Raw genomic sequence first — 69774 nt, 5'->3', positions numbered from 1 at the left:
TTGTATTTGCCTTCAGGATCTCATTCGGTGCCTGTGTTTGTGCCCAACGCTGAGCCTGAAAGCAAAATCAACCTTTTCCCCAATAAAAATGGAAAATGCACACGTTTGGCTTGCTCTGCTCCCTGACCTGGGAAGGCATTTCTAAAGCTGCTGGGCTACCGCAGCTCGCTGCCCGCCGGTGGCCGACGTGGCGCAGGGACGTCGCTCTTCCAAGCCCCTTTCAGACAACTGCCCAAAGAGAGCATATTGGAGCAGCGTGATTCAGCCTTGTATTTATTTTTCTTTTTTTCTTGTTTGGGCAAAACCAACAGAGGATATTTCCACCTCCCCCCCCCCCCCCCCCAGAAGAACAGCAGTGTTTGGTTTGGGAAAGGAAGAGGTCAAGAAAAGACAGGAAAAGGCTGCCTCATTGTGTTTTAGGTTATTTGATTGCGTTTTTGCACCTGTGTCAGCCTTCCACGGATGAGAACTGGGGCTTTGCTGAGCTCCCAGGATGGAGCTGCCTGAGGAAGCCTCTTCCGCTCCCCGGCCGTGTCCTGTGTTTTACTTCTGGCTCCGTCATCACCCTGTATGCTAACCCCTAGGACGTGCCAATCCCACCCGGGGCTGCGGCGTAAGCGAGCGGGCCGGGTCGCTGTCCCGGGCACGACAGAGCTGAATTAAATTCTCAGCTGGACTTTGTGGCTCGGGGCTGTATTGACAGAGCTATATCATTTCCAGTTCTGCACTTAGCTGGGAGATGCTGTTGTCTCATGTGGTACAAAACTGCCTCTGGGACCAGTGCCTTGATATAAGCAACCGGTCTCGAATTTGCGGGAAGGCAAAGCCCCGGCTCCTGCAGCAAATGCAACCCGCGACCTGGCACACAGCTTCTGGGCCTTCCTAAACACAGCCGCAGCGCTACGGGGGGAGAAAACCCCAGGAATAGCTGTATAAAGCTTTGAACGTGGCTGTGACTTCGTTCCTGAGGTCTGTGAAGGCGTTTAGTTTTTCTTTTTTGGCCGGCAAGAGAGCAGAAGAGGCCCCTGGGAGCCGTGTCCCAGCAGCGCCCGCCCGGTCCCCTGCAGCTTGCTGCTTTCTGACGGACAGGCCGGGTGGGATGCCGCAGCAGGAACGTGCTTTTCTCCTTCCTGTGCAGCACAGGCTGGTCGGGAATTCGGGCTGGAAGGCTGTGAGGCGCTTTGGGACCCTTGCACAGACCCCCAGCCTGGTACCTCGGCTCTTGTCAGCCCAGGAGAGTAGTAAACGCCAGCATCCTAGGGGTTAATCCACTGGTGATTTTAAGGGCTCCCTTCCCCATTAGTGACATATCTCAAGCTTTTTCCCAGTAAAGCTCTCTGTGAATAAAGAGGGACCTTGCAAAATGAGAGGTTTAAGAATTCAAAAAAAAAAAAAAAAAGGAAATAAAATTTTCAAGTCCTCTTTCTGGATTGTTTAAACAGCAGTTTAACACAAATAAACTGTGTATGTATGTGTAAGTGTATTAGAATTGCCTTTGTGGTCCCTCTTCTGAGAACAGAGAGACCTAGGAAAGCGGCTGTGTTCCCAGGGCCAGGGTATGTGACGAAGAAGTAGATGCTAAGGGGTTTCCAGCCTTAGTTCTGCAATCGGGTCATGCTCTGATCTTCAGCAAGTCGCTTATCTGCTTGATGCCTCCGATTTTCCACAGGTTACAACCTACAAACTTGTTTCTAAGGATTCGGAAAAGTTCTTGGGCCAGGCAGATAGGCAGAAATCTTGAAAGTGCAGTTTGGGTTCATGGCTGCAGCAAGTAAATGATTTAAGTTATTTACTACCTTTGGCTGTGGTTATATGGCAAGTTAAGCAACCAGGTTCCCGCTGCAGGGCCTGTAAGGAGGTACTGACCCAGTAAAAGCCTGCTGCCTCTTGATTTTTTCCTGGACGTCTTATACAGAGGTTTTGGCTGATGCTAGTTATGCGTAATGTAAACCACGCGCATCTAATAGTTTGGTACGCTGCAGTTAGAGCCTTTCGTACGTGCTGTTTTTCAAGGTTGTCTGATATGTGTCTTGTGTTAGCTGCTGAGTGCTGAACAAATGTTTAACTGCCTGGGATGTTTCCTGGGCTTTAATAACTTCCCAGGCAAGTCACTGGTAAGTTAACGTTTTTCTAGTCCTTTTGGTACCCGATTGGTTTTATTATGACGTGGGAAACTTCAGTGCTGCTTAGGCAGGCTTTTTTCCCCCCTCAGTAATTTTTTTCCTACTTTTTTCCCCTACTTTTTTCCTATGCCGGCTTTAACTTTGCCTGCTCTGCCTTGTTCAAAGGGTGGAGGAGAGTAGCCCCTGTTCTCCTTCCCTGCTCCCCACGGAGGCACCTTTTGAAGAGCCTTGTGTGCAGTTTGAGTGTGTTAGATACTCTGGTCTTTAACACCAGTTATTAGGGCAGAGTTTAGTCTAAGAGCGTTAAGGGTTATATTTGAGCTGGTGGAGCTGGGAGAGGGCTTTAGAGAAACTGGAAGAGAAAAGTTATTCCAAGAAGCTGATAAATTCTCAGTAGCCCCAAGGGCAGTGAGAGAGAGAACAGAAATACGTTATCTAAAGCCCAGGCAAATAAAGTATTCTTATTATAACTCAGTTGGCACTGTGCCAGCTCTCTGTAAGCAATATTTCTCTTTGCATCTTGCTTTCCCAGTTAATTGGACATCTATTATTTCATGATTTCAGCAGGAAACAGTCTGAGTGATGACTTTGGTACTCAGCCCAGTGCTCCTGTGCACTCTCAGAGCCCTGAACTGTGGAAATGCTTCCAGTCGGTCTCTGCTCCCTCTCCAAACATGCATCCGAATCGTCAGTGCTTCTCGGGGACGTTTTCTGGGGACAACGGCTCTGCGACGCTCCTCTACGTGATGTTCGGGGCCCTCCACAGCGGGCTGGTGGAGGCAGCTCCTCCATCCCCGTCTCTGCTCTTCCCCCTGCCCCGTGTCCGGGCGGTTTTGTAGCCCCCCTAGGGTGACGCTGGCCGCTGGGGACGGAGCCCCGCACCACGTGTGGGCACACGGGAGCCAAGGCCCGTCACCCAGCACTCGCTTCTCTCTCCCAGATGGTTTCAGCCACAGTTATATCCCAAAATGTCCATGCAAACAGCTAATTTTAACCTAATATAATTTCTCTAGGGTTTTTTTTTTTCCCCCCCAAGGTCTTGATTTTGTAAACAAGTTTATTTACCCTTCTTGCCCGGCTCTGGGGTTTTCCCCACGCAGCCAGGGAGCACAGACTGAAGCCAGAGCGCGGTTACAGCTGGCCGCCTGGATGCTCCTAATGAATTGTTTGCGGACAAACTTCAGACCTGCAATTACTCACAGAAATTATTCAGCCAGGCGTTTTGAATAATGAATCCCTTTGAGAAATTTGAGTTGTTTTGCAGGCAGATTCCAGACAGAGACCGTGCTCAGAAGCTATATTTTTTAAACACATTTTCCCCTCTGCTTGCCAAGCCCTGGAGTTGGCATGGCCTCGCTCTCGGATACCTTTGCCTAGGATGAAACGGCTCCACCGGGCACATGCGTGACCCGGGACGTGTCCTGAGCCATCTGCTGCCGGGTCTCCTGCTCTGGGAAAGCCGCAGGCACGGCATGCCCTGACCTCCCCTCCTCGACGGGGGATTTGGGGTGCTGTTTGTCTGGTCGGGCTTCCCTTGGAGCGAGGCACGGCCTCACCCGTAGGCGCTCCCAGCAAAGCGGAGCGCTGTAAAACGAGCAGAAAGTGTGCGCGCTTTAAAGCGCCGCGAGGCCCCTTAGCAAAGGGGCTAAAGCTGTGCAAAGGATCCAGAGAGGCCGAGGTGAGACCCGGACATCCGGAGGGCTAGAAGAGGGGGAGAAAAGCAGCTTGTGAGGGGAAGTTTCTGCGGGTGGGTGAAGGCGAAGCGCGGTGGGCGACGTTCCCCAGCTGCGGCAGGAGGAGCTTTTGCCAGGGAGGACAGAAACGGTTGACAACGTTGTGCAAGGTGAGAGCGCTCAGCCCATGCTTCGCTTCGACGGGCCGATTACTGTGGAACAGGAAAACGGGACTTGCCAGCAGGGAACGGTGAAGGCAAGGAGCTGAGGAAAGGGCGTTTCTGGCCGTTCGGGCAGCTGCTTTTCCACCGCCCGGCCGGCCCCACCGCTGCCCCGCGCAGCGCGCGCTGAAAGCAGCCCAGGGCAGGAGCGCGGCTGATTTAGCGCCGTGCTTGCAGGCACCGCGGGACTCTCTGCGCATCCGCTTTTCCCTCAGCCCAGTCCACACAGGTAATGTGAAATTGGCAGCGAGTTTCCCCTGGGTTTGAGCGAGGTAAACGAGAGACACTGATCCTGGGGGGAAGAGGAGGGTTTCCGGCGTCCCAGGGGAGGTCCGCGCGTGTCTCCGGGGAGCTTTGCTGTTGGGTGGAGGAGCGGTGTGCGGCTCGGCTGGAGGTCGTCTCTGTGCCCAGGCAGGCTGCCTGGCGTGGCTCGCAAGGCAAGCAGAGCGGTGACGGCGAAGCGCTGTCCTCTCCCTGCCCAGGCCTTGGTGTTTCTCTTTATATCAGTGTCCTCAGCAGTATGGGGACGCTGATTAATGTGGCCAGCGCAACCTGAACGGAGCTGCTCTACCCTCATAGCATCAAGTCAAGCTGAGGGCCCAGAAATCTCCAATGAGGAGGTGGGACAGGAGCAGCGTTTCCCCAGGTTCTCCGTGATGGGTGCCGCTGCCTTTTGGCTCTCTGGACCAAGGATGGTGTTTGCAAGAAGCACACTGGAGAAGCTCAAGGTGCCCCGCACCATGGAGCATCCTGAATCTCACTGCACCTGGAGACATGGCAGTTGTGCCAAGCGTCACACACGCAGGTTGCACCAGAGGTGCTGCAAAGCCTCGCCATGGTGTGCTGAGATGTGATTCAAACGGATTCATGCACTTTGACATAAATCCAGGTGAGCAGCTAAAAGATGGAGGTACCCAGTGGGGGTTTCTGGATGAAGGTCTCCGACGTTGTGAATGAATTGGTATTTTTAGAGTACGTAGATGAATGGAGATGTTATTGCAGGCTCTGACTGCCACGATGTTTTTCTTCTTGCTTATATTGTATTGCATCTAGTGGTGGACTAGAAACCTCTTTTGCCAGCTGCTGTATGAACACAGAGGCCTCTGCTCCTGCAGAGCTTGTGTGTATGATCTGCTGAGCACTTCCTGCCAGCGATGGGCAGGGGGGCGGCTCCAGCTCCATAAAACCTGAGGTGACATTGCCAGAGCCGCAGGATCCGTGATCCTAACGCAGTGCCCTGCAGGACCCACCTCCAAGTTGCAATCCTTCAAAAAGAAAACCTGTGTGAGAGCAAATCGTTGGGCAGACATGTTTCCGCAGAACTTGCTGTGGTTTCATTCTGGTTCGTGTGTGCTGGGCATGGATTTACTGGGGGGCTGTTGGGGGTCTCAGGGAAGTGTCTACCCTGCTGGTCTCTGCCCCAGCCGGCTGCAGGGTGGCACAGAGCAGCCCAGTGTGGCTTGGGCTGTCGGTGGTCCTGCTCCTCTCCGCACATGCACACTGGCCATGGGGGTGCCAAAGACACTAATGTGTCCCCATAACTCAACATGGAGACAAGTGGGAGAAGGAGCGGGAGCAGGATAACTAGGCACCAGGGGTGCATCCCAGCTGGGGTGGTGCAAGACATGGAGACGTGCAGGGGAATAGCGGGGGCAAAAAAGAGCAGTTCTTGGGTCTGGAGTCCCTAATACAAGCAGCTTGCGATGTTGTCTGAACAGAGGCTTGCAAACGTCCACAGATCACGTGCCACACGTTTGCTTGCCCCATGCCCTTTGCAAGGAACCGACATGTCTTTGTAAATAGATTCATTATTCTCGAATCAGTCTGCACTGTTTGAATATTTGAAGCACTATGGCCATAACCTGTCAGCAGGAAGGAGACCGGCTGTGGAGGAAACAGCTTTAGACATTCATACACGAATACCTCTGCTTGGAGGTAGAAGAGGAATGCAAATTGACCTGTGCCACTGCTGGGCTGTATTCATCTAGATTTCCAAATACCGTATTTCCAGCTGTATTTGAAAACCACCACAAACCTTCAGCTCCAAAAGGGGTTAGGCGAAACAGGAAAATCCCTTTCTCATGATGTTTTGCCACCTAGTGCCCACCCGAGGAATGTCAGCCAGTTAAGGGGAAATTTGGGGTCCTTTGAAGGGAAAAAGTGTAACTATTTCAGGAGGGCAAGGTGATTTAGGAGCCTAGGTATAGACATCAGTGTATGAGACTCATGGAAAGCCAACAGTGCTTTAGATGCCTCATTTCTGGCAGCAGAAATAACACTCCGCAATTGTTCCTCTCTTGTAATTCCCGTTGTGTCTCTGCAAAGGCGGTGCTGGACAGGGCGGAGAAGTGAGGCCCCGGGAGAGCAGGAAAGGCCCACTGACCTGAGAGACCAGCGTCACAAAAGGCTGCAGGGTTGGGTGTGAAGCAGAACTGCAGAAAGGACATGGGTGCCCCTGGAGAAACGTCAAGGAAACATGCTGCGTCAGCCGCCGGTGAGCCTGGCTCTCCCTCACCCGGCAGCTTGCTGGTGCTCTCAGGAGCTGATGGGGGCTCAAGCTTGAAAGGGAAAGCCCTCTGCCTCATTTACAGCTGGCCATGTGCATGTCCCATTGCTCTTCCTTTGCTGCTCAGGAGCTGTTTGAAGAGATGCTGGTAATGGCCGAGACTGACCTGTCTTGAGTAGGCAGGTTTGTTGGGCATGTGGAAGAGCCCCTCTACTGACCCAGCTGGACCCAAAACTGGTGCAAGCTCCCCGTGTGCCTGGAAGGCAAAAATCATCATCTGTGAAACCAGACCCGTGATGGTGGCAAAGCACTTTCTGTGGATGATGACAGTTTGCAGATGAGGGAGAAATGCCCTGTTGGCCAAAAAGGGGGAGAATGCGGAAGATAGAAATGGAATGAAGAATCACAAGTAAGCAAAACCTGTGAGAACATCCTATTTGTCTACTGCTTGGTGTAGGCTGAACTCCAGATAGCTCAGAGCATCTTTGGACTTGTGATCTTTGCTGCTGCCTTTCCAGCTTCACATACAAGTTGACGGCAGAGTGCTGGGAGCTGGGGCTGGCTGGCTGCCCTAGGACCAGAGCTTCCTCCTTTTCCCTGCCACAGGGCTGTTTCAGTTGGTCTCTGCTTCACCATGGAGCAGGAGAGCACTGCACAGATCTGCGTAATTGCCTCCTTTCCTGAACTCCTCTGTCAGTTTTTCTCTGCTTGCAGCACAGCACCACGGCAAATCATTGCTCTTCTCGTGGAGCCAGATACGGCAAAGAACAGCAGCCAACCAACCTGCTCGCGCTGGCTTTTATCAGCACCTGTAAAAAAGCACAGAAGTGGTTGGCACGTGTGTCCTATCTCTCCTCTCGTGCTTGTCTCCTGTGGGCAGGATGCGAGCAGCATGCACGGCTGTTCCTGGGGCAGCGACTCTGTGACTCTCTCCACCCCGAGGTTTCACTGGGAAAGGAGGACTTAGAAAGCCATTGCCGAGGTGAATTCCTGCTGCTACATGATGCAGCCTTAACATGGCACTTTGAAAATGCCAAGGCGCAAATGTCGTGGTGCCTGAGAAATTGCTTGGTGCTTTTCCTAGTCTGATTGCCTTCAGACATGAAGTCAGTCTGCAAAAGGAGCCTCCCCTAGGCATCCCTCTGGTACAGCAGGACTTGCATCTGGAGGATGCTCTGGGGAAACAAGGCCCAGGGTGGGCGCTTTGACTTTGGGGGCACCAGACTGCCGGGCCCTGGGGCTGATTTGACAGCAAGGATGGGTGGTTGCGTGCACATCCTTCTGGCACTTTGTGCTTGCACCACCAAAAAATCTGGTGATGTGCATGTCTAATATGACCAAATGCTTTGTGCTCACAAGGATCAGATTTTCAAAGCTATTAGCTTCCTAACTATGCCAATAGATGACTAATGGCTTCTAAGTGGACCGTGCTGTAATGGACCTGAGACATACAAAAAGGCTGAGATAAGACAGGAAAAGGCTCAGAGCTTTCTACCACTCTAAAAAAGCTGCAACTCTCAAAGTGTTTTGTATGTCTCATGTCCAATAGTTGTTTCTAATGAAAAGAAAAACCTGGAAGAAGTACCTGAAATATTTCAATTAGTTTATTGATTGGGATTATAAAGTATATGTTACTAAGCCTTGTTCTGTTTTGGTCCTGCAGCAGCTGAAAAACAGCAATCTCGGCAAGTGTTTCCACAACCTTCTTATTTATATTCCACTAGTCTGCAAAATGCAGCTCTGTAGAGTTCAGCTAATCCCTATCTGTTCTCTTAAAAGCAGAAGTAGCAAAATATCACTGTAGCAGACACATAAATCATCTGGAGTAGTGTCCTTCTGATGGTCTTAAAAGTGGAAATATAAAATTGCAAAACAGACATCACTGATGCCAGGAACAAGAAAAGAATCATCACTACACATATTTAAAAAAAATATTTTGCAAATGTAAAGGTCATGCAAAGTTTTATCTTTTGCTTTAAAAGCTGAAATATCACAGTAGTCTAGTTCAGAGCAGATATAAGGCCTTTCTTCTTAAAAATGAAAGTTGATATAACTAAGTAAATCCATGTGTCTGACCTGTGAGAGACACAAACTGGTGTACTGTGGGGAAGCTGAAGTTCAAAATCACCATGAAGTCATCAGAAAATTACCTTTTCCAACTTACTTTTATCTCCAGCTGGGAAATATGGTGAAACCTCAGATTTCCTCACATCTCGTAGAATTAGGTGGTCAAAGGAGCCTATCAAAGAACAAATTAATTATAGTAATTAAATGGAATGAAGGTTCTAATATCTTGTCAAGTCATCATAAAGGCAGTTAGCAACTTATATCCAGTTTCATCACAAATCCCTGTGGAAACCCCCCTTTTTCTCCTTGAGATTTGGTGCTGTAGTCTTGGTGCAAGTGGGCATGTGATGCAAGGAGGCAATTTTGCTGAGGCATCCACTCCATTTCAAAGCTGAATTCTTAAAAAAAAAAAAACAACCCAAAACTCTCAATTTGTCAATCTGATATAGGTTACAGAAGCATGAGAATTAAATTTAATGGCCTTTCTTTATAGTGTCCAGAGACTGCTAATTTTACCGCTGGATTGTTTTCAACATTTTTAATTTGACATTACTTTTTAAATCGAGTTGCCTACGGAATACCCCATGGTGTGATTCAGTGATGAGCTAGGAAACATGAGTTGGTTCCTGCGGAGCTGGAAGATGACAAGATATGATAAATGACCATTTTAGATATTCCAGAATTCACTTTCAAGACACTGGAGTGTCTCTGTGGCACAATGATGTGCCCAACCGTCACGGAGATCGGGGTCCTGAAAATACTAATAGCTTCTCTGCACACTACAGCAACCGACCCTGGCGACGTATGACTTCCTATTCCATTTTGCATGATCTTAGGGATCTCAGCACCTACTACATCACTGAGAAGTTTATTATTTCTTCAAAAGGCTCAGAGACGTGCAATGGTGGAGATTAAATCCAGACATCAAATGCTGTAGGCATATATCCAAAAGTAGCCTTGCAAGAAACCTGGATTATAGTCAAGCAATTTAGCAGAGAACAATACGGATCCTGCGTCTTCTCGTTACAGTTATTTGTAAGATTATTGTATTGAGTGTCTCCAGCACAGTGGGTGATTCTCTGGGAGCAAGGTGTGACTATTTGGGAACTCTTTGCACATTCTGTGAAAAGTGGCAGGAAAAGATAACAATGTGTGTTCATTATAAGAAGGACCTGTTTAACTGTAGTGTCTGCTCCTGCTGAAGGAAGCTGCCTTCGAGGCGAGAGCAAGAATGAAACAGAAGGGAGGTCTGCGAGCTGCGAAGACGGCATCCTCGTGAGATTGAGGCTCAGGGAAGGGGACTTTTGCTGGAAATTGCTGCCGACCTTGGGGATGTGGAGCAGCAAGGGCATGTGAGTCCACCTCCAGGCTGGGGCAGGAGAGGCTGGGTGCTTTGGAGCATGCCAGAGGTGAGGTCTGGAGCCACCAAAGAGCACGATACCAGGCACACTGGAAGCCCAGTGCCACAGCCGAGGGAGAACTGAGCAGGGAGGCTGTTATGAAAGCTTTGTGCATACTGTATGCGTGACTTAAATTTAAGCCCTTCTTATGTCTGTGGTCTACGCTTTTTCCACTGTGTGGCTTGAAAAAGAGTTGATTCAAAACATGAAAAGCCGCTGCTTAACATTTCTGTTGGATGTTCACGTAGGTCTATTTTTCTTGGTTGTAAAAGGAGAAATGTGCACCTAGCATTTCCTAGTTAAAAGCTGACATATGGTACCTGTCTTTTCACCAGAAAGAGAATATATGTATCCTACTTTGCTATTTTCTTTGAAGACTGCAGAAAGAAAAGGCCTGTGGAAGAGGTGCTCTCAGACTTGTTTGCGCTATGGTAGGGAAGAGTCCGCGAGCTGGATCCAAGCAGCTGGTGGCTCTCTTGGATTTTGCAGGTGCTTTTGTGCATTCTGTCTGTTGACAGTCCCGTTGGCATTAAATGACTCACATTTCCGTTCTTCCATTTCTTAGTTTTTCCTGTTGACACCCAGTAGATGGTGCCACGATATTGCACATTTATTTCAATAGTTTCTTATCGGAGGCTTTTTATGTATTCTTCAAGGACTGCACATATCTTAGTGTTCTTATTATCCATCTACTTTCCTATCCTTCCCTGTCTTTGAAGAGTTTTTTTCCGGGTTTGAAATATTTCCCAAGAAGTTGTTTACACCTTTTCATTTTTCCCCTTTTTCCTCATGCCATCTAGTTAATACCATTTTTATAGTACAAATATTTTGGCCAAAAGCCCAAATTCTAATCTTGCATTTTTGAATGTGTATAGTCAATCTGGCTTTTAAAATTTTGTTGAGTAAAATTCAGTGCCCAGCTTATTATGGAGCGAGAATCTAGTATTAGAAAAATTCTACAAGGCAAGTGGTTTTGGAGAACAGACATGAATGCCCAGCTTCCTCCATCACGTCTTAAGAGGGAGTCCTAGCTCTCCCTTTTCAGACAATCTGGCAATATATTTGCTACTACTGAGAGATGCACAGTTGGCTTTATCTAAGCATCTCTGGCCAGACTGAATGTCATAATAGCTGATTTCTTGAAACCAGAGCAGACAGCAAAGAAGCAAATAGTGACCCCCATTTCTGTTTCAGATGCCTTCTGCTGCATCGGCCCAAAAACGAGAATACTTTCTGTGCAGTGTAAATGCCTTGGCTGCAATAGCCAGAAAAAAGATGTGAGAGAAGGGTTCTTCATGGCCAAAACGAAACACTTCATTCACGATCCTTTGTTTGTTTGTTTGTCGGAAGGTTCACCTCTGCAGCATTTAGTTTTCTGGGTCTCAAAGCATGATTTTCCCTTGACAGGCTATTTAAATATTCACCTTCTCTATCCTTCCCATCCCATAATACTTCGAAACAGAGAAAGGAAAATTTATCCATGTGCTGCTTGGAAGATGTTTTGTCTGAGTGTGTAACAAGTGTTTGCAGTTTATTAAAGATTAGAGCTCTCGGTCTTTGGGAACATGCATTTCAGCCTCAATTTGGAATAGGTGATGAGGTGATTATTGGATCCTGGTTGCCATGGGGAAGAGAGGAGGGTGATTGCTTGTTGATTGAAGAAACCGAGAGGTACCTCCACTAACTTATTACTAATGTACAGTCAAGGTGCACTTGACATCTATGCATCTTACAGGGAGCAGCAGTCAGTCTGACTAATGTGTAAGGAGTCAGCCTTAGCAACATCATTCACTGATGGTGAAGGTCAGATTTTCATGCCTGGCCATTCCTATTAAGTTCCTCAAATTTGGGGCGACTGTGGGAGTGATTCCAGCAAGCATGGCTGATTGAATTTGCAAGCGAGACCCAGCAGTTAAAAGGGTACTCGGGAATCAAGCAGACAGCTCGTTACCTACAAGCAGCCGCTTCAGCAGCCCTGGGTGCAAGCCTCGGCTCAAGAAAAGTGGAGGCTGATGTCTTTCTAAAAAGTCACATTATCAAACTAATTTGGTGGTGAACGACTCCTGCCTTAAAACCCAGAGAAAGTAAAGCATGTGCAGTATCAGGGCTGTTCATGGGGCTACGCAGAGACGCTCCGGCTGAGCAGTCAGGGTCTGAGGGTTTGGGTCTGCGTTTAGTCGTGATCTAAAGTTTTGATAATTTGCTGACCACCCCAGAAGAGTGCTCTGTGCGCAGAGAGGAGGTTGGTTCCTCTGGTAGGACAGTGTAGATACACTGGGCTGATTCTTCCTACCTTGTGATAAAGCTGCAATGATTCCTCTCCAGGAAAGGAGACAGAAATACAGGGGAATGCAAGAAGGTAGCGAGACTCACATCTGACAGGCATCATTTTCTATCACTTTGACGATCTTCAGAGCGAGATCCCCACCTGCTCCATGGCTGCTAATGGCTGCAAGGTGGCCTGCCAACCTTTAATTGCCCTTGAGGAGTCATTGTGGCACCTGAGCCTTGCTAAGGCACAGATTAGCCTGTGAAAGCAGTATCAAAGACTAGGCAGAGCTGGGGCTGAGCATGTTTTCGAGACGTTTCAGAGAGGGGTGGGAACAGAGACTGAATTGTGGTCTAATATTATCTACTGCTGCTGAAGCTGGATGCTGGGAAGTGTTGCGTGCCTTCATCTCCCTGCAAGTAGAGATGGAGGTGTTTGGCCTCTTCTAGGAGAGATGGCCATCCAGGCTACTGCAGCACTGAGGGCTGAGGTCTCCTCTACCTCCTGCTCCCTCAAAGTCACAGCTATTGTGTGACCATGCACATTAACTATCAGAGCAGGAAAGAAGGAGCAAAGGGAGGGAAGGTGGAGACTGCAGTGGATGTTGCTACTGGGGCATCTGCTGTCCTTCTACTTTGCTCCCCTTCAGAGTGTGGGTGAGGACTACACTTGCTGTTGTGTGTCTTCCCAAGTATGGGAATTGTTTTGGGTGCATTCACTGAAAATACAGACCGGCTCCTGCCTTGTTGACCGGTTGCCTCCTCAGCGATTCAAAGGAGCTCCTGGGCTAAACACAGGTAACTGGCCAGCCTATTTGCTCTGTTTCACTGTGGTTTCCCTCCTTGTTTCTTCTTCTCTGCTTAGTGCTTTTCGCACTAGAAACAGCTGCCGAATGACCAGAATTCTTTGGAATGACACTTAATTCTCTTATCATCGTCCTTAATGATCAGACACTGGTGGAGACACATCACAGTAATTGTACTTGTCTCCTCCTCTGATTTTCCTTGTAAACTTGTCCCTTGCATTTGTTTTTGGATGGCAGATGTGTTAACGGATGAGTAGTTTAAATGTGTTTATCTTTCTTGTGCTGTATATTGTGGGTGCAGAAGCAGTGAGAAGTGATAAGCACATAGAAGCTACCTCTGCGTTAATGCTGGTAATCCAGAGATTATAAATATATATGAGAGAATTTTTGTGATTGTGAGTACATTTTAATGTTTTATATAATACATTGAGAGAAAATATCGTTTGTGTAATTCAAACAATTGGCAATAAAAATAGAGCAAAGAAAGGACAAGTTAAATAACCATGCTTACAAGTGTATGCAGATAACTTTTCTTGGAAGGCCTAGTCTTTGCAGTGGAGTCTGTACAGTTCCAGCCGATCCATTTCTGGCCCAAAGCCTTGGAGTGCAACAACTGCAGAGCCAGACTCCCAGCAATGTCCTTCCTGAGCAGTGGAAGGACTCGAGGAAGCCAAGGCCCCGCCCATGCCATACTACAAGGGAGGGATGGGGAAAGGTGCTTGGCATTTTCGCTTTGAGAGGGCCATGGGAAAGATGGCAGGGATTGCCAAAAAAAGTTGTCCTCCCCGTCCCTGGGTAAATGGCAGGCTCTTGTGAGCTGGGAGGCAAGACAGATTCACGTTGTTCAGATGTAGGCTGGCTTGCGCTTGGAGCCCCTACATCTCCCAGCAGAGGAGATAGGCCCATGTGCTCAGCCAGAGATATTTTATGTTCTTTCTTGCTGCCTCACAGTCTAAGCTGTTTTCTGCTCTGTATGTGCCCAGCTCTTTGTTCATGGTCACACTCCATGATCTCTCCCCTTTATTTGCAGACTTCTCTTATTGCAGCATAGCATGCCAAGCAACAGGGGAAAAAAGTGTGTAACATTTCTCTCAGTTGAAAGGATTTGGAGGAAAAAAAAAAAAATCTGTCAAAATATTCTCCATGGGCCAAAGGCTGCTTGACCGATCATGCTCAGGCTATCAGTGCAAATGAAACACTAGTTTTCTTTCTCACTCCTTTTGAATCCTTCTCGCCAGCAGAGCACATCTCTGCTCCCATAGAGCAAGTTATAGACCTTGATCAGAGAGAAATATGATTTTTCCATGCCCTGAAGAACTTCCTCCAGTCGCTTCCAATTGCAAACCTGAAAAGAGTCTATAGGTTATCGGCTGTACTTTCACAGTATGAGACTACACAGTGAATTCCTCTGTTTTTTTTTTTGTTTTGCTGAAATGCTTTGAGTCTGCAGAGAAGAAATTCAAGATCTTGCTATTCAGTTGTGTTATAACCTTGCAGCTAACTAAACCCGGAGAGTGGGCAGGGAGAAGGGCTGCTTGGTGGCCACCACTCTGCCTGTGCCCATCACTGCCCCTGATTTTCCCAGGTTTCATTTATTGCTCAGTGGAGTGAGAGATTTGTTTGCTGTCGCTAGTTCTGGTGTCCAGTTCTGGCACTGCACCTTGGAGAAAAGCTTTACTGTTTCCACGACAATTATGGTAGCTTTCTGGCTTCTGGGCTGTCCTGCCTGAACTTCAGGAAGGGAAGTAAGAGGACGAGATCAAGAAGAGAATTTTGTTACTTTACTTGAGCGCAAAGAGTTTCCCGCTACCATGCCTGTAGATGCAGACACCTGGTTGCAGGTTGTAGAGGTTTTTTCCCTAGGGAAGCAAGTTTGTATAGATCCGTTCCCCTGTCTTGCAGTCCAGAAGAGCACGTGTCCTGTGTGGCATGATACTGGTTAAGCCACAAACTTCCTTTCACAGCCTGTGGCCACACAGATATTCGCTGGGTTTTGGAGGGATGAGGCTGTTTCGAACGTGATATGCAAACATTGTTATTGGCTGGGATATATTCCTGAAGTATACAACAAAAGCCCATATAGCAGAAAACCTATTTCTTCTTTATGACTGTAATTTTCACTACAAGAGACTACCTCATCAGGTTACTATATTGTTCCGAGGAAATGCCAGGCCACAGGAGGGAGGTTTAATACCTTTTGCAGTAAGTTGCTGAAGGTTTCCCTGAAAGATACAGTTGCTCCTGTCAGGTCCCGAGGGCATGTGTAAAACAAGCGGATAGTTGAGAAACATCTGATCTTGAGACTTGATGGTTACCTGAGAACACTAATGAGAATTCCAGCTTTCTGCAGGGAGCAGAATGAAGGCATTGCAGTGCAAACCTCTTGGGAAGCTCTAATGTGGTATTTATTTCAGATATAAATTTGACTACACAAAAATGGCACATTCGTATTCAGCCTCTGGTGCCAGATGCAGATTTGACTGGTAAATTAGGAGCAGATCTATTAAGTCAATGGATTTATGGCAGCTGATGTGACAGCAGCCTCACCTTGAGAGTATTTCACTGTGAGCTTCTTTCTAATCTCATGCTGCCATAACTCAGAAGTGACTCTGCTGAAGTCAATGCTGCGGTTGAAGGAGTAAAAGAGAAGGAAGGTCTGTGAGTTTTCAGGCATCAGATACCATATGCACACTCTTCTGTCACAAATGTGATTTTGATCTGCTGGCACGGAGGGAACCAGCTTTCCCACGGCCTCTTCTGCTCTCTTTAGGCACTCAGGAACTGCTCAGAAGAGAAGTCATCAGAAATGTCTTCGCGCAAACTCCTCGTCATGCTTTCATTTCACTATATGGATGCGCTCTGCTGTCCAGGCTGGAGACGGAGCTCAGAAAAATCATTACTTGATCTGCACTCAGAACAAGTCTGATTTCTCCATGACCAGCGAGAGAGCACAGTCTTGGAGTCCCACCTGTTCCTCCTCCAGACATCCAGCCAAGGCTCCCTGGTGGGGAGATCCCCAACTTCCAGACAGATACCTCCTCCCCTGTATGAGAGGGTGATTGCATGGACTTTACGCCACTGCTCTTTCTGTGTGACCTATTTCCACTCCTGCTCACACCAGGAGAGGCACAGACGGCAACTCTGCACCTGCTGCAAGTGTTTAGAAGGTGGCTTTTTGCTGCTTCTCTCTTCCCGTTGCATATCTACCTCTTGATGCACTTTTGCCAGAGGCCTCATTATGTCATTAGCATTTTAAAGAGATCTTCCCAGCCTTCATGGAGACTTTAGGAGTCAGTCTGCTCTGAATTCTGACTTACACTGTGAAGCTGCATAGGAACTTTTTGTTTTCTCCCATGTAACTGTGTTACGTGGTCACCAGGAGCAGAACAGTGTTAAAAGGCTAAAGTGCTGGATGGAGACTTAAGAAATCTGGGTTCGATTTTCAGCTCTGCCAGAGACTTTGTGTGTGACCTGGTTGCAGCAACCCTTGTTTTCTTGAACTGAGCGGGAGCAAATGTTGTCCTACCAGGGCAGATGCTGGAGTTGTGGTGCTACACCAGCATGGACAGGGAATCTGTAAGACCGTGCAAGCTCCTCCTGGCTCACCATGCAAAGGAGGCTCTGTGCCCAGGAAGATTTCTGTATGTGTACAAGGCAGAGATCACAAAGCAATGAAACTTGCTGTTGCAAGAAATGAGAAGAAAGGCAGGGAGGCACCCCCAGCCCATCAGTGCAAGGAGTCTGACAGGCATCCACCTTCAGACAGAGGTGGAGGCAATTAGAGAGGGAATTGACTCACACCGACATCTTAGCTGATGTCTCAGGATCAGGTACTGCTCACCTGGTCGTGCATATTGATGCTGGAAATGGTCCTCCTCCAGGCACATAGCTTTATGAGCTCCTCAGGCTGTCTCTGGTAATGTATGCTGCAGATTTAGTACCCTTATTAGTTCAGCTGGCCAGATCTTTATCATAACAGATTAGCAGGTGTGTGAGAGCTTTAATATGCTTGGCAGTTCTATTTCTTCCCCAGTAATTACCTTGAGAGGTTTCATTTCACTGTCTAGATTTTCCTTTCTTTCAGTTAATTTCCTGTATGTTTTGCCACGTTTTCCTTCCCTGCACTGAGAAATAACAGCTCATGACTTGTGAGCACCAGATAATGGGATACATCTGCCTGAAGACCCATTCATACAGATCTTTAACACAGCAGCCACATTCTCTTGGTGAATAGCTGGGACAAGGAAAGCGGTGACTGAGTGAAAATGCCTCAAGTGGAAAATGAAGAAAGGCGAAGATCATGTGGCACCTGGGGTAACAGCATGCTCTGTGCAGGCAGCCTTGAGAGGGTGGGGCATCACCGATTCATGGTTGGTAAGTGCTCACAGACCCTCTCTGAAAGAGTGCCATGGGATGGCCGAACCTTGCAGGTTCTGCTTTGATGCAGCGATCAGAAATGATGGCTGGTCCTGTTTACCCAGCCTGCAGTCTCCCCTGGCCGTATGCAGTGGGTCACTAAGCTGAGCTGCCTGTGTGATGCCTGGGAGCCAGCCTGGGCAGTGAGCCAGCAGCAGCAGCCATGAGGAGGTGGGTCTCAGTGCTGGGAGGTCACCTGGACCTCTTGACAGCCTCTGCTTGACCAGGCTCTGAAATGCCAGCTGCAGGTGTAGGGAAGGAGCTGCTGAGCAGGCAGGCAGGCCCATGGGACGTTGTGAGCTGGACCGGCAGAAGTGCTGACTGCTCCCGTCTCTGCAAATTGGACCCAGAGCGCCTGGCACAGCACTGTGGTGGAGAAACCACGTGTCTGATTAAGGAATGATTAAAGCTTGGCTATTCTAACTTATACTGCACAAAGCATTTTGCATGCCACAGTATCTGCCTGTTGTCGTAAAAACCCAGAGGGCGGAGGTAAGACATATGGAGGTAAACTATCTGTTCCTTGATCTCTAAAAAGCTCAGGTGCCAAAATATTTCACATGTATTTCTTTCAAATACAGTCTCCCTCAGATATTTCTTCCTCTGTTTTGCAACATGAACCAGTTGTCTTAGGATGCAACTAGGTAAGAGGAAAAGGTTGAGCATAGAAAACATTTGAAATCAAAGGTTATACTGTAGCTCTATGAGCGTGCCCCCCTTCTCAGTGCAGTGAGAATAATTACAAGTGATCACTGCCCTCTGCTTTGGCGGTCCTAAGCCACCTCTTTACCTATGTGCTCCAGGCCCTGATTTCTTCAGGGGGCTTCTTGCAATCGGGAAGAGACGGCAAACAGAAAGACTTTCCAAGTGTGGAATCTAAATCAAAGATGTTCTCTGCAAGTGCCAAATTTATTTCTGTAGTTGAAATTGTTTGTTTGTTTATAAAGTATAATTTTAATTGAAAAAAATATATATATGCATATAACTACCTCAGGCTCTTTAGCGAGCAGTAACCCTGTAAGATCGCCAGCACCATTCCTTCCCTCTCCAGATAAGGCACTTGCCCTAAGGCAGCTGCCCCTCTGCCCCAGGTCAGGCTTTCCTAGCTGGTTCAAGCTAAGAGCTGAATCCTTGCATCAGGCCAGCAGCCCTGTGGGGCGATCGGGAGGATGTGGTCTGAGCGGTTCAGGAGCAGCCCTTGCAGGATGGCAGCAAAGATGGGCTGTTGCTGGTGTCAGGAGCGTGTCTTAACTTCACAGGAGAGTTGTGCCAACTCCTCGGACTTTGTTAAGAATTTCCCTAGCACCACACACGGATCTCTCAAAGTCCCTCCCAAGCTCTTTTCCTGGGTGCCTTTTTCATTACGGTGTTTCACTGATGACTGCTTAGTTACTGCAGGGCTCACCAAATGTAGGGCCTGCTTTCCAGGTGAGATGAGACACCGGGTGCAGTTACCCTTTGGGAAGCCTCTGGTCAGCAGGTAGCTCAAACCAGTGCTTCCACGCTGGAATATTGCTTGTTTGCCTAAAGAGGTGTAGCAGGCAGAGAAAAATGAATGCCATTCCTGTGCCCCTGGGGCTGAGCTGACCAGAAGTCACTCACTCCTGGAAAATTTAGGAAAGTCCTATGCAATCCACATGTCTGCCAGGCATGCAGCATGTTCCTGGGTACTGGCTTGTTCCTGAAGGGCTCTAGGAACCTCTTTGGTTGTACCTGCTCATGGGTGCTGTTTTGTTTGCTCTTCTAGTAGCCTCCAGTCATTTATTTTCATGATGGTTATAATCATGCAGGTAAACTCAACCACACTGATTCTTCCTAGAAAATTCATGCTGCTAGTTCTTTGATCCCTTAAAACAGGGACATCATAATGCAACTCGAACAACTCCTGCGCTATTGCTTTCCCCGATGATTTCATTATTTCGAGTTAGGACAGTTCAAGTGTTTGTATACAGGATGGGCTTTGGAGAGGGAAGTGTGGGAAGAGACACAGGAATGGTGCTCTGGGCTGTTAGTGATGCAGATAACTCACCAGACATCTTCCATCCTATTTTGGGTCCCCCAGCAGCAATAAGTATAACATGTAAAAAACATGCAGGAATTTCCCTTTGGAGGAGATCCGTCTTTCTGAAGCGCTTTCTGTGATTGTTGCAGCGAAGGTGCTGACCCACTGAGAGTGCTAAAGAGTATTAAAAGAAGGAAAGATCTGTCTTTTACTATTTTGTTGTACTAGAATAGGCACCAAGCACTGTCAGCTGGGATTCCTCAGGCATTTGCCCTGCAAGGGACTGAGTGACCATTTCTCAGTCTGTGCTAGGTCAGCATTAACATGTCCTGCCTCCAGATGACTGTGTCCCATAATGTTTTACCGTTGATCAAATTGTGCCGGGTCGGAAATCCTCTCCCTCTGCTCTTTAAACCAAGACTCGGACTAGTGAGGAATTGTTTTTTTATTTTTTTTTTTTCACGAGTAGGTAAGAACAACTGTACTGAACAGACCATGGGCGTGTTCAGCCCAGTATCCTACTTCAGATGGTGGCCAGTAGCATAAGTCTTGGGAAGGAGTAAGAGTGGATATTATAGGTTAAGTACCCAGCCCCCCCTAAGCCAGGAGTGGCATCGTTGTTTTTCACAGCCCTTGACACCTCTTTCTGCCATGTCCTGCCTGATCTCCCCTTGAGCCCTTTTTTCCAGCTCTCATAACCTCCAACAGTGAGCTCCAGCTGCTGCACACACTGTTTCTTGCCCGCACACACACTGTCTAAACAGTTTGTTGGCTTCTCCTGAGTACTTGATTATAAGAAACAGTGATTCATCATTCTCCACATGAGTGCTATGTACCAGTCATGATTGTACGTACCTCTACGATACCTTGTATGAAAGATAATCTCTTCTTGTCTCTCCAGTGCTTCACAGATGGAAAATAAATCCATAGCATCTTTGAGATATGCTCACTGTACGAGAACAGACCATGGGATATTCCCAGAGTGCATTACTGAACAGCAACTATAAATCCTTAGAGTAGCACAGGGATTCAGGTAAAGCTGTTTACACGTGCTCTTTTGGTAGTGTATTTGCCTGTACTGATTCAAATGGCAAAGCAGAGAAGATGGACCTACGGGGGTAAGAGCGGGACGGAGACACGCTACCAGCATTGCTTCTGGAAAGAAATTGTCCTCAAGACATACTCGATCTTCTGTTGCTTATGGAAACAGTAATTCTGGTCCTAGGATAGTTCAGTAAACGTTTCCTTTCACAAAGCCCTTTTCAGTAATTCTGTGTTCTGGGATATGGCTATGTGATGTGACAGGACATTAAAGTCTTTCCAAATAAACATGAACGTGTGTCCTTGAGTGTTTCATCCCCAAATATGGACACATACATGCACATCTGGGAGTGCTCTGCTAGTGCCATCCACGTTTGTGAGGCAGTTTCTGGGCTCCAAAGAGGCACAGAAAAGCATTGCTCTGTTGTGGATGCTGGGCTTGTTTTCAGCCAAGAACCTCAGATTCGCACTTTCCTGTTGTCATTATGGATCAGGGCAAAAATGTTTGGGTTCATCAAGATGTCTGCACTTCAGGACTAGCAAAACCATGTTGCTTCTAGGCCACTGTGGCTTGCGCTTGCTGTTCTGGGGGAAGCCAGCCAGGGCAGCTGAAGACATTAAGAAACACAGATTGCAGACCTATGGTATTTGTTCACTGCATGTTTGTTTTCCTATTAAAAATTCAGTAGCCACGGGTAGGCTGCATTGTCCCAGGAAGATCTAGAAATGTTGGCATTTCTTTGAGACTGTGTAGGACTTTCCTCAGAAGAGATCCCAGTATATCACAAAGACATTGTTTCCAGTCTGTCTGTGCACATTTGCAGAGAAATACGTTTCCTCAAGTAAGCACCACGTGTGAGATTTTTAGCTGGAATTCCTCTGAGAAAATCGTCTGCGTTCACTACCCAGAGCTGCGTCTGCTCCTGATTCCTTGAAGGGTCAGAAGTGTTACGGTCCCAGGCATGCCTATCAAAGTGTCTAACATCTGAAACAAGGAGCTTGTGTGGTCTGGAGGACCCTCCCATACCTTACCAGACATAAATATAATGCGATGTCTTATGAGAAGGGAGTCGGGGGAAAGCCATTTTCCACAATGCAGAGGTTTTTGCCTTGATCTGAGCAGGCGTGAGTCACACAAGCAGTGCTGAGCTACACAGACCTGTTCAGGTTAATAAAATCACCACCAGAGACTGGGTGGCTCACGGGATGCGGTAGCTTTCGTACTGACGTCACTGCTTCTAATTTACCCTTGGGTGATAGTGCCCAAAATTCATTACTACCTGGCAGCTGTTGGGAAAATTGTGCAAAATAAATCAGTGCTCTCCATAGCAAACAGGTGTCTCTGGCACAAAAGAAACCATTCAAAACAGCAGGGCAGGAGGGGATTTTCAGCAGAGGAGTGAAGACATGAATGAGTAGTTAGAGTAAGGGGAATTCACAGACAAATAGTGGTAACGGTAAGAGACATAAAGAGATTTCTCTATAGAAATCCTAGAGAAGCAGTTAGAGCTTAAGGGGAGAGGGAGAAAGTGACTGAGGTAGACATAGAGAAGTTAAACTGAGCAATTCAACTTTATTATAGGAAAACAGGAACACTGAATGAAGTTGAAAAGCAATACATGTTAAAAGTGTGAAAAGGAAATGACCTTCCCGGTAGAAGTGGCATTTGGCACAGTTTTGGAGGTCAAGAACTCGGTAGGGCTGGAGAAAGGCGAGCATATTGATATCAGGAAGGAAAGACAGTCACATTCAGGAGAACCTACACTCCCTTTTCTTTTTCTCTCTCCATGGAGGGTATAGAGATGTGGGTATGACCCAAGCAAAATTTCTCCTCTGGGAAATGTCATAAATGTGGATTTCTTGCGTCATTTGATCCTGGCCGTTTTCAGAGCTGGGCTGCCACATGGGATGGAGCTGGTCTGGCCTTCCTATGCTCCTTTCGTTGCCTGTGCACAGCTAATTCAGGGCAGGATTAGATACATTGGTCAGGGCAACATAGGGAAGTTTCAATATTGTGTCGCGTCTGGTCTGTGGGTGGAGGACATCTGTTTCCAGGACCTGGAGTCAGCGGGCGTTTGGAACAAGCTTTTAATGCTCCTCAGCCTGGCACATTTTTCCAGCCCTAAAAAATGTGCCTTGAAAGAGGAAATAAAATCTTCTCAGGCTTTTCTCTGCAGGGTACTAAAAGAGCAAGCAGTAGGTACACTCCTTATCACATATAACCTGCGGAAATGCAGATGTCCTTGTTCTCAAGTCCCAGAACACACAAAAAACACTTGTCACCTGAAGTAAGTCTGGTTAATTGTAATTTCTTTCTTGTTCAACCCAAAAAGAGAATACAGATTGTGGATAGAAGTGCCTGTTACAAAGGAATCCTTTGTTTTCTGAGGACAGCATTAGTAACAGAAAATGTTATTTAACCATCATTAAAAAGGTGGAAATGCTGCTGGGCTGAATGGCTATTTTTGGTCTCTGTTTTTATGAGCAAAAGGCTCCCTAGAAGTCAGGCAGATATTATTTGAAACTTAGACTTCCTAGAACATCATTCTGTTGTTCACTAATAAAAACGCCCCCAGTCTTCAAAAGTCTGAGTTCCATTAAATGCAAAATCCTTTGCCAGGAAGGCTGCTGCTTTCATTCTGCCGCTTAGTAAGAGGAGAGCCCCGCTGTGCCAAGCTCCGATAGAGAAGGAGCCACAGCACGGAGTATTCTGGTAGCATCGGGAGGCAAGAGACAGTGTGCATCCCCATCACAGTCGGCACTGGACAGGCACAGAGTAGGGGCTGATATATAGTTTATTTCCATTTTGGAGGGGTTTTGTTGTATTTTTTTCCTCCCACCTGTTGCCTGGTCTAGTGTGTTTTGACTGCAAGATCTTTAGGGGGAAGGTTTTCTTTCATTATGAATACATATCCCGTACTCGGTGCAATAGGATCTCAAGCTTTCGATGCTAATGTAATAAAAATATACAATTTATTTATCAAAGCCTCTTTTAAAAGTGGTGATGGAAAAAATAGGTTTTAACCTACTTTTGATCCTTGAGAAAAGAAAGCACTTTAATTCTCTTTCCCAGGCAAATAGCATTGCATTATTTGATTCTGATTTTATTAGCTATAAAACACTTTCTATTTTTATTTTCACGTGCCATTGACTTTGTTTGGTGCAGACACAGCCGAAAAAGAGCTGGTTTTCAGGTGCAAATCATGTCAATAGAAGCCCGGTTCTTTCCACTACACCTACAAGAACATAGCTGTAAGAAAGACAGCTGATGCCCAAAGCATATTTTCCTATTGCATTTCCCAGCTTGCCTCTAAGGCCACGTTATCCCTTCTAAATTCCCAACTGTGGAACAGTGATGGTTGCCTTAGTACTTCTGGCACTGTCTCATCACCTCAGTAGGATTTATTTGCATGGGGGAGCGGAACAATACAATCAGACAATGAAATCTCAAGTGGTCAAGTGTATGAAATTCTCCACTAATACTATTTTTACGATACTATGTTCCTAGTTATGTTTTATGTTCCTAGCATTCCTTTATTGCTTGCAACTGCAATTGATGTATTTGCAGCAGAGAGTGCCTGTTCCAGCCGGACTTTATCAGCACAGGGTGAACAGCAGCAAGCAGTCAAATCACTGCTGTATCCAAATTGCATCTCTTGCTGTAGCATTCAGAGATGGAGCTGCAGGGGGGAGACCATTTTGGGGATGTTTATCTATCTAATTATGTGAGTGTTGACAGGGCAACAGGTTATATCTAGCTGTCCCCAGTAGAAATCATTTGTCTTAAAACTTGATGTGAGTTAAAATATGTCATATTTTTCTCAGTATTTTTCCTTCTTGTTTTCCCCTGTCTCTGTGTTTTTGAACTGGTGGTGGAAGCAATTAGAAGTAAGATTTTCTCCGTAATTAAAATATGTGGTTCAGAAAGACATCTAAAAAGTTATGAAATGCAGATGATGGCATGAGAGGCCCTTCCTGAACAGAATTATAAGGAAGTGTTCTCACTAGAGACAGTGCTCGGAGGTGGATGCTGGCAGGAATTGAAGCTTCCATGCTTGTTCTTACTGTCACATTCCCCTGGAAATCTCCTGCCCATTGCAGGGGTGGTGACGTGTCCTTTCTCTTCAGGCTCCATTGAACTCCGGTAAGAGAGCAGCTCTGGGACTGAGGAGCGGGATGTCCCTTCGGACAGAGAGAAGTTAAAGAGAGAAACCATCCTTTGGTGGTATTTGCTCTTCATTTCCTTGGCTGACCTGTAGAGGTTCCCAACAAAGCAATAGCATATAGGGTTGAGGCTGGAATTGGTGAGGCCAAGCCATTGGGCAAAAGGTCTGAGCTGCAGGATCCAGGGAGAAGGAGATACATCCTGCAAAGTCTTGGGGATGTTGAAGTCAATCCAGATGTCCATCAGGTAGACGGGCAGCCAGGAGATTGCAAACAGCAGGACCAGGGCAATGACCATCTGGGCTACCTTCCTCCGAATCTTCAGCCTGGAGACTGGCAGAGACCGATTCAAGGCACTGCTCTCTTTCAGCTGGCTGCTGCGGCTCCACAGTCGGCGCACTGTGAGGAAGCAGATGACCATGTTGAAGAGGACGGGCAAGCAGTAGAGAGCACAGAAGAGCAGAAAGTTGTAAGCTTGCTTGAGCCTCTCCTGAGGCCAAATTTCCCTGCAGATGGGGAACACCAGGGGCAAGCCCTCCACCACCCCAATCTCTTCCCTTCTGTTCATGAAAATGAGGGGCATGCATATCCCAGAGGACAGCAACCACACCACCAGGATGGTGCTGAGGATCCTCCGCTGGGTGAAGAAAGATCGGGCATTGAGCGGGTTGTGCACACTGTAGTAACGGTTCACACTGATGACTGTCAGGCTGAGGACGCTGGCAGAGACTGAGACAGCTTGGATGAAGGGCACTGCCCGGCACAGGAAGTCCCCATAGACCCGGGCTTTGTAGATGAGGTTGCCCACAGTGATGGGCATACAGATGCACACCACCATGAGGTCACATACCGCCAGGTTGATCAAAAGGCTGCGGGTGGCACTCAGACTGGACACCCGGCTCCGACGCTTCCGGGTGAGCACCCTGATGGACATGACGTTGCCCACCAAGCCCACCACAAAGGACACCAGGTACATTGCAGTGAGGCTGATGGTAATGGGCTCCTTTGCAAAGAGGAAGAGCATCTTCTCCAGCTCTTCCCATCCCAGCTCCTGGCTCCCATTCCAGAGCCTGCCTTGGGTCTGGTTCTCCTCCTGCCAGAGCTGCAACAGGCTGTAGGAGACCCGCGGGGTGGGGAGGGAGGAATTCATGGCTGAGCCTCGCCAGGCGCCGCCGGGCTAACGCGGCAGTGCCTGCCGGGCTGCGCTCAGCGATCCTGGCATGTTCAGCTGGAACCAGCCAAGCCTGGAAAAGAGGGTGAGCAGAGAAGGGATCAGAGTGGGCTCCTGTCAATATTTTCCTTTCTCGGGGAAGGCGCCGTGTCGGAAACGGCTTCTCGGCAACTCACTTAGTTAAACCGCGGCTGGGAGCGCCTGGGGAGGGCAGAATGGGGAGCCCGGCTCGGCCCCCCGCGGGCACCGGCACCGGCAGTGGCCAGGGCTCCCCGGGGGTCGGCCGGAGCTCCCTGCCCGGTCGGGGCAGGTGGTGCTTTTGGGATGGGGAAGGGAAAGAGGGGCCGTGGCCCCTTCCCCCCCGCCCCAACCCTTTCCGAGGGCAGCCCCGAACTGCTGCGCCGCGTCCCCGCTTCCCTCCGGCGAAAGTTGCGCGCCCCCGTGGCGGGCTGCCGGCACCCCTGCCCGGGGCGGCCCCGGCTGCAGCCCCCTCCCCGACCCCTTCCCCGGCCCCTGCCCGCGGCGGCACTCACCGGGCGGAGGGCGGGCAGCGCGGCCGAGCTCCTCCCGCGGGCGGCACTGCCGGCGGCTCTGCCGTGTGCCGGCAGCGCAGGACCCGCTGCCGCGCGCGCACGCACACACACACACGCACACACACACACACGCACACGCACACACACACACACACACACACACACACACACACACACCCGCACCCGCACCCGCACCCGCGGCGCCGCTCTCCCACCCTGCACTCGCTCGGCTGCCACCTGCACGGCCCCGGCACCCCGCACAAACCCGGCACACGCTCCGCTGCACACACAGAGCTCCGCGCACCCCCCACCCCCCGTAACCCCCCACCCCGACCCCGGCAGTGCACGGAGCCCTGCACGCACAGCCCGGTGCGCGCACAGCCCGATGCACGCACAGTCCCGTTACAGACCCGTCCTGCAAACCACCCCCCACAACCCTTCACACACAGGGCATGCAGACCCTTTACAGACCCGACCCCTGCACATACACACCCCTCCCTCTGCGCATACACCACGTTTACAGACCCCCCCCCCCAACACCCACAGAGTATCTCGCAAGCACCTCTTTGTACACACTTTTCTGCAGGTGCCTTGCACTCCTCCCCGGAACATGCACGCACAACCTCCCTTTGCACACACACTCTGCACACCTCCACCCCTGCCCACCCACCTCCTTTGCACAGCCACACGGAACTCCTTGCACACACCCTCCCCGTACATGCAAGCACAACCCTCATTTGCACATTCTCCCCCCCCCACCCGCACCCCCCCAGGCAATCTCTGCACAAGCACCCCCTTTGCACACCCACACGAACCCCCTTGGCCGCACCCCCCCCCCACTCAGGACCTCTTCCCTAGCCTCTGGGAGCGCTGGCTGTGCCTGGTCCCTGCCCGTGCTGTCTTGTCCCGGGCCGGGTCGGGCTCTGCCGTGCCAGGCTGTGCCGTGCTGGGCCGTGCCAGGTTGGGCCGGGCTGAGCTATGCCGGGCTCTTCCGGCCCACGCCGAGCCGAGCCGTGCCGAGCCGAGCCGTGCCGAGCCGAGCCGTGCCGGGCTAACTCTCCCGGGCTCCCGGTGGGCAGTGTGGCCGGCACCGGCGGTGCCCGGCCGCCCCGGCGGTGGTGCTGAAGGGACAGCTCCGCCCGCGGCCGGGCAGGGACCGGGCCGGGACAGGGCAGGGACAGGGCAGGGACAGGGCAGGACCAGACAAGAACCAGACAAGGACCAGGCAGGGACCAGGCAGGACCGGGCAGGGACCCAGGCAGGATGGGGCAGGGCCGGGCAGGCCTCGGGCAGGACGGGACAGTAACAGGCAGGCTAGCAGCACTGCTCCCACAAGGGAGTCTGGTACTGCCCCTGCTGAGCATCTCTGCAGGCTTGCAGGACTGCTCCCCTGTCCTCCTTGCAGGGGAGAAGTGAAAGAATCAGAGTTAGCTATCCCTATTGGGGATAGCCCCCTACTGGGGGCTGCGGGATGGCGTAGTGCCCTGGCAGCGCTGTCCCTTCTGCTGGCAGATATGACCACAGCCGCGCTGCTGTGCTACACATACATGCACTTCACTGACTCTTTCTGATGGTCCCTTCTCGTTCTTGCCTGCAGGTTCCTGGCTGTGCCCTGCAAGGGGTCCTCTCCTAGTCCCAGCAGCACACACCTGCAATGGGAGATCAGTGGAGGCATTGATTACAGGCTGGCTGGAATGAAGGTAGCCATGAGCTGCTGGGCAGGATTTATTTGCTTGGCTTGGAGAACAGAAAGGATCTTTGACCCTGGGAGGCTGCAACTTCTGAATATGTTTTTTTCTTTTCAGCCTGATTTGCACTTAATTAAAAAACATCCAGCTCCTCACCTGAACCCCGCTACCAGGGCTAAAAGAGAAGGCAACGAATAGGCCCATGGTCAGCTGAAGAAATTCGGATGGCCTGAGGATGGGTATGGACTGTCTTGGGTTCAGCCACAACAAAGTGGAGAAATAGCCAGGCCCATATTATAACAGCTTATCCATCCTCCTTCCTCTGAGCTTTCTAGCAGAGTCAGATAAGCAAGTGATTAACACCACAGCTTGCCCTAGCAGGAACCCATTAGAGCAATGAGCACTCCAGAAAGAAACAGCTTTTTGTCTTTTCTCTTAAACTGAAGGCAATGAATGGGAAGAATTGGTCATGGAAAAAGTTACTTGCAAAGTTTGAAAGGCTTGGTTGGGGAACGAGGTTAGTTTGTTAAATGAAGCTTTTGTTAAGTGAAGCTTTTGACTGGAGGTGCTCAAATGAAGCCAGTGAATCACAGGGGGAAAGTGTTTGACAAGTGGAACTGATACATCTGCCCGAGGTGTTTATTTTTTATTTTCTTTCTTGGCCTTCTCAGAGAGAGAGATCGAAGTAATAAACACAGCCCAGGTGGAGGCTGGTTGTCACTGAACAGTAAATGCCCTTGATTTCAGTAGGAAGCACTCCATACATTTTAGTGTATGTATGTGGAAGAAGAAAATAAATATTTCTGGACAGCCTGATGTGAAAGGAAAGAAAGATCAGCAATAGAGTCACATTTGGGTAGAAAATGTGATCTGGGTATAAAGCTCCTCTGCATTAGAATATATTTGCTTTAAGCATGTGAGTACTTATTCCTATATAGTTTTATGTATGTGTATTTATAGATCTTCAGAGACAAACAGCTTCAACAAACTAATTATGGTGGGTTGCCCAGAGCACAAGGTACACATTATTTGATTCAGTGCAATGCACGAATACTCTCATGGATACCTAAAATCTGCTGCAGTTTCACAGCTGCTCCAAATGCAAATAGATCTGTTGCAAACAGGCAGCTACCCAGGGCAGGGTCAAAGCTAGCAATTGAAAATCTGCAGGCACCCAAGCCCTTGCTAACCATTGCCCAACCTCCCTAAAGCAGGCCTGTCATTACAAACAAAAAACAACAGAAGGAAGGTGTTTAAGTCAACATTTTTAGTAGGTTATTAACTGAGTACGCGAGAAGAGAGTGAAGAAATGTGCCAGGGCCCTTTAAGCGTATTTTGCGCAGGTAGTTACTTTCCAGATGTCCAAGCTAATAAATACAGTTACATTTTTCCCATGGACTCTATTCGTAGATTGCATAATTTACTGCTTAGAAACTTTTAAAGTTTAAAATATTAGGGTAGTTTACTAAGGTGATCAGTGGTTTGATATAATTAGGATACTGACAGGAAATCTGCTTTTGCATCCGTTGACACAACTCACAAATGCCAAGTCATCTCATAACAATGGTGTAGTATAATACACTGTGAACAGCAGACAAGGAGGACAAGGTTATTGATTATAACATGTTCAAATACACCAAATATCTCAAAATGTGGAATCTCCAACAAAAAGAAAATGCCGTGCACAGATTTCTCTTTTCACATTGGTTCCCCTCTTACAGAATAGTTTTGAAGCAAAAGCTATAAAAAGCCTACCGGAGCCAGGACCCCACTCTTCTCCGGCAAGAGTAAAGGGCTAGATTCTGATTGTGCAGCAAGGTACAGGAGAATTAACCCCCTGCTCTCACCAGAGTTACCGCTGTGAAGATCTGACCTGAGAGGAGAACTGAGTCAGTCAGTTTGGGGCTTTGCCAGAAAGCTCAGAAAAACTGACAGCATCTCCCAAGCCTCTCTGCCCAAACCTGCTCTGCCTGCTTTGCATCACAATCCCAGGGTAGGGTGAATTTAGCATTGCTGGCTCAGCACAACCTCCCTGCTGCCACTGCACTGCAGGGGTATCCCAGGGCCGCTACCAGAGCTGGAAGTGAGGCAGCCAAAATGATATGCTCTGACTGTCCCAGGCACTGGGGAGTCACTAGAATTGGTGCAAGTTAAAGGAAATCCTAAGGCTTTTCTAGTTTATGCTGGTGACCAGACGGCCTGACTGTGAGTGTGGAAGTGGAGCAGTTCTTCCGGTTGTGCACCTAGTTACAGTTGATTGTGCACCTTCCCCCCCTTAAACTCTCCTCCTGGCTGACTCTGAGGGGGGCAGCTGGCAGCTGAGCAATCCGGGGTGTGTTCCCCTCGCCAGTGCCTCCCTCCAGGGAAGTGGCAAAGCTGGGTGCCTCTGACCAAACAATGCTTTGCTTTTGCAGTATCTTTCTTAGCTTAGTTCTATTGCATCTCCTGATGGTCCTGAAGTGTCTCAGCTGCCACTGTTTGACCTGAAGCTCTGCTCTGGGGCAGTGGGATCAGAGGATATATCCACTTTTTTCCCCTGTGCTTGCCCAGCAGCTAGATGGGATGGGGTTTGGAAGGCTCCCCAAGCTCTTAGATCTGCCCCTGTGCTACGTAGGCTCCCTCCCCCCTCTCCCAGTGAGCCTACTACTGCTGCCACCTGGACAAGCCTTTTGTGTATGTTTTTTTAAAAATATTTGATATATTCAGAAATAATACTGAAACTTGTCTCTCTTGGTCACGCTTGCCATCAGGAGAGAGCTACGGTGGGGGGGGCCACAATTTGCTAACTTGTATCAGACAAGGAGTGCGTTCGTCCTCTCTGGGAAATTTCCTTACAAATCTATAACCCAGCAACAAAACCGGGTGCCATCCGTTTTGGGGACCCTCTGAGTCCAGTTTGCTGCTCCCTCTGCTGGTCCCTGCGAGGTCCTGTGCCAGCGCTGCTCTGGCATCATAGTTGCAGCGGGGACACAAAGCTATTTCTGGCACTGTGGCCTGAGTCCAGATCCTCGGCATAGCTCCGGAGTGGTGTTCATTGATGTCAGTGCATTGACGTGCATGTGAATCCGGGATGAGATAAGAGGCCAACTCTGTATATAGCCAAAGACAATGTACAAAAGAAGCCAAGTGCACTTCAGACTCTTTGAAAATAAAATCACAAAATAAACAGAAAACAGCTGGGAATTGATGTTTGTTGCTCGTAATTACTCTTAGGAGAGTGAAACCCTTTCTTTTCCCACTATTCTTCTCTCTCCATCAAAGAATAAAACATTTAAACTATTTCAAGTGTCCTTTTGAGGATTTTAAATGGATAATGTGTGCATTTTTATGCCTGAGAATATTCACTGCTGTTTGTTTTCATAAACAAATATGTGCCAACTTCTTTATCTTCTGTCTTTGTTATTGGAAGCCTTGTAAATCGAGTGCTCTGGAAATGTAGTGGCTGAAATAAAAAGATAATTTTGTACAGAAGAATTTGTCTGATATGATGTTCACTGACTCAAGAACAATGAAACACAGTTTTGACATTAGCGTGATTGAAAATCTGTCTCTCGTATCTTTGCTCTTGGATTGTGCAGAAGTGCAGGCAAGCAGCAACCTGGGGAAATCCAGAGAAAGGCAGGACTAAACAGACTAAACTTACTGCTGAAGGGACCCTGCTTGAAAATGGAACCACTAAGTGAATTTGATCCTGTCTCACTGAAAGGAGAGTCACTGAATGGAGATGGACTGCACCAAAGTAGTTTTTAGTAGAAATCAGTGCTGTAAATCCCTAGCTCATAGTCTAAATTTACAGACAAGATTTTGAAGTGAAGGTGAGCTCCTGCTAAGCTCAAATCATCTATCTCACTAAATCTGTCCCACCCAAAAGACCATTTTATCTTATAACCTGATGGCATTTTCAAAGAGGGCCAGCCTTTTCTTGTCACAGTCCACATAGCTGCCTTGGAAAGGAAGAGGAACTCAGTGAAAAGCTCCTGCTCTAACACCCTGTCTCATTGACCCAGCTTCTCAGCCAGAGGGGCATGTGTTTGAGGAAGAAGTGAGCTTAGGAGGAAACAGGGATTTGGTAATATTTTAACTCTGTCTCCTGAAAAGGGATTTCAAGCCTTTGAGAAGTTAAGAGAAGCTGAGACTTAGCAGTTACCCTGAAAACTTGACTCCAAGTCCCAAGGAGAGGAAGCTTGTGTGCTAGGCAGCCATCTGAAACCCTGCCTGCAGCTGGCCCTTCTCCTCCCTGAGCTGCAGCCCAGAATCAGTTGAAGTAGCAGTGGGATTTTCTCTTTGTTTATGTCTTGTGTGGCTGTCTCATTCTCTCAGTCAATACAGGCATCACTAGCCCCACAGAGAAATAATTAGAGCCCGCCTGAAAGTCAAGCCCAAATCAGCCACACTCAGCTATTCCTGGGAACCCGGTGGTCTGAGCAGGTCTGCCAGCCTCCAGCTTCACCCTGCTGTAACGCTAGTGATCTAGGCAGTTTCTTGCTGACACTACTAAGAAGAGATGCAGATAAAACACTGTCAGAGGCAGTCCTCCATCCTGATACCTGAATGTTGCCGATACGCCTAACAATCCTGCTGCCATGGAGCTCTATACCCAGGTGCAACAGGCAATAAGGAGCTCATGACAAAGCTGTTTCAGTTCCATCAGCTGATTGCCATCTGGGGGAAGTCTCTGACAAAAGCTTTAAATTTGCCTCTTCCCAGCTGTACATGCTTGCAGAAGCTGAGGGGAAATGCATAGAGGCAGGAAGGAAAGGCAGTGAGAAAAACTGCTGCTAGAACCTAAACATATTATTGTCAGGGAGGAGATTCAGGGAGCAGAGAGATTTTAGAGAATACAATAGGAGAGAGCAGGTTTGTCTTTCTGAGCAAGGTGATTTACTCTTAGCCTAGATGATCCTTTGGAGGTAGCTTTCACAAAGTAGCTATGACTAGGGTCAGGTTGCAATAAGAATTAGAACTTAAGCATTTTCATAAAAAATGCTTGGCAATCAAATGCTGTGTGTTTAAAAATAAGCCTTGTTGTATTCTGTGCTCTTAATCCACAGATCCTTAGGATTTCTGCTACGTGGACTCAAAAGGAAGCTCGGTTGGGTGGAAGGGCAAGATATGGCTGTGAGTCTGAATGCTTTAAAGCAGTCTGCTCTAATGTTTTGACAAGATAAGAAAAAAAAATCTGTGCAGTTTTATTTATTTTGGGCAGCCTTTCAAAAGGAGTCTCCACAACCAGAGTCATAGAAGATCAGGTAGGGACTCCGAGAGGCTGCTAGACTGTCAGGATCAGTTACAAACTTTTTCACTCTAGGAATACTGTATAGCCTCTCTTTGTTCGGTGATCATCTGGAAAGACTGGGGCAATTTGCTGCAAGTACAGTCAGTGCTCTCTCATCACTACTGACCATGTCTGTCTTTCTGATTCCAGTGCATGTTCACAGTGCAGCTTCAGGAAATGAAGTGTGACAACAGCTAGAGCTCAGTGCAAAGGCTGAGGTTAGAAGTTGAAATAACTGCACTTTAGTTTTACTCTCAGCTTTCAAAACTAGCAAGCTCTTGATGCAACATTCCACAAACCTTTGCTTTGGGCAGGTCATGTGTCAAGGAAGGGAAAGAAAATGAAGGGATGCTTGTGGCTCTTTGATCATTGCTTAGGCTGGAGCACGAAACAAGGAATCTAAAAGAAATACTGACTAGTAGCTGAGTGTATAGCAGAAATGGTTGTGAACAGGTGATTCATAATGGGGCCTGTTAGCTCATTAAGCCTCTTTGGCAACCTCTGATATATAACAAAAAGGCCCAGGTGAACCAACTTATAAGATATGTGGCCAGGACATAAGCTACAAGGCAAGAATGGTAGACTGGAAGCAAGAATATCCAGTCACTGTTTCAGGCCCTGCTTCTTTGCTGTCCTATGACTTATGGCAAACCACAGCCCTGTTCTCTCCTTTCTGTCCTCCTTTTCCTCAAGTGCTGTGGTTTCCCCACTTTTTCAAGGGTGTTATGATACTTCCTTCCCTTTATAGCTTATTTGGATCCCTATGGATTCAAAATGCTATATAAGGCCCAGACACTCCTTATGACTGCACGTGAACACAGAGAAGGCATCCTGATCTCCATAGGCTGTTGGCTTGTGCACTAGTAAAGCCAGAAATTTGGTCCTCTTTATTTAGCTTGAAGAAATAACATGACAGACTGTGTCCAGCTGTCATGGCAAGGTCTCGAATAGAGTGCAGAATCGGAGGGTCAATGAACTTGGATCCTGTCACGCTAATTCCTGACGTCCTTTCCTTGGGCAGTGGTGATATACAATAACACAACTGTCAGATAAAGGGGGTACCAATTCCTTAACTTCTATAGCAGATCCTTTCTTTTAGAAAATAATCTCTATTCAGGCTACATTTAGTCTCTGCAGCTGGTATCTGCCATGAAAGATCAGAGCTGAGGGACGTACCTTCCTGTCTGAGCTGGCTCTGGACAGAGAGAGCCCAGCTCTGAGTTAAAGTGGCTTTGTAAAGCAGTCTGTAAATGCAATGAAAGAAATATTCCTCTTCTTTCCATCAGAGATTCTTTTTCAGCTGCAAACTGGGCCTGAGAGAACTGCCTGAGAGCTGTGAATTACTCCTCCTTTCTCTCTATTTTTTCACATACTCTTCAGAAAAATGCTGAACACTTGTCTTTCATGTTCTACATTCCTGTTGGCAAACACTTGTGACTCCTGAGCATGTAAGGAGTTTGACAGCCCACGTATTAAATAAGCAGCCCCCCAGATAAAGGCTCAGAAGTGTTTGGCTTAGTGAGAAAGAACCTCATTGCTAATAAACTCTGCTCTTCCCAACAGCTATGTCTGTGACAATGTGTTTGCAGAGGTGGGAAAGCAGAAATGCTGTAGAGTGAGGTTCAGCAACATGCAGACTACAGGCAGCACGTGGTTGCTGAAGATCAGTGAAGAGGTGAGGAGCTCTGCAGCCACGAGGCTCTGCTCCTCCATCAGGAGCTGCAGGTGGGGCATCAAAATGGGAGGAGAAAGGGAATGGTTAGGCAGTTAATAACACCTCCTCCCCGCATCCTGTTTTAGTTAGACACAGCTGCTCTCAGAACTATGCTTTATGTGCATGTAGCTAAACCACCAGCATTGCAGTCTTTTTTTTTTTTCCCCAGAGGAGTGGCCATCTTTTTTAAAAACAAAAAACAAAAAAAAGGGAGGTGTAGATTCAGAAAATGACTATAAGGCAAATGCAACCTGTATAACTTTGTCATGCTTGCCGAGAAGTCTTTTCCAATGCATTGGCAATGAGTCCTTGCCCGTTTTCACATTGCCTTTCGTGTCTCGAGGTGGGACCCAGCATCTGATATTCAAGCGTCCCTTGCTAAGGCTAGCAGGGAGAACGTCACTCATTCAGATGTCTCCAGGCTGCTGCTCTGCAGACATGACTGTCACTGACGTGGGAGCCTTTTGCTTGCCGATCTGTGAGGAAATTGCTGGTGCTTGTTACCGGTGCATGTGATGACAGTCAGGAGTGTCAGTGCCACTGAGGGATGCTGTCCGATGGAGTGTTGGCAGATGCTCTGCAGGAACTCTGCAGCACTATGACAGTGCCAGAGGGGACCCTGGCCCTGGGAGTCCTGGCACAGATCAAGGACAGGGGATATTATGAGCCTTCTTTGCTCTCACTGATCTGGTGATGAGCCAGAGTGTTTCACTTTGCTCTGCAGATCCAGTCCAAATGAGAAAAATCACTTCCCAGAGCTAAGACTTCTGGGTAGCATCTGGCAAAAGCAGCCATTGCCTTATTTAGTGACTTCTCCAACCACCGTGAGAGTTACCCCAGTCTCTGATCCTCCTCTGGGAGGAGGAAGATAGGCTCTGTTTGGGGTCCAAGATATGACATCTGGGTTTCTCTGGGAGTGGTGAGGAGCACCTAGATCAGCCCCGGAGGTGCCAGGTTGAAGGAGAGTGGAAAGGAGAAAAGACTGTCCAGCCCCGGGACTGCAGGCAGTGCAGTCCAGTAAGGGTGCCGTTTTGTCTGAGTGGAAAAGCGAGAGTCCGCTTGGCAGCAGCCCTACACAGTGAGAGGTCTCCTCCTGCCTTTTTCTCTCTGCTTTGCCTCCTGAGGTTCATTTTTCTCTCAGGTGTCCTTTTCCAGTTCATGTAAGCAGCAATGTCTGCTTTATAGGCACTTCCTGTCCAGGACAGACAGTCTCGATATCCTCCTCCAGTAATTGCTCTCTCTGGAAGCCTTTCAGCCTGGCTCCTGCGCTGTCGCTCAGCTGTTCCACAGCAAAGATATAAATTTGGTCTTTAGGTTAGGAAGTGAGACTTCAGACCTTTCCAGGGCCGCAGCCCCCTGGATGGCTCTGCTCTTCCCCTTCAGAAAGCCTTGAACTCTCCAAAAATACCCTGGGGCAGGAGTTCTTCTCTATTAGTTTCCTTCCCAGTTTCAAACCCCAAGTTGTTAATAGGAAAGCAAGTAAAAACTTGGGAGAGGAGGACTGATGTGTTTTTTCCTATAGCCTGAATACCAGTACGCAGTGCCTTTGTGCTATCATTGATGTGCCAAACCACCTGCAGAGCTCCAAAGAGTTTAACTGACCATCGTAATTGTGTGGCTTCACTTTTCTCTGGAGTTTCTTCCTCAGGGGTAGATGAGGGTGACTGGCTTAGAGGGCATCTCCTATTCCCAATGAAACTATGCAAGGCAACTGCAAACTGTCAGCCGTGCAGTTTTCCTCCCAGAGATGATCTGCAGCCCCCAGTGGCTCCATGTCCGGCTTTCCCCGTAGAAACGTGGCAAGCTGCAGCCAGGGGCTCTGAAGACTCTTTCACTGCTTGGCTTGGGAGTGTTTCAGCCGCAGGAGGAAGTGGTTAAAATGCTGGCCCCAACGGCAGCTCTGTGGATATGTCAGGCGCGATTGGTTCTCTCTCTGTGCAGATGGTAATCGAGTGAGATCAGCCTCTGGCACAAGCTACGGTGAATGTGTTCAGGAGTCACAGCATAATCTCTGCCACTGCCTGATCTTTTGTGGCATCCCTTTATTTATTTGTACTTGAAATAATTTTGTCCCATTTGTCTGAGGTCCTTTGTACTCAGTTCTGGAGCAAATGAAATTGTGGCGTATGTCTGCAGCAGTGACTATAGACGGAGCCTACTGCCATATAAGTATAAAGTGCTACCCTTTCAAATCATTTCATCACTTTTTCTCTGTGAAAAATAATCTCTCCCTATTAAACTCCAAACAAACACTAATAAAAAGAGCATTTTCTTTCAAATATAGTTCAGCATTATCAAATACATGACACACAGATACCAGTGGGCCTGATTTTGCTCTGTGTTTGTGCCTGTTTTACTGAAGTGATAGCTATAACAGACAGTGGAGTTTGTTGAACCCCTGAGTTAGAGCATGGCAACTGAAATTTGAGCCAGGCCCTGGGTGACCCTTCCGTCCTAGTGATGATGGATTTACTCCAGGCTGTTGGAAGTCCCAAACTGAGCAGACGTGGAAGTCAGTCCTCCGAGAGCCCCTGGCTGGGGTTACACTGAGGTCTTCCTCATGCAGTCGCAACGACTGGAGATACGAGCACTGAGGCTCAGAAGAAGGACAGAACTGGACAGTGAGTCACCAACGCTGGTAATCTTGCTCATCAGACCTTCCTGACTTGAACTGAGATAGTGACGATTTCCAAAGCATGTTTTCTGTTCTTTTTGGATGAAAACGGTACCATTTGGGACTATTTTATGTTCCCATTGCACTCTTTACCATGAGAACGGGATGCCTTCCAGTTAGTGTTCTTAATGGTTTGGAAAAATATTAGAAACTTTTAAACAGACTCGTAAATGTCAACTCTGTGGCATCCTGTGTTGTGGTTGGCTAAGTGGTCACCTCTTCCTCTTAGATCCTTGAGACTATAAATAGAGGGAAGAGTTGGGAATGGCCAATTTAAGGATTGAGAAAAGACCAGAGCGAGGCTGTGACCTTTTGCTGAGCAGTTACCCATTTCAGTGATCGCACGCAATAGCAAGGATGTGTCAGGGCTGGCTTGTTACCAAGTAACTTCTCCTTGATGGAAACGACTGGTGACACATGATTGTCTTTCCCTGTTGCTCGCCATTAGGAATGTGGCCCGTCTTATGTCTAAGGATCAAAGGAATGATTTGGGGACAGCTGTAATTGTATTTTTGGAGCAAGTTCCTGTTCAGATTTAATACTGAGACATTATGCTTCTTTTGATGTCCGTAACTAACACAAAGTAAAAATAATGTCTTTTCGCCTCCTGTGGCCTGGTCAAGGAAACAGAAACCTGTTGCGTCTAAAGAAGATGGCAGAAGAGAGAGGAGAGAATAGGGTGCAAGGGATAAGTGGACTGCTTTGAAAGAGAACTGAAAAGGAGAAGAAGAGAAAATAAGAAAATAGAGCAGAGAGAGAGAGAGAAATCAGACTCTACAGGGAAAATGGCACTTCATTCATTCTGAAAGTTATTATCCTAATTTCTAGACCCTGATCTCTTAAGATCCTTTCATTTTTGACTCCATCTGTATTTCTAGTGCATGGTCCAGCAGTTAGGTGTTCCTTTAAGCTTTACTCCTTTTCTGACCCACTGCATCACTCTTGCAGTCTGTCTAATCTGCCTGGAGTTGGCAGAATTCAGACTGAGCAAATATCTCTCAATTGCTGAAAAGCATCTTTTGGAAATATCTCGCATGTTGAATCTTATCACCCTAAACTGCGTGTACAGGACTTTCATTTCACATTAGCCCTCAAAGCAAAAAGGTAGTGAGGAAAACAAGCAAGCCCCAGATGTCCTCCTGCCTCCCGGTCACCCAGACTTGCTCATATCGTGCACCTGGAGGATCACAGGGAAGGAATAACTCAGTCAAGCTGCTCAGTGAATGACATTTCAGCAGGGATTTTCTTGTTTGATTTTATTGGCAAGTATGATGGGATTTTTACCGAGTTCCCAGAGAGAAATGTCCCTTTCTGTCGGTAACATCCACGCCCATTACATTCATCACCACCTGGCCAGCTGAGGACTAGCACTAACTCATAGCCTACTGTTGGGCAAATATAATTTCTAGGATAACATTCAAGTGCTGGACTACTCAAGGCAGACTTCTACATACAATAGTGATCTATCAGGCTGTTCAGCTGCGAGGATGATTTGTAGTAGGCCTTCCTACAAATCCCTTTGGGCACCCTACTATGCAGGAGCAGAAGGTGTTCAGTGATTTGGACTGCCGCTAGCTACGTGGCTGATGCTGCCTTAGTGCTGTGGTGTGTGATGGGAATGACGTTCACTTCCACTACAAGGATGCTGCACTCTGTATAGCCATATCTCTCCTGTAGAGGGCATGTGAGGGGTAGGTAAAGAGGTGAGACAGCCCTCAGCTGGATCAGGAGCTCGAGAGTGAGTGGACTGCGAGACTGTCCCAGCCCCAGTCTCTACTAAAGGCCCCGATTGGTGATTTCCACTGAAGAAATGGCAATATCATTCAGAATCTGCAGTTTGGTGATGGACGAAAGATTCTTCTGCCGATGCTTATACTGCAAGATTTTGTTTTCATCAATGAAAATATGGAAATAGTCCTGGTCAGAGTAGATTTCGACCTGAAAGAGAGACTGTGTTAGGGTTGCCAGGTGAAGACTTATGTCCTCACTGGACCTTGCTGCTCTTGTTTCAGTGAGCTCTCAAATTTGGGCAAGCACATCTACAGCCAGCTTCAAATCCTGCCAGAATGGATACATGTACTGGTCACCCTTCTGGGCCAAATGAAGAAGTAATTAAGTTCTTTGCTTAGTGCTAGCAGAAACTACAAAACCTAGACTGAAAACAAATTCAGGGCCAAGGAACTATTGCTAGAGCTCTGCATGTCTGCACCAGAATTATGCAGAAATCAGCACCAAAACAGGGGACAAAAGAATTGCTGACAGGGATCTTCTCAGACAGCCAGAGAGGGGAGGTTACCGGGTATGGTACTAGTTGGAATGGCAGGGTTAGACCTGTGAGAACGACCGTGATTTTAGCAGGGTGACTCTCATGTTCAGAGAGCACAAGTTTATACCCATCTGTACCCCTGCTGATCTGGGCCCAGAGATGCAGTGAGCTAGGGAGAGAAGGGGCTGCAGCTCTTTTCTCCAAGCAGTGGCCCTTAGTGCTAAGGATGGCAGTTTTGCCCCAGAAACCTGTAGAGATATTCCTGAATGACAGCCCTGTAACTGAGAGCAGATCCAGGCATCTAGGAAAGGTCTGAGTCCACTGAAGAGGACAGAGCGTCACTTCTGTCCTACCAGTGGAGACCCCTTGGGTGCCACCACGTTACCTGGAATGACTCCTTCGCTTCAAAGGGGAAGGTGTTATTAACTTCTTCCTTCCCCCAGTGGTTGGCTAGGAAGGAGTTGCAGACAATTCTGGAACTGGCAAAGCGAGGGTTAAAATGGAAAGCGATTTGGTCTCCGGGATCACAGAGGAAATTGATTTCAAACCTAAAACAATGAGAGAAATAAATGATTCAGACCCATGGAACTGGCCCATGTGAGATGTCCCCTTGCTCTGAGAAGAGCTGTGGAGAGCACCCTTACATGCTTGTGCTGGAACTCGTTTCGCCTTTGACGATGACGCTCCAGCCGGGACACATCCCCTCGGGGTACAGTGCCTCGAACTGCCAAGGAAGAGCGTGTCAGTGAAACACAGACGGAGAAGTGCCTGGCTCCACTTTCCCCTCCACCTTGCCTCACACATCTTTATCCCCATGTCACCTCTCAGTCATCTTTCTCATCCTCTCTTTGCCTTTCCCTTTATCTCCCCTTCCTGCACAGACAAACACATGCTCTGCGCCTGCCTCTTTCTCACTCTGAAACAAACAAACTTGGCACTTTTTGTTTTTTCTTCTTTCTCAGGATTTTTTTTCCTCCCTAATTCCACCCAGCTCTTCACAAAAGACCTGGGCAGCAGCAAAGCCCATTTCATCAACTGGATGTTGAAGAAACCTTCATTTTGTATCAACTTAGAGAGACATTCAGGGCTCTTATTAAAAAAAGAATACGTTGATTGTTGACAGGACACAAAGAAGTTCTGCTCTCTCTCCCCATTTGAACAATATAAAACCCTAAGAGACCTAAGCAGAAAACTCTGTGATGCTCTGAAGAAGGGTTTGAATGGCAGGGATTGATCAGAGGAATGAACGTAATGTGGCATCTGGCACATCCTCATCCCGTGTTACACAGATGACGCTTCCCAAGAGCTCCTTGCCTGATCCCCCATTCCACCGTCTCCCTCCATCTCTAAGGTTAAACTTGTATAAAATGAGTTGGAAAGTGTTCCTTTTTGAATAATTCATAGCTTTATTAAATAACTCATTTTAATAAGAAATGCTTGTCATTTCACCCCACCTCTTTTTAGCACTGTAATGATCTGATTCCCTTCCCCTCATTAATGGGATCATATTTCTTCACAGGCATCAAGGACCTGTCTGCCAAAGGCTCCCCAACCCCACATCATACAAAGCTGTCACTGAAACGCAGCCAGTTCAGATGAGGGCAATGTTTTATAGCTCCTTCAAACAAGGGCAAACAATAACGCTAGCTACAACAAGTAGGGGACAACCAAGGCAAGTAGCTAAGACAGAGGTTCACCCCATCAGATCCTCACTCTCTTCACCATGTGAGAATCTCCATCCAGCTTCCTTTTGGGATTTAGGACAAAGAGTTTAAATTAGGGATAGAGTTTTCTGCAATAGTTCTTCTAACCAGACACCAGGGGCTAGAGCCCTCTTTCTCCACTGCTAGCATCCTCTCTTTAACCCCAGCTTTATCTTCCTCTTTAAATTTTCAGAATCTCTTTCTTAGATTTTTGCCTTTCTGAGCATCTCCCTCCCCCAAATTTATTGTTCATGCTGGGAAACTCTCTCCAGCCATGGCAGCTCCCGCTCCCATCTCCAGGCCTGGTTGTCCCTCTAAGAGCTCAGCAGTTTAACTCTATGGTCTCCTTTCTCAGTCACTGCTTCCTGTTTCCAAGGCATCCCTGAGAAATGCACATTTTGGAGGCAGGAACTGAGACAAGATCACTTGTGGCATTGTGCCCAGCTCTTTCTGGAAGGTGGCCTTAGAAACCCTCATGCATTCATTCAAAGGCTTTAACAATAACTTGCTTTTGCCCCTCTGAGACATGGAGGTGGAGCTGCCTATAAGGTCTCAAACAGCGCGTAGTGGTGCCAGCACCTGGGCTAGCTTTACCTACATGGACAGTAAGACACACCACATACGCAACAAACAGCGATGGCTTCAACATGCAAAGGGCAGAAATCTCTGCTGCTGAAGCACTGGCCACATTTTGGTCTCAGCTGAAACCCTCCCCAGCCAGAAGAGCTGCCATCAGGGCAGTGGTGCTACTCCAGATCAGCCCCAGAGGCAAAAAAATCTGTCTTGTTGCATTTTCTTGAAAACCCCAAGCCCTAACACACAGGATACACACTGGATTTAACATAGCCTGGACTACTGAAACAGAGGGGCAGCACCATCAGCAGCATCTCTGTGTGCTTCAGGATTTCTGGCTCTCCTCGGGGTTTCTCACCCTTACCTGTGTGCTTTCCTTTATCCATCACCTGGCCCCCAGCTGTTACCCATCAGCCAGATCAGGCTGTGCAGGATCCTGCCCGTTCCTTACCCGCAATGCCATCTCGCTCGCCTGCCTTCCCACTCTCAGACCAGCAGGGCTGTAGGGCCAGGAGGACCTATATAGGGGCTGTCTGCCAGAAGACCACGTGTGCAGGATTAGCAGAGACAGCAGACTGAGATCGGCTTTTGAGAGTGGGCCTGCTGGACATCGCTGGGTGATGGGGAGCAGAAAATCCTGCTCCCTGTCAGGCAGAGTCCGCCCGCTCATGTGTTCGGTGCTAATCTACCCCTCCCGCCGCACTGACAATAGCGGCGGCAACTAAGCATTCCTGAGCTGTGGTGCGATGGGGCCCTAGTGCACAGCGATGGGGAGGCAGAGGGTTCAGGCTGTAATGCCGGAGCCGGATATGTTCAGATCATGAGGCCATCTGAACCCTCCCCAGGGAGGATGGGGACTCCCATAGCTTGAGAAGAGATCCCAGGAGTCCCACTGCTGCGTGGCCTGCAGAGCAAAGGCTCTGCAAGAAGAGAGGTGGCAGAAGGGAAACGCTGTGACTCCTGTGGGGGATCAGCTCCCCAGCTAGGGTAGGGCTGCAGAGGAAGGCACCTTCTCCCAGAACAAAACGGGGTTTGTTTGTTTGGTTTTTTTCCTTCTATTTTCTTTTTTGCTACTCCTTTGTGGGTAAGGCCCAAAACAAGCTGATGCCAGCTCTGTTACAGCCACTTTTCCACCTCTCAGCACCCTCAGGGCTGATGAGGATTAGGGATGCTGCTGCGCTGAGGTCAGCGCGCCCTGGGTCCCTGCTCGGATGCTGCCGTTTGCATTTCCCCTGTCCTCTGGGGACAATATAGGGATTTAGGACTGGGGTGAGGGTACCTTTGTTAGGCATTTCCTGTCATGGAAATGCACCAAGAAATGGGTAGCAATGAAATGAATGATGAGTGAATCCCTGAAGTGTGGGGGGATGTTCACAGTAACCCTGCTTGCATTGCAGGCTCTTCTGGCAGGCTGCACTGCGCCGCGGTTTCCCCTACTCTGGGGCACTGCTTAGCGCTGGGAGGGGAAGGATTAGCCAGGAAGGCAGACAAGTGGGGCAGGAGATTCGGCTTTCGAGCAATTGGGTCCTTTCTGCATGAGGAATGGAGTAGACATACTGGCTGGGGAGGTCAGGACATTCCTAACTTCTGTCTGCCTATGTCTGCAGACAGCCAGAAAGATCAACTGTGAGGACAGAGCTGAGCTCTTCGCTCTTCACCCAGCAGTGACAGTTCTGCTGCTGACAGTAAGTTCTAACATACGACTAGGTGAAGCAGAGCCAGGGAAGGGAGGCAGCAGGGCAGCCACCCATCATCAGGTTTGCTGAGATAGAGAAATCCATTTTCCCCATCATGTTACCTTCCCCCAGTGTATCTCACAGAATCACAGAATGTTTGAGGTTGGAAGGGACCTCTGGAGATCATCTAGTCCAACCCCTCCGCTCAAGCAGGGTCCTCTAGAGCATATTACCCAGGATCATGTCCAGGCGGGTTTTGAATATTTCCCGAGAAGGAGACTCCACAACCTCTCTGCACAACCTGTTCCAGTGCTCTGTCACCCTCACAGGAAAGAAGTTTTTCCTCATGTTCAGATGGAACTTCCTGTGGTTCAGTTTCTGCCCATTGCTTCTTGTCCTGTCACTGGGCACCACGGAGAACAGTCTGGCCCCATCCTCTTCACATCCTCCCTTCAGACAACTGTATACATTGATGAGGTCACCTCTCAGTCTTCTTTTCTCCAGGAGGCCCAGCTCTCTCAGCCTTTCTTCATAGGAGAGATGCTCCAGTCTCCTCATCAGCTTCGTAGCTCTCTGCTGGACTCTGTCCAGTAGTGCCATGTCTCTCTTGTACTGGGGAGCCCAGAACTGGACACAGTACTCCAGGTGAGGCCTCCCCACGGCTGAGGAGAGGGGGAGGATCACCTCCCTCAACCTGCTGGCAATACTCTTCCTAATGCACCCCAGGATACCATTGGCCGCCTTGGCCACAAGGGCACACTGCAGGCTCATGTTTAACTTGTTGTCCACCACGACTCCCCCAGGTCCATCTCTGCAGAGTTGCTTTCCAGCAGGTCAACCCCAACCTGTACTGGTGCATGGGGTTATTCCTGCCTAGGTGCAGGACCCTGCACTTGCCTTTGGGGAACTTCAGGAGGTTCCTCTCCACCCAACTCTCCAGCCTGTCGAGGTCTGAATGGCAGCACAACCAGTTTCCTGCCACCGTCTGCTAGGTCTGCTGTGGGAGCGAGCCCTCTGCATGTTGCAGGGGAGGATTTTAATCCCAGACTCACCAGGGACAGCACTGGCTGGAAGGTTTCCCCATACTGTGGCTTTCCCAGGCCACCTCCATTTCTTGAAGCTCCGAAGCTTCTGGTGGCCACCATCCACCAATAGCCAAGGAAATTCCCACTCCCAGCTCGCTGTGTCTCCCAGGCGTGTCTTGTGCACTCAGCAGGGCCCAGCCCCCAGATGCTCTAGGATTGCTGTACATTTTCGCCTCCTTGCAGGCTACTTGCATTAAAACACATGCTGTCCTCCATCACCACATGGATGGGACACTGAGATGCCCCACAGATGGTGCTACAGGAATCCATGGCTTTTGTGGTTAAATCCTCCTCACTCTATGGGCCACAGTGCTGATGTTATTTAATGCTGATAAGCAGAATGACAGCTACTATCCCAAGCTCTGGTGCCCTTGACAGATAATTAAAAATGCAATCCAGCACACATACGGGCCAGGAGCCTCTCTCGGGGCTAAAGAGGCCAAGCCCTGGTCTGGGATTTGCTCACTGAGACTCCTACAATACTGTACTGCTCCCACGTGAAGGCTCCATCTCCCACCCTCTGTGGCGAGCAGCGTGCGGCAGAGGACTGTTGGCATGAAGGTGATGTCCCCAGTGGCCACAGCCTGGGCACGAGCAGGAGGAACCTTTCCCTGCCCTCACAAGTGTGTAGTTCTGGTGCCTAGTGGTGAGGATAGGGCTGCTTTCATATAAAGAACGTAAAGCAAGGCATCACCACCAAGGCGCGCTCCCTCGCGCTGAGGAGCTGCTGCAACACGGAGGCACTGGAGTGGAGCAGCACGTCTGTGCTACAGATGGCAGTATCGGGACGTGCAAGAGAGCTTAGAGCAAGTAGCTCTGAGCTGTCCCCCGCTGGGCTGCCTGAGGATGCCAGAGACGGTCCTTGATGAGCCACCGAGCCATGCATTTCCCCTGCCCATGACAGGAGCCCTGAGTTGCATCCTCATGCCCCAAATCCCCTCTTTCTGCTTGCTTCTCCTGCCAGCCAGGTAAAGGGCTGCAGGGAGAAGGAGCAGCTTTTATGAGACCCACTAGAGTGGTGGGCAAAGCCAGCTAAGATCTAAGTTGTGCACTTTTGGGAAGGAGCAATCTGCAAGCTAAATAATCACAGAGTTTAGCTTAATTGCGTTAACAAAGTCAGTGGGCTGGGAGAAGGCTAAGTCAGTGCAGAGCAGGTAGGGCGGATGGAAATTTGTGAGGAGGCAGAGGGCTGTGGTGAACCATCTTCCCCCTGTGCAAGGCTCAGCAACAGGGCTACACTGTGCAGAGGCTTTCCTGCAGCAGGGCTGCACCGTAGGAGCTGGAAAACACCACATCTGGGGAGCTGGGAACGCTCTCAAGAAGAAAGGGGGGATTTAGACTGCTCCCGTTTCAGAGACACCAACTTCTGAGGTGCTCAGCACTCCCCCAAAGTCAAGGCTTTGCTCCCCATTGGTACTCCAGCAAGAGCAAGAGGCCTTGCTGCAGGAAAGGCTTCTGGGGAAAGGTGCAAACACAGGTGTTTCACCACTAGATGATGGCCAAATACTAACTAGTTTTACGGGTGCATCTTTATTTACATTCTCCTTTTTTTGACATTGTGCAAGAGCCACTTTAACTTCTATTTGCTTAGCAAGGAGGAAGGGAATGTAAAGCTGTTCAAAATCTTGGATGTCAGAGGTAACTCTGGGTGGTTAGCTTTTAGTGTCTTAACATTTCCCACTTTCTTCCCAAAGGCCCTGGTTATGCGCCACATGAGTAGAGAAAAGGCAAATACAGCCTGAGGCAGAAGGAGTGTAGCGTAGAAAAGGAGATGATAAACTGACGGATTGTTAGTTTGACACTTTGAGGGTTCTCGAATGGCCTATTAGCAGACCTAGCTATTCATTTATCAGCCATTTGGCCAAACAGTTTTCAGGCTGGGCATTCATGCACCTTTTCTTTAAGTTGTTATTATCCATGTCCTGCTCTTGGTCATTCATCCCAAAGTCTTTTTTCTGCTGCTCAAGGAATGACTGAAGCACTCAGCAAGGAGCCTGGCTCTGCACTGCCCCACGGTGATTTTCATGCAAGGGCCTTCTGTGCTAAAATTAGTGCATTTTTCTGGAAGTGTGATTATTTTAATTAGTCTCTAGAGGTCTCCAAATACAAAGAATGGACTCTCAGGAACTGAACATAGTACTTTCATCTCTACATTATGCACATATGTTCTTCTCTTTTTTCCAGACCGACCCTGCAGTTTACTCACAACATGATGCTTGTCCTACCAGCCCGAAGCATCAACATGCAGGTTTGGCTGTGCACGTGCTGGTGTTATGTTGCTATATATGTCCTCATATATTATTGCGCAGCCCTATGATCCTGTTAATATTCATTCACATATGAACTCACATACATATGTATAGTACACGTATATGCACAGCACCTGCTGAGCCTCAGCAATATGAACCAACTGGAGGCCATGATCACAAATCAACCTATGCTCCTCAAAAACCCCAATGCAAACAAGTTGGCCTGGAGCTCCTGGCCAGCAGCCAGTGGTAGCCGCTGGGCTCTCGGCTGCCAAGCTAACTCTGTGCTCAGCAGGCTGGACCTGGGGTCACTTTGTGTTTCTTGCTCTATCAACTTGCTGTGGCTTGTTTGCTTCTTTTTTACTTCCTATTTTGTCCGGCCAGCTTGCAATAGTGTCAGTAATATTGTCTGTCTCCTGTCTATACTGTCTGTTGTGGTTTTGGGGATAACTGTGTCTTTGAACATCCTTGAGGGCATCTCATCTGTCCATTGCCTGCGTCAAGGGAGTGCCACGACACTCTCCTTTGCCAGGAGGATTTTGGCCTCCTTCTCTGTCTCTGGTTCCGCACAAACCAAAGGAGTCCTCTGGCTTTCCCCAAACCCAGCACTCTTTGTTTTAGGACAAAAGCATTGCAGAAAATAAAGTTCCATGAAACAATAGTTAGCATGCAAGGAGAGCTCCCTGGGCATTGCCCAGCATCTGCATGCCAGACAGGCCCAGCTCTCCTTGGAGGGTGAGTCCAGGTTACCCCTAAGCCAGGTTACTCCCGCAGCCTTCCTCCACCAGGCCAGATCAGGGTGTGCAGTTTCCCCAGAGGACATGCCTGTGTCAGGCTTCTCCAGACTTGCTTATCAGCCTGCTTGCATTATTTATACCTTCTCTGCAATGATTTCAGTTCCTCCAGGGAATTCCTGAAACTCCCTCTTGGAATTAGAATACAGCCCTCTGCTCCGTATGTGCTGCCCTCAGGAATCTGTTACCCCAGGAAGGGTTTTGGCACATCACACAGTCCAGCTAACGTCGATTGCCTTTCCCCCAGACCTATAGATCAGCCTTAGCCTCCTTCCTGGAATTGCTCTGCTTGGGATCACTCTCCAACTTGGCTCTCCGTAAGGAGCACCTAGAGAGGACGGCCGTCGCAGAGCCATGCAGGGCTGGATGGGGTAACTGCTCCTCCAGGCTAGCATAGGAGAGAGCCACCTCTCAAAGGATGCAATCATTTTGAGTCAAATCTCAGTGTAACAGTCTGTGGCATCTCCACATTTCCATAATCTCATCCTCCCATGCTTTATGGTGCTCACCAGGAGAGGGCTGGAGACTCCAGGAAGATCACTAAGACGAATGATCATCATCATAAAAATCACACATGGATCTAATTCTAGAATAGCCTGATGCAACACCCGCTCTGCCTCCCACTCTCTGGGATGTGGATTGTCTTTGCAATCTGCAGCTTTCACACACACTCCTTAAAGAGACTTCAGTTTAAATGTTGTGTAGAGCAAGACTATTGCAACTGCTCAGTCTAAATATTAAGAGGCAGATCACTGCAGACCAAGGAAAGAAAAACATTACACCCCGCAAGGTGGCAAGAGAAACAGTGAAAAGCTAACACCCACAGGCACACGCTGTCGCTGTCACGCCTGGTGTTAACTGAGCTTCAAGGATGTTGTTAAAGTGTCAGCTTCATCACAGCCCCTAACTAGCCGCCAAGCCACAGGGAACAGCCTCATCACTGGAGGTTTCTGTGGTCATTGCATTTGTCAGTTTTTCCATTCTTCGGACTGTCATTAGAGTATCCCACAATCTTCCTGATTAGGCAACAATTCTGGGGAAGGAGAGGGAATATCTTTTCCCCCAGCAGTCATCTAGGCAGTGGCTTGGCTGGAGCTACGGGATATGAAGTTCTGCTTTTATGGGTGTTCACACTTAAGTGTGAAAGGGATCTCGGTTCACGGTAGTGCCCTGAACTTCCCTTGTGATTACAGACAAAGTCTCTGCATCTCTTTGTGTGCTGTTCCCCCTCCTGGTGAAACAGGAAGGCGGTCCTGCCTACGCTGCCAGCCGGTGAGGAGGAGGAAGCGCAACCGAGGCCAAATCCAGGAGCCACTGATGTCCCCAGTGCAGCTCCCATTCACTGATTAGGTTTTTTATTTCAAGCTGCTTTGAGAAGTGAGGATAAAAGGAAACACAGTGGAAACACAAAGCATGCCTGGTTTATTTTATTTATGACTAGCCTCCACTTAAAAGGAAATCAGCATTATCAGCTCCAGCACCGCTGGGTCAAATGAGTAAATGAAAGAGGAGAGTTTCGTTTATGATCCGGAGCTAGCGTTTGCTCTTATATGGGCATCTCCACCAACTGTTGCTTGCTGCCACCTTGCTGCTATTTGTGTCACGGGGCCAGCCAGGCTCTACCCTGACATACCGGAAATCGAGCTAAGGTCCTCCAGAGATGAGAGGTGAGAAAGCACAGAAAGAAGTTAAGCATGAGCTGTAGCTACCCCTATTTCCTCAGCTCAGGGCAACTGCATGTGCTGCAACACATACACCTCCACAGCCAGCATATCAGTACCAGCCAGTCCTCATTTCTTCTGTGCTCTTAACTAGCAAGGCTTTTTGAACCATTACTTCGCAGTTCCCTGCTTAGTTCCCCAAGGAGAAGGTGGTGAAGCCCTATGCTACATCAAAGCAGGTCCTATTTCCCTTGCCAGTGGCTCCAGTTGGAAAGCGGTGCTGGGTTCAGAGCCCTGCCATTGCTGATACTCCTGTGCCCTTACATATCACCGTTGCTCAGTGCTCTAAGGTTCAAGCAGAAGGTAAATACACAAACTGGCACGGGTGGTTGTTCATGGCCCAGAGTTCCCTGAGCCAATATTTGATCATCCGTAAATAATTGCCCCGTTGTATATGCAGAGACCTGATTTATCCTACTCCTCTGCGATACCTTCCAAACTCCCCGGGGAGACATCTGTCTCTTTCTTCCCAGTGATTAATGGAGAAGGAGGAGAGCTGGCGCTGGGCCTTGCCCTATTCCTCTGCGCGAGCATGTGGGTGTACCGAGTGTCCTTTCATGGTGGTCTCTGGCTCAGAGCTAAAGCAATGAGAGATCCTGAGAAAGGAGGGGGGGATAAGTGTGAACGCTCTCTGCCTAGTTTTAGCCTGGATCAGTTGAATGCCTGGTTCCTAGGGAATGCAGCGAATTTGCCAAAGGTGCCCCCCATCCCCGAGAGCCTCATTCAGAGTTGCTAAATCTTGTTCCCTCTCCAGAAGAGCCATTCAGAAGTGTGTCCTAGCTGTCTTCCCGGTGAGATTAGTCTTCAAGGGTCATTTTTTCCCGGGTCTGAGCGGGTTTGATTCTACATCAAATGATTCACTGCCCTAAATTGCAAGGGGAGGACTCCTGCGCTCAGCTATGCACACGTGTAACACATGACAGCCTCTTGCTAATACTGTCCCCTGCAAGCCTTGTGCCAGCTCCTTGGACAGGGAGACCACACGGCAACAGGCCTGAGCAGGGCACATATCAAAGGCTCCACATATCAAAGGCTTAAATTCCTCTCTGGGTATCTATGTGCAGGTTAGAGCCATAATCATGCACCTGCAGGTGGGTTGGGGGAAGACAGAGAGGAGAAGGAGAGTGAGCTCTTGGGATATGCTCTGTATCGTATTTCAGAGACCAACCAGAGGCTAGTGCATCCCATGTGCTGGAGCCCTGCCACCTCTTGGCAGGTTTCATGAGCAAGGTTGGTCCTAAAGCAGGTCCAGTTTGGTATCAGATGGTGATCGGCACTGAGGGAGGCACAAAAAACCTGAAAGAGGAGAAAAATGTGAGATTAAGCGTCACAAACCTTCCAGTCTCTTCCAGTCGGCTGTTCAACCCATCCCTGGGTGATCTTTCCTAAACACACAAACAGGCAAATAATATTTGCCCAGGAGGAAAAAGTGCCAACCTCAGAGACAACACAGTACTTCCCAGCAGGCAGGCAGCCCAGGAAGCATCTGCCCAGAAAGCTGCTATCCATCACCGCGCACCGGTCCAGCTCTCGGAGTTGACGAGAAGCTTCAGAGATAGTTCTGCCTCTGACTAAGAAGTGCAGTTTTGCTTCAGGGCAGATCAGGGTAGCACTGGGACACTTGGAGACTTAGACCAGTGAGCTTTGGGCCTCTCTGCATGGGATCTGGAGACTTTTCCTACAGAGGACTGGTTGATGGGAGAAGTGCTGAGTGTTACTGCAACCTTTTAAAGGCAGCTGGGGGAGGAGGATGCAGCTTTCTGCTATTTCGGAGAGAAGGGAGGAAGAGGAAGGGCTGCTGACAAAGACTGAAACTAGAAAAATGACGACGACAACAAAAAACCTCTCCCTTTTAGGGAACTAAATGCCTTTGCTTCCTGATATAACCAGGATAGCTCAAACTGAGAGATGCAACTTCAAGTTACTAAGCTTCAACTTCTTGCATCTGATGGCAAGGATAGGCCTTTTTTTTCAGTTTGAAAGGACCAAATATCCTACCAAACTCCAGCCCATCTCATTTCCTGACCCGCTTAAGAGCTGGAAGGTTTCTTTGGCCAAATGCCTAAATCCTTGGCCTGGGTCCTTTTATCCCATCCCTCCCAGGACCCCTTAAACATACTGTGGTATAGGGCTCACTACCAGGAACAATTGCCTTGTGGTAGTGTCCTAGAGTGCAGGGCTGGACCAGGAGAAGCCAAGGAGGCAGCTGCCAAGGGAATCCGATTTCTGGGAAAGCAAAGCTGGGGAGATGTGGGAGCACGTGGTAGAGCTAGGGAATGAAGAAAGGGAAGTATAACCTTCCCTATAGCTGCATTCATTGCTGTTCTTCCTGCTCCCTACTCATCCAGATGCTATAAGCCCAAATACTCCCCCGGGAGTTCTGGTCCTCTCTGCCCCTTTCCACAGCAAGACAGGCCTGACCCCAGTTCCCAGTTTAAGTCCTTATTTGCAGACAGTAAAGTTATCCTTTCTGAGAAGAAGAAAAAGTCAGTCCTTGCCCCAGGGAGGCTGTGCTCAAAGCAAGAAGATGCCCTGCTATTTGGTTTCTTCTTCATTTCCGTATTGGCTTTTACAGTTACAGACAGGCTCCAGCCACAAAGTTTAGGGGCAGGTCCAGCTTTCAGTATCTCTTGACTTGGGTGGAGTTTGACTTCAGGGTGCTGATTCAGTCCTTCTTTATTTCTGGTGTTGGATTTATATATAATTTAACTATATATAGTTACAGATACAGCTGTGCAGAGCATGAGAATTTCAGCTGGGGATGTGAGAGATGCTTTATAAATAAAGCAGTTACTTGTGTGAGATTTCAGCGAGAGAAAGGGATATAAACTGGCAGCAGGAGCTCAGCGTAGAAGGATATTAGATACCCACATGCAGGAAAAGGGTTAAATCCAGGAAAGGTTCAGCCCAGACCCATCCACATCCTCACTGAAATTTTCCTGCTCATAGAGCCAATCTCTGATGTGGGGTTGAAGTCCCATCTGCACCTTGGCACCAGCTCAAGAGACGTCACAGCACACTCAGGTGCTGAGGACAGATCTGCAGTTTCCACCACTGACTCAATTTCACCGCCAATGAAGGAGGTGCGGAGGTGAGGAACATGCTGCTTCTGCCACAACCCATTTTCTCATTTTCTGGGTTCCCACTATGACAGACTGCTGGTTTTCTAACCCCTTGGTGACAGGGCTGCCCTAGAAGCAGGCAAGGAGGGAAATGCCCATCTACTGCAGTTGGAGGCAAAGTTCCCATGGATAGGGAGAGAGAGGGAGTGGCAGGGTTTCAGCCAACACTTCGGAGAGCTTTCTGGTAGCTCTAATTGGCCTGAGTACTTCATCAATCCAGTTTTCTGCTTGATATAGATTGTAGCCTAGGGAGAGGTTACCAGGCCATGGCTCTGCTCTTCATATCCTCTCCTTTTCCTCCCCCTCCTCCTCTCTATCTGGCTGCTAGAAGGAATTCTTTTTTTTTTCTGGAGCTTTTACCAAATTGCAAGGGGGTTTCCAAAACATCTGGAATAGTTCATGAAGCTGGAGTGGAGTCTACTGCTGAGAGTGGAAACTGGGTCATGGAAACAAAGCACCCTGCTGGATTAATGCTTGAGAGCGGCACTTGGGAAGGTCTGAATTCAAATCCTCGCTTCGCTCACAAAGGAAGCGAGTTGGAAGAAACCAAGGTAGACCCCAGGAGATGTCTGTCCACACCACAAAACCACTGCACACCTCCAGGTCCCACTCATGGGGAACCCTGCCTGGAGCAGGTCAGACCAGAGCTGACCGATGCCCCATCCCCTTCATGCATGGGTAGGGAGCTGGGCTGCAAAAGGCAGGGTGGGCATTTTGATCTCCCTGCCCCAAAACCTTCTCCTGTGTTGCAGGCCAGGAGGAGGTTTAGAAAGAAGCCAGTATTTCAAGAAGTCCAGCAGGGCCCCTCGGGTAATTCGAAGGAAGGCTGCCAGCCTGACATCCGTCACAGCTGAAATACTGAAACCGCTTTTGTACAAAGCAACATGTAGTTAATTAAAGGAGGGCTAGTTAAAGGGGGGGTAATTAATGCCAATCCCAGAAGATGATGAAAATCGTTCTCTGCTAAATAACTTCTTCATTTCAGTGGGATTAGGATTTGGGTTGATAAAGATGATACTGTCGATGCAACAGGCCTGGCAGTTTGGTTGACTTGGCCTGTGGCCATGGTACAAACGAAGCTGGAGTGGAATCTGTGGCTTAGATAGATGGATAAATGCTAAAGATGCAAAAACACCTAGGCACACCTGACATGGGTTCAAACGTAGCTGGTTATGGGCTTGGAAATGCAGCTGTCAGGAGGCAACTGCTGTCATGCGCTGGCCTTTCCGGGGCGGGGGCTGCACCAAAATTGGTTCTTGAGCCCCTCCAATTTTACCTGTTCAGTGGAAACAACAAAACCCTTTTGAAAACTCTTGTAAATGGCTGTTATAAAATAAGTCAGATCACTCAGCTGAATATAGGCCAAAAATGTGTTTTTTAGTACAACCACATAAAGAGTCCTATGTCTAGGAATGAAAAGGGAAGGCAGTATTTATAGGATGGGAGGCTCTCCCTGTCTTGGCAAGCAAAGAATGTGAAAGCCATGACAGACCCACGGTTTTCAGCCTTATTTTAGTGGGAAAACCTCTAAAATCTTTCCCCAGCCCTTGTACAGGGAAAGTAAGTGGGAGGGTTTTCCAGTCTAGCAGACGGAAGTAGGATAAGAGCCAATGGGCAGATATCAAAGGGACACAGCTTTGGACTGGAAAGAAGGTAACGAACCTCAGTTCCTCTGAAATGTTTAAATTGAGGCGGGGTGTTTTTCTCCCAGAGAAGCTGCAGCTGAGCAGGGGTGAAGCAGGGCAGCCCGATGTCTGTGTTGACCACTGCCATGGGCCACACTTGTTTTAGGACCTGTTTGCCTAAACCTGCAAGAGGACATTTAAGGAGACAAGCAGGAGGTGCCTCCTCACCAACACAGCCATTCCCGTGGTATGCAAACATCCTTGCACACAAAGGCTGTCGGCAACCGGGACACCCTCTCCCCCTGCAACAACTGCCGTGAAATCTCTCATTTCTGTGGGGACGATTTTGGGGAATTTAGGAGAACGGGTAATAAGGCATGGACCTCCACCTGCCAGCCCACAGCTCGGCTGAGGGGATTTGAACCCTGCTGACGGCCTCAGGCTTTCTGACCTAGGTGAGAAAACAAGCTGTGAAAAAAGTAAACATGTCACTGAAGTATTTTCCTTGCAGAGGGGTTGATCTTTCCGAGCTCCAAGAGGGAAGGCAGGGAAGCTGCCATCACACTTAAGCACACTGGCCCTGACTTCACAAATATTTGAATAACATTAACTGGGCTTTACAGCACACGTTATTTTGAAAAAAAAAAAAATTTATAGGACTCTTCCCAGCGCAGTTCCCTCAGGTAATTCCCTTCCTGCCTGCCTCGCTCAGTCCCGAGGTCCAGCGGGAGCCGTCACCGTTGACTCCAGGCCAGGCGGCGCTCGCTCCTGCGGAGCTGAACCGAATCCTTGCAAACCCCCCCAGAAATGCTCAACCAGGGCTTCCAGACCCGGGGGTATCACCCATGGGATACCGGTGCCAAGCACAGCACCTGGAGACAGCCTGCCCATCTCCATCGCACCCTGCGGACATGCGCACAAAGGTGCTGTTGAAAGGGTGCCCTCCGCTCCATCCCCCGATTAACGCTCAGACCGGCCCTTGTTTACGTAGCGCCTCCCGAAAGTGCCTTTGCCATTGTGCTCTCTCTCCTGCTTCCTGCATTTGAATCCCTTATCGCAGGGTTATCCCAGGAATATGTGCATTTTATGGGCTGATAAGCTTTTATTGCAGTCAGTCTTATTTATGGGACGTCTGAGCGGAGAGGTGGGGACCTTGTGTCCACGCGAGGGGAGAGGGGGTCTGAACGTCTGCCCTTCCGCTGGCCCCTCGCTGCGGATGCTCCTGCGCGCGCAGCCGGCTGCGGGCTCACGTCTGATGGGTTCGAGCACTGGGCTACCGCGTTGGGCCAATGCGTCTGCGCGAGATGGAAATTCAGGGTGTCATTACCCCAGAACTGCTCGTTGCAAAACTTGTGCAAGTTTGTATGTGGATACTGCCACCAGTTTAATCCAGGTTATACTGGCTCCCTCATACCTATAGAATGCTTCGGTGTAGGACAAACTGGTGGAGACCAGGTTTAATGCCACGCGTCGGCAGGGAAAGGAAGTGGCCGCGACAGCAGCTGCAGTGCTGGGCTTTGCACGGGGACATCCTGGTTAAAACCAAGACTGTGGTTTAGCTTGAGGTGAGAGAGGTGTTCCTGAGCCACAGGCTGAAATGTGGCTTTCAGGAGCGGGGAGCTGTAGCAAAAGCATGGCTTGGCCCCATAACCTCCCCAAGGGCCTCCTTGGCACCGCGAGGCTCCCGCTGCCATCATCAGGGCATCCTGCACCCTCTCCTGCCTCAGTTTCCCTCTCTTCGGGTGGGCGATAAGACTCAATATCCACCACAGGAGGGGTCTGGAGGTCTCACTTCTGCTGGGTTTCCGCAGGTGAGAGCTGGGCGCTCTGAGCAGCCGTGGTTCATCCTGGGAGAGGACAAACAGGGTGGCCGAGCCCTGCGCGTGTCCATCGCAGCCTGTGAAGTTTTCCTACCACGTGGGCCGACTAGTTTCATTGGCGGCAGTTTGTTTTCTTTTTTTTAAACAGCAGATTAGAAATAAATTAAAGTGGCCGGGAATGGTTTTGCCAGGTGCTAGCTCCCTCTGCACTTTAGCTCAGAGCTCGCCTTTGTGTGCGTGTGCATGCACAAGCGACAAAAAATGATTAAAGAGGCTTTATTAGTCCCATGACTGATCTATATTGGAAAAACCTGTGTCCTTCCTGTCAGCTACTGGTGCGAGGGGAATATCTTGCTCTGAACGCTCTGCATCTTGCCTGCTCCTGCTCGGAAGACAAGGCTGTGACCACGCCAGAGGGTTTTCTCACCTCCTTTACCCCAACAAATGCCTAGAGATGCAACGCTGGACATGGTGAAGTTGGTACACAGTCTCTTCCGAGCTGCTCATGATACTCCATGTCCTCACCCAGGCTCCCGTGGCCCGGCAGCCGAAATCCCTGCTCAGAGCCGAGCTCCCAAGGCGCCACGGCAGAGCAGAGGCTCTTCCCCTGCAGTTCCCTTCCAAGAGTTTGTGGTTTAACCTACCTCCTGTTACACAGTTGGTGACCTCCATCCGAGTGGAAAGGATAATCCTGAGGCTGCAATTCCCAGAAAAGGGTTTCTTCGGAGAGACCGGGGCCAATCTGCGTTGCAATCAGCCCTGGAGCTGAGCTGCGGAGAACTGCACATACACAGAAAGTGCCTGCTGCAAGCTCGGCCCGCCAGATTTGTCAGTCGGTCTAATAAAAGATATTGCCGTTCTCCAGACATCACCTCACTCTTACACAAACAAACGCACCAGCCATCCTGGGTGCTTGCTTTCAGGGAAATGTCTCTGACTTCCGAAAACGCAGATGCCAGCACGTTTCCCTGGCTCCTGGCTCAGCTGCAGGGCGCAAAAGGACCTCTCGGGGAGAGCTGCTGCCGGAGGCCGGCCAGCTGCGGCGGTGCTGTCCGGCTTCTCCTGTCCCCTGGGTTGTAGCAGGCGTGTGACTGTCCCCAACCCGGCACGATGTAAAGGGATTAGGAGTTTCTGCGACCCGGGATCTGCTGTAAGATGAGCTCACACCCAGAAGCACAAGGTTCACTGAGATCAGCATGTCAGGAAAACAAAACAGCCCAAAGTTATTGTTTCTTTCTTTGTAAGAAAGGGCCAGTTATTCAAAGCATTTCAGGCCAATGGATACAAACTGCAGCCAGTCCTGCAGTCTGCCCGACATACATATACAAATGTGTTAAGAAGTCCCAGAGATGTGAAAAGGGCTGCTTTGTACATTTAGGGTGAGAGCTTTTCTCAGCACAAATTCAGCCTGGTTACTCATCCTGACTGCTCCGTGTCCTGGCAGAGCCAACGCTGTGCATTTCTGCCGGGCTGCCGCTGGACTTTCTGTGGCCAGTGGCAAGGATGAGGAAAGCCCAGCAAACAAAGCAGATACTGCAGTAAGGAGAGAAAACAAAGCAGGATGTTTTCTTTTCTCCCCGTACCTCTGTGTGCTGGGCAGTCCTTTGGCCAGCTCCGTTCCCACCGGAGGAGGCAGGATTTGAACGCAACACTGGGAGCAGGATGCACTTTTCCCTGGGCTTGCATCCATTAATTCATCCCGAAGTTGCAAAGCCGCCCGCGAATGCCTCTGTGGGACGGCCAGCGCATCCCCTCCCTCCGACAGGAACCGGCGCTGCCGTACACATACACACATACATGCACACTTGCATCATAACTGCTTTTTAAACCATGAGGCTTTTGAAGTGAAAGCCAAAGTTTGTTTTTATGCCTGCCTTGTGCCAAGTCCCTTGTTCTGGTGTTTACAAGAGTCTCTTTGGTTAGCAGGAGCTCACCTCGCGTTTTTTAAGGACGGGGTTATCTCAGCAATGCTTGCCCACACTGGCAGGAATTTAGGCTCTTGAGGGACTAAAATCAACATCATGAGAGAAACCAAATGACAGCTATTTTGGAAGGAGTCCAGCTCTGGCCTGTCGCCGAGATAGCAACGATCAGTGTTACATACAGGGGAAGAGAGAGATTTTCAAAAAGGAACATCCTCTAGGAGAAAATGTGAAACCTTGAGAAGAGGGCCTTGCACTCATACCATCCTCCACTCACGTGCACACACTGGCCACGCTGCAGGAAGAAGATGCTCCAGTGGGGCCAGTGGGGCTGGCACAAGCTGGAGACTGCAGCATCCCCGGGAGAGGCGGGCTTGCGCAGGGAGTGACTTTTCCTGCGCGAAGCCAGGCTTGTTTTGGAGAGGCAGAGTGAGCTGCAGCCACGAAGCCTTGCTCCCTGACACAGGCAGTCTCAGCCCAGCTGCTCAGGACCGAGGTTACGGGAGCACAGCTTCCCCAGCAGCCAGGATGAGTCATCTCATGCTCGCTGCTGGATTTTTGTGGGGCAGCACTTCGCAGACACTGCGCTGTCTGCTCATGGCTTTTTCGGCTGCATCCTAGTCTTCCCTAAGTCAGCCAGTCAGGCTGTCTCCTTGGCATAAATATCACAGCTGAGAAGCCGAGCTGGCAGCAGCAAGAGTAGCCAGCATCACTGGGAGAGCCAGGCAATCACCTAAGCCACCCAAGCCCGAATTCCTCACCACAGGCATGGAGCGAAGAGGGTGTTCCAGATTTTGGAAAATCGAGGTTGGAGGATGAAAGCCAAGCGGTTCATGCAGAGCCCTTTCTGCGCTGGCTTTCCAGTCGCAGCTTGCACGGGCTTCCTCGCAGACATCTGGCAGATGGGCCAGCAGGCGAGCGAGGAATGTAATGAGTTGTGCAGATGGGAGGTGCCGTGCTCAGGTTGCAGCCCGTGGGGCAGGGAGGCAGTGTTTTGTTTATAAACACAGGCAGGATGATTAAGATAAGAAGGGGCTGGTAATTAAATTAAATTAAGGCTCTGGAAGTTGTTAGATGAGCCCGAAAGCATTGCCAGTCACTTAATGCCTGGCTCTGCCAAACAAGGGCCCTCTGTGATGGAGCAGTGGAGAGAAACGGGGAGACCAAGAGGCGCTTTCATTGTCTCGGTGCAGAAGAGACCCACACAGTTACACGTCAGGTAAAAGGACAGCACCAGAGCACCGGGGCCGGAGGGCAGCCGCTGCAGGTAGGGGTGCACAACCTCTGCTTCTCCCCGTGCCCCGGGAACAGTGGCCTCGGAGCACAGGAGGCAAACTGAGGCGCAGCGAGACGAAGGGCCCAGATTCCCAGCACGATTTAGGCACTGATGATTCACAGAGGAGCCTAGCAGCGGTTTCAGAAGTCCATTAGGCTGTGAATCCAGCTTACGCAGAGGCACCGCTGCGGACACTTGGGAACACCTCGTGACTTCCTCGGAAGAGACCAGGAGCCTGCGGAAGAGCTGAGCAGGAGCTCCCTGAGGAGCAGCGGGCGCCGAACAGGGAAGGCAGCCCCAGGACGCGTTTGTTAGCAAATCTATGGCAAAGCCAGTCGCAGCCTGGGTGAGGAGTAGGACAACAAGTCTGGGGAAAAATGGGGAAGGAAGCATGACAGCTCGTGGGTGGATTCGGATGTGTTTGCGTCTCCGGCTCCGAGGGCTGCAGCTATACGCCTGCCAGGTCAGGACAAAGAAGGGGAACAACACCCAGCAGCCGACAAGTCCGTCCTCACCCCGGGGAAGCCCTGCCTGGCCAGGCACGGGAGGCATGACTGCTCCTTTTCTTCAGGGCCGAGGGTTTGCCTAGAGACCCTGTCCCTGTTTGTTTTTCTTTCCTACTTGCAGTGGCCCTGATACACCTCAAAGTCTTAAGCACTTTTCCTGCTGTACAGAGGGAGTAAATTGGTCTTTGGAGCATTTGTATCTCTTTGGGAACATGGAATGGGCTAAGCATACCTGGATAATTGCTGCTTTCATTGCAGGCGGGGGTGGGGGGAGCAGATGCCCCTAAAGCATGGGTGAAGGATTTTTCATTGACTGGCCGTGACCCAGAGACTTAAATCTGCTCCTGTCTTTGCCTGGGAACCTGGCCGTTCAGTACAAGATGCAGAAATATGCTTTTTTTAGCTTAGGAGATCTTCAGCTTAGTCTTCTGGTGCCAGCCTTTTGCAAAGGGCTATCAGGAAGCACGGAGGAAATATCAACCACCCTCACAGTCGTGGTCATAGGCAGGGTGGTGTAAAGTAAATAAAGACCCCTTGGCCAGATCCTTGGAGAAGGGAAGAGACTCCTTCCTCACTGAGCAGTTGCAGGGTGACGGTCGATTGGCCACCTGCAAGGCTAGCCTGGTGGGAAGGCCTCTCTCACGCAGCTAATGAGGGGAGAGCAGGTAAATGGGGGTTGTATATGTCTAATATGGGTAATTTATGTCCACTCCTGGTGTCCACAACCCATGCGCCTGGGATTTCACTCACAGTTTCACAGAAATGCTGGTGGAGGGGGCCTGCGGAAGCTTCCTGTCCAACCTCCTGCCTGGAGCAGGACTACCTGCAACAGCAGCTCAGGTAGCCATGACTTTGCTACGCCAGCACACGGGAACCTCTGAGGATGGAGACCCCGTAACCTCTCAGGGCACCTGTTCCAGTGCTGCACTGCCCTCCAAGTGACAAGGTTTTCCTGATGTCCGATCCAAACCTCTCAGGATGCTATCTATGGACATTGCATGTTGTTATATCTCCTACCACCACCATGAAGCATTTTCATTCACTTACTCCTCCATTTGGTTTTCATTCACTGCTGCCTCACAGTTTCCTGCAAAGTTTTGCACTATTTATGAGACTAAGGAGAGCAGGAGGGTGAGCTGGGCAGCGCAGTTACATTTTTAAAGTTGATGGGCAGGAAACAACCATGAAAGCTATCAGTCAAAGCAGCCCACTTAGGTCCCTGAAGCCAAAGCTCTCTGATCACAGTCCAAGACCACAGGAAACCACTGGCTCACACCAGTTGTAGAGCCTGGCTGAGTGTCAGGAACGGCAGACGGAGGTGACATCTCTTTGGGATGCCGCCGGAGCAGGAGAGACCACACAGGTGAAGGGGCCAGCCCAGCTGCAAGAATGTGGAAGAGCTATTTTGGGAAGGGGCTGCCACCACACCTCCTTCGGTGTGGGGAGGTGCATCCCACACTGCGGCAAACTCGCTTCCAAAGTGGGTTCGCAGGTGCCTCCAAAAATGGCATCTGCCTTGTTTGCACTGACAAACCCTTTCGTCGATGCCCCCCAGCCCCCAGTGGGCCTCAACCACAGAGAGGGCCCAGGTGCACCATTTGCTTTTTCCGGCGTCTTTATTCCAGGTCCAGGGCACGCGGGAGCCACACTGGGGTGGGGCGGGGAGGGCAGCCGGCCGGCCGGCTCGCTGCAAGCCGGGCTCGCGGCCAACATTCCTGCCGCCGCTGTGCAAACAGGCAGAGTTTACGCAAGCGGCTCGCAGCGACGAGGCACAAGTGTGCCAGGGCTTAAGGCTCTGTGTCGGAGGGCTGAATTTGGCTCCTGGTGGCGGGAGGCCCCCAATGATAAGTGACACGCCGCGTTTGCAGGCTGGCGGGGGCTGTGAGCCGTGGGGACAGCCCTGTCCCCTTGAAGGAGCGGGCAGCATCGCTCTCCGGGGTGCACCGAGCTGCAAGGGCTCACCTGCAGCTCTGCAACTGGGCCCTCGAAGGAGAAGGTCCCCAGGAGAAGCCACAGCTCCCCAGCGCCAAGGTGGTCACTGACCCGGCATAACGGGACTAGGGACCCCGAGGGAGCGGGCTAATTCCCAGAGCGCTGGCGGGGGGACAAGGGGGATTATGTGCAGCCGTTCCTCCTGCTTATCTCCCCAATTAGTCGCCCATCTCCTTTTTCTTCTCTTCAAAGCACTAAGTGCCATTAATCTGCTCGGGGTATTAATGGCAGCCTGCACAGGAGAGGATGGTCTCTCCCCTGACCCTCATACACACACAGCCATGCACACTAATAGTTTTCGCTACTCTGTCATGGCTGTTAAGGGTACAAAGACCTTGAGTAATGTGATCTTCTGGGGCCGTTGTCCACTGAGGCCCGGGCACCCCGGGCCCTTTTGAAGGCAGGAATGTGGCTGAGCATGACGAAGGTTGTCCCAGCGATGGCCCTGGTCTCCCCGCAGCCCCACCGTGGGCAGAGTTAACAGCCCGTGAAGAATCGGATGGGCCCGTGGGACCGCCAGCCCCCTGCGCCCACCGGCCCTCCCCAGCTCCGGGGACCGATGGGGCCTCGAGGTCGGGGACGGGCAGCCGGAGGCCCGGGAGGCTGCATGTCGGAGGCACTGGCGGTCACAAAAGGGACTGGCCAATTCAGCTGCACCTTTTTTGGGGCAAAACTAGATCTGAATGCCATTTTCCCTTAACCTGGGGGGAATTCAGCCCTGCCAAGCCTCTCTCGGGCTAACCCTCCGTACACAGTGCTGTGCCCCACTGGGAAGGAGTCCAGCTGTTGTTTTAAGCACTGCCTGCTGGAGACACTCCAGCCTAGATTTCAAAGCAGCCGGCGGCGCTCTCCTTGGAGCAGAGGTGGCTCTGCGGGATTCGGACAGCTTTGTAATTTGAAACAGTGGGGTTAGCCGGGACGGTGCCGCCAGCGGCTCCTGCCATACAAGGGAATGGGATCCTGCCGCATGCACAGCCCTGCATTCTCCATCCTTCCCCCCTGCCGCAGCCTGGGAAGGCACCGCGGCAAGGATCCCCGGCCCCACGGCACCTGCTGGCACCCAAGGGCGCAGGCTCGTGGCTGGTAAAGCCCCCCCAGCCCTGCATCCTGAGCATGCACGCTCCCGGGCAGCGGGGGCCAGCAAACAGTGCTGCGACACCGAGGAACAAGGCACGCACCCTGCACGCTTCGCCCCCTCCCTCCCCGCGCTGCCGCAGCTTGGGTTTCTTTCGCACTTGTTTTCTGCAATGGGCTGAAACTCTACTCCGGGGCGGGAGAAGCTCAATGGAATTTGCCACAGCAGATGGTGGGGAAAAGAGAAAAGGCCAGAGCGCGCTGCCTGCAGGCCTGGGAGCACAATACCCCGGAGGGAGAGCAGGACAAACAGCCAAAGTGACCAGCCTGCAACACTGCCAGTGTCAGCAGCGAATGCTGCTGGCCTCTCTTCCCCGTGAGCACACGTGCAGGCAAAGAAAAATCCTGTTCCAGATGTGTTTCTCTCTCTTTCTGCCTCTTTGTGTCTTCCCCCTCTAAAACAAAGATGTTTCCCCAGATGCACTGGTCCCAAGCCAAAAGAGCCCTTTGTCTTGTCTCTTCGAATTATTTTTTCTTTGTAGGCATTCACCATCCACCCAGGCTCAGCACTTCACGTGTTGTTATAAGGGAGAGAGTGGCTAACGGTGCCAAAACCCTCACGGCTGTGACGCAGAGGGGTCTGCCTGACACAAAGATGCTAAAAGCCAAATCTCAGCCAAGGGAAAAGTGAGGCAGCGAGTCAGACTGCAGAGATGCTCAAACAATGATGCTTCAGGAATTTGGGGGTGATATTAGGATTAAAAAGAGTAAGAGGCAGAAAGAATTTAAGGTGCAGAGCAAGAATTAGCACCCAAGCAAGGATGCCCACCCCAAGCATATCACTTCCCACCAAAGGTGGCATCGTGCCCCTGTTCGGCGGAGCCATGTGTGCCATCCTTGGATGCTGCACGGATGTGAGGAGTACGAGGGCTGGTCTGGCATGGGCCAGATCACAACAGCTCCTGCCATCCCTTCCTCTAGGTTAGGACGCCAAAGTGGCTGTCCCCTGCACTATGTCCTTGGCTGCCCGTGTCTCCCAGGCTGGTGGGTCCTCTCTGAGCAGCCAATGCTTGACCACAGCTGCCCCACAGTGGCTGCGTGCCCCAGCCACGACTGCCCTTCTCCTACTACGCGAGGCAGTAACACCATGTGCTTTCAGTCCTGCACTGTTGCCATGTTCCTGCGTCTTGCTCTTGTTTCTCCCTCCATTTTCACTGCTTGTGTCCAGCTGGCCTGGCTGTGTGTCTGCCCTCGAGGTGCTTGTGAGGACACCGCCTCGCAGGAAGGTTGCCTCTTCTCCAGCCCACCTCCAGCTGTGATCGCCCACATGTTGGTGCATTTCTGGGGCTCCTGCTGTTTCCTGACCCTTCACCCCAGACCTGAAAGAGCACTCAGTTGCCCACAGGCAGATCTGTTGCTTGCAACTAGCTACAGTTGGGGAAGGAAAAGAAAACAGCTCTGCCCGCAGTCCTGCCCTCACTTAGCTTTGCAAGAAGAGATTTTCTTCCAAGTTCCAAGGATTGCAGGACGTTTCTGATGAGCGGGAGATATGGAAAGCAAACCTGACCTTTTCAACCAGAGAATGGATGTTTCCGCACAAGCCTGTGTCACAAAAAATGTTGGGTTCTCTTTTCCTCCTGACACAGCATTGAAAACAAACATCTAAACCTCAGACTTTGCTGCAAAACGCAGTTGTCTCTTTAGGCCAACTCTCTATATGTTTTTATCCAGTCTCATCTCCTTGTGCTGCTCCCTGCCTCCCTGCGGGCTTTGGGAGCGCGGTAGAATCAGCCTGGGAAGTTATTTTGTTCCCACCAAACACCTTGGCTGACTGCAGAGTCCTTTTATTGCCGGGATGTCATTCACACTGTGCTTGTTTAACACACATACCAGCTGCCTCTTTTCATGCTACTGCTCTGAGAACGGAGATTCACAAGGACTGAGCTCATCTCGAGTTCACAGGAAGATGGGCTCAGATGGGGACGTGGGATGTGAGTCCCCTCGAACACTGCATATATTTGCATCTGCATCTGAATTTACATCCTCTCTCTCATCCCAAGATTCCCCTGTACTGGTGCATTTGGGAAATAGCGTGCATTCATCACAGACTGAGTTTGGGATTTTTTTTGTTGTTGTTTGTATTGTTGACTGCTTTATCTTACACTGATTTTTACAGCCATATAATGACCAAGCAAGAGCTTTTTCCACTGACAAGAGCCTGCTGCATGGTCACCGCGCGTCCCCCAAGCCTGCAACATTTAGAGTGTCGCCATCATTGGGCAGCCAGAACATGGCACATCCATCGAGCAAGCCCTTCCTCTGTCACTTTGACTGTTTTCCCACTTTAGGACATAACACAAGAACCTTTTAACAACATTTCCTTTGAAAAATAATCCATCTAACTCTGTTTTTGGAAAGTGCTCCATGATCTGCACAGGAAGAAGTTAATTACTGTCCGGGGGGTGAGGGCGTGTGTTCTCAAATGTTTTAAATGTTTAATTTTCTTGAAAGAAAAACCATCTCTGATCTCTGTTGGATCCTCTCCCTGTTTATACAGAGGGTTTCTATTAGCAGGGCCAACAGTACATCCCCGACCGCCACGTTCATGTCCTTTTCTTCTTCCCTGAAAACAGGAACCCCTCCCAAGGGGTGTGTATCCTACCTCTTCACGCGCCTCTCCCTGGGGAGCTCACACAGCCCCCACACCAGCGTCTGCCCCCCGGAGCAGCAGTGACTGTTTCTCCTTCTGGACTCCAGTCTGGGGATGAAACTCGCTCTTCCTGCTCACAGCTTTTCCGTTCCTGCCCCTGCCACTCCAGAGAGTGGAGAAAGGACAGGTCGAGACACAGCCCGAGGCAGAGGGAGAGCGTCTGACACTGCAGGCTGCCCAGTGCCCCTGTGGGCCCATCCATATTGGCCTACTCTTAAGACAGTTGCCTACCAACAGCTCCAGTTTGGGTGGAGGACGTTCAATGCAAGCTGAACACTGACTCCCTCATCCTTTTCCTGATACACCTTGGCTTTTGCACACTCCTCTAGGCCAGTCCACTCATCGCCAGGGTAGCTGGGACGATGTTCGTTCCTGAGCACAGGTGAGGCCCAGGAGGATGAGTGAAGAGGGGGATTTACCCCATTCACAGCCCCTTCAGGCAAGAGGTTCTGGACAAAGCATCGTCGAGATGTGGGCAGGGAGGGCTCCCGCTCTTCGGGGTGCTTTGCGGGGTGCAGAGCATCCTCAGTTTGCAGGCTCTGGGAATATGGGGCATTTGTGTGGGACAGTCACAATTGCCCATCCGTGCAGTGCCTGGCAGGACACTGCAAAGGCTACTGTGGACCATTGATTTCCTTCTGCTACTACTCCTTATCTTGGCCCTGCTGGAGCTGCTATCAGGGCATTGTTGGGGCTGCTCATTTAATGCTGATGAGAGAACGATAATGAGGATCATTATCAGTGCTGTAACACCCATTTGATTTTTAATTTATTTTGATAAGGAAGAGGTGGTGAAGAGGAAGTGCCCCGGAGCAGCCGGCAGGTTGAGCTGCGAGTGGGCTGACGCCGGGGCTTCCTGCAGCTTGACGTGACAGTGCGGAGAGCACAACACCAGCGGGCTTCACGGCTCAGCTCTGGCCACTCGGCCATAAAGAGCTCTGTTGGTGGCTGCTCGCTGGGGAGGAAGACACCCCCTTTGCACAAGGACGGAGCATCTTACACTCCACCAAAGTGGCTGGGAGAGATCAGTACTCAGTGCTTTGGGGAGCCTTACTTGGGTTGGTCACTGGGAAGTGGAAGGGTACCAAATGATACCAAATTTCTCTATGGCCACTTTACATGTATTCCCCTCCCCTTCACTATGGACCCTTCGAATCAATGTAAATCCTGTACAGAAGTCCCTCTCCCTGATAATAATTGTCTCCTCGTATTACTTGTCTCCCTGTATTCATTCTTACTTGCTAAATCTGCCTCCTTTCCTTTCCTCCTGCTCCAGAATCCCTTTCAGCTCCGTCATCCCGTTGCCCTCGTCTTCCTCGGTCTCCCCGAAAAGCTGTTCCCACTGGGAGAAGGGACTTCACTGGCTTGTTCCTGTGAAAAGGAGAAGCAAACTGCACCAATTTACCGATCTGTGCTGGAAACGGCCCCATGTTGGACACCACTGCATCTGGGTGGATCATGGGCTTGGGATCCCGCCTGCTTCCAGGACCTCTGTAGGACAGCACAAGCTGGCATTAAATGAGCAGGGTCCAATGGGAGGGGAGACTTTTTGTCCCTGAGCATGGAGTGGAGGAGCAAGCTCAAACTCAGACCACTAAGCTGCCCACCTCCAATGCAATGTGTTTTGGGCCTAAATCATCCGCTCTGAGCTCAGGCCAAGCCAAGCTCAGCCTTGCCGCAAGCATAGCAGCCCAGTGCGCTCAAGCCGCTCTCAAGGGAGAGGTTGTGCCCCGTGGGTGTGCACGAACACGGCCGATGCCACGTCGCAAGGGGGGCAGCTTCAGAGCACAAAACGCAGAAGGAAAAATAGGAGCCGGAGAGGAGGATAGGGAAAGGGACATGCTGGAGCGCCGGGGGTCCCTGCGATGCTTCGTGCAACGGCAGCCAGGGACCCCCAGGAGGGGGCTGCTCGGGGAGCAGTTAAAGGCGCCTGGGCTGGGTCAGGGCCCCTCACAGCTTCACTTAGGCAGTGGGGGCGGCAGTGATGCTTTGCGACAGGCTCTTGGATGGACGGCATTGCTGGAGATGCACCAGAATGACTTTATTTTGGAAATATGTCCCAGCGGAGCATCCCAGCGCCCCTCTGCTGGCTGGGCCGAGGGCTGGCCGGGCTGCTGGGACCCGCTGGGCTCGGGAGAGCGCTCGTGCTGTCTCTTATCGCTCTCCTGGGAAAAGAGCTGGCTACGAAGCTGGCCAAAGATGTGTGCATTTTCGCTCCCCTCGTCCCTTCAGCAAGCTGCGGCCAAAGGCCAATTTCTTTCTTTTTTTTTCCTTTCTTTGTCTCTTTTTTTCTTTCTTCTGTCTTTCTCAGGCATACTTTTCTGGGTTGAAAGCATGGCAGAAAAAGTGCCAACGTGGGTGGAGAGAAGCAGCCTGGACCATATTTCTCAAGCAAAAAGCCTGCTCTCGTGCAAGCTCACCTGTCTGCCCCGTTTTGCACCCCCGCAAGGGGCCGCAGGGTGCGAGCAGCGAGACCCCCACATCCACAGGGCACCCGGGGGCCTTCGGGGCGCAGGAGGGCCGGGCTGCGCTGGTGCCCCGGCGCTGGGCAGGCATCGTCGCTGCTCTCGGGCGAGCGGGTGCCAAGCAGGAAAGGGCGTCCCCAGCCCCTGCGCGGAGCAGAGGAAAGGGCCGGGGACAGGAAGGGCAGAGCGGAGCGCGGCGGGGCTGGCGCAAGGCAGGCGTCCCCTGCGCGGCGGGGACAGCGGGGGCCGCCGGCACCCCACGTGCCCCGGGGAGGTTTTGCCGGCGGAGCTCCCCGCGGAGGAGCCGGGGCGAGGGCGGCGGGCGCAGGGGGCACGAAGCCGTGTTGGATCCGGCCCAGAATAAATAGCCCTTTGCAGCCGTCCCTCCTGCCCGTCGGAGAAAACAGGCGGCCTGTTTTCCAGGCAAACGGGGAAACGGCGGAGCCTTTTTCCTCTGGCCCTGGTCCAGCAGCGAGGAGCGCGCCGGCATTAACCCGTGCGGTGCAGGCGGGACGTGGCGGCCAGCCCTGCGCTCCCGCGGGGACCGGGCAGGTTTCTCCGGCAGGGCAGCGGGGCTTCTCCTCGCGCCGGCCGTGGGTTTCTGCTCTCCTGTGCCGCAAGGACCAGAGGGAAGCCGGCACGCTGCCGTCCTGCCACCCTCCCAGCGGTGCCTCCCTCACTGACTACTTTTATTTGGGCCCAAACCCATCCGTCCCTTCCCTATGAGGCACGGCAGCCTCGTGAAATCCCTGCATGTTTGCACCCCGGAGCCGAGCGGAGCGGAGCTGAACGCAGGCACGTGAGCGCCTTGGCTGCAGACCCCGGGGAGCCCACGATGGGATGCCTCCCTACTGGAAGAGCAGCCTAGCATAAATATTTAATAGCGCCAGTAAATATTTAACTTCTCGAACATGAGTGAGGATGGAAAAAATAGACCCTGGCGGGCAACCTCGCAAAGCCCCTGGGTGAGATGCTTCTGAGCGCTCTGCCTAGAGCTCAGCCCGTCCTGCGGGCTTCTCGGCAGGGCCTGGCTTTTATTAGAGGGATGTACAGAGCCTAATGTGAGGAGGCTGTGATGTGCAGTCAGCTACAATAAAAATAGCGTGCCCTTTGCATGAGTCAAAAAAACCACCCGCTCTCAATTAAAAGGGAACGTCCTCCCTCTAAAGTTTACACCGACACTTCAGCTGGCTCGTGCACAGCGTTAAAACCATCTCCTTGGGCATCTTTAGCATGTTTCTGGCAAATTCTGCTCTCATTTGCTATCGACATTTCTTAATGCTGATGTTAACTTTAATAGAGCTGTTTCTGCCCTCCCCAGCTGAGGACGGCACGTGGTGTATTGCAGAACATCTCCTCTCTGCCTGGGAGCAGGTATGCTCAGAGCCGGGGTATGCCATGCCGGGAAGACGCGCAAGGCAACCCTCTCGTTCTGCCCCGCAAACCTCAGAAT

The 69774-nt window shown here is 50.0% G+C and overlaps 2 protein-coding genes across 2 annotated transcripts; both read right to left on the bottom strand.

Annotated features, from left to right (window-relative positions):
• Window positions 1-22188: 22188 nt before the first annotated feature.
• Window positions 22189-25837, bottom strand: LOC104153966 (galanin receptor type 1). Its single transcript, XM_009690131.2, has one exon. The coding sequence runs from the start codon at window positions 25835-25837 to the stop codon at window positions 24509-24511; it is 1329 nt and encodes a 442-aa protein (XP_009688426.2). The 3' UTR covers window positions 22189-24508.
• A 13681-nt stretch (window positions 25838-39518) lies between these two features.
• Window positions 39519-42747, bottom strand: GRIFIN (galectin-related inter-fiber protein). Its single transcript, XM_068908971.1, has 4 exons — window positions 42736-42747; window positions 40653-40732; window positions 40394-40556; window positions 39519-39680 (listed from the first exon to the last, which is right to left on the bottom strand). Exons 1-4 carry the CDS (start codon window positions 42745-42747, stop codon window positions 39519-39521), a joined length of 417 nt encoding a protein of 138 aa, XP_068765072.1.
• Between the last annotated feature and the right edge of the window lie 27027 nt (window positions 42748-69774).

Source organism: Struthio camelus, chromosome 15, assembly GCF_040807025.1.
Source record: "Struthio camelus isolate bStrCam1 chromosome 15, bStrCam1.hap1, whole genome shotgun sequence".
Taxonomy (NCBI): Eukaryota; Metazoa; Chordata; class Aves; order Struthioniformes; family Struthionidae; genus Struthio; species Struthio camelus.
The sequence above is the reverse complement of the archived record's forward strand: the minus strand, read 5'-3'. Positions and strand labels throughout refer to the sequence as shown.

What these genes read in the sequence shown, in the direction of transcription:
- LOC104153966 (XM_009690131.2), bottom strand. Translation starts at nt 25,837, where the DNA reads ATGAATTCCTCCCTCCCCACCCCGCGGGTCTCCTACAGCCTGTTGCAG.
- GRIFIN (XM_068908971.1), bottom strand. An exon ending in ACGAGTTCCAGCACAAGCAT is followed by an intron (nt 40,557 to 40,652) that starts GTAAGGGTGCTC and finishes TCATTGTTTTAG; the next exon opens with GTTTGAAATCAATTTCCTCT. An exon ending in AAGCGAAGGAGTCATTCCAG is followed by an intron (nt 39,681 to 40,393) that starts GTAACGTGGTGG and finishes TCTCTCTTTCAG; the next exon opens with GTCGAAATCTACTCTGACCA.